Below are 72,089 nucleotides of genomic sequence, written 5' to 3' on the forward strand. Positions count from 1 at the left end.
AAGAAGAAGGTCATTTCCCCCATAGCACTCATCTCGAATTTATCCTGCATAATGCGCTCGAAATTCCTACACAAGACATCATTAGTAGAGCCAAAAATAATATCATCAACATATACCTGTACCAGAAGAAGATCTCCATCTTGTTCTTTGATGAAAAGAGTACAGTCGATAAGACCTCTTCGAAAACCGTTTCCAACAGATAGTTAGATAATGTTGCATACCAAGCTCGCGGTGCTTGATGAAGACCATAGAGAGCTTTGTTGAGCAACCAAACCCGATCGGGATGGATAGGATCTTCAAAACCTGGAGGTTGTTCGACGTACACCTCTTCTTCAACCACACCATGTAAGAATGCACTTTTGACGTCCATCTGGTAAACCTTGAATCCTTTGAATGAGGCATAAGCTAGAAAGATCCGAATAGTTTCCAGACGTGCAACAGGTGCATAGACTTCGTTGTAGTCGATCCCTTCTATCTGACGAAAACCTTGAACGACTAAACGTGCTTTGTTCCGGATAACAACTCTGCGGTCATCTTTTTTGCATTTGAAAACCCAACGGGTACCAATCTTCTTGTATCCAGCAGGTTTCTCTACGAGTTTCCAGACACCCAGCTTCTGGAATTGTTGCAGTTCTTCCTGCATTGCTTCAACCCAAGAGTTATCTTTCATGGCTTCTTTCCAAGTTCTTGGCTCTTCCTGTGAAACATAACACGCGAAAGACCAATCGTTTTGTTGCCCGGATTCTCGAATAGCCGCATACAAGCCTGCATTGTTGTTGTTTCGCAACATGTTTCTTGTTTGAATGCCACTTTGCACATTTCCAATGATATTTTGTTGAGGATGGGTATTATGAATCCTTGTTTCTGGATTATCTGGAACTGGAATATTTATACCCAGATTGTTAAAATTGAGATCAACAACTAAATCAATGCCCGGAATTAACGAAGAGGATGATGCAGTAGCTTCAGCTGTTCTATGGGTATCCACTGGAGGAGTACCCTCTGAAGTACCATGTACTGCTGTTGTCGGAGCTTCTTGATCTGCATCTAGAAATTCATCATCCTCTGAAGATTCGTTCAATTCAGCAGCGTCGTGAAAATCCTCATTGTCGAGAGTATTATTGTTCACCGAAGATGGTTCTTGATTTACAAGAATTGGACGAACCACCGGTGAAACTGTTGCATTGTCACTCTCGAAAAACATCCTTGCCGCAGCACTTTCTTCAACGGCTTCAACATTGATCGAATTGAAAAAGTCATCGTACTCAAACATCCAAGGCTGACCAGGACATTTGACTGGCAAGGTGTGCCTTTGTACTCTGACCTCAGACCATTCCTCGACCCTTTTAGTCTCTAGATTCCAGACTCGTAAGTTAGGGGTGGCATACCCAAGAAAGTAGCCATCAATTGCTTTTGCCCCAAACTTTCCATTAGGATCGATAATTGTGCATGGAGCTCCAAACGGTTCAAGATAAGACAAATCTGGTTTCCGTTTTTGAAGAAGCTCAAAGCAGGTCTTATTGTGCCTTTTGACTGTAAGGACTCGGTTCAATGTGTAACATGCAGAGGCCACAGCTTCAGTCCAGAATGGGATGGGCAACTGCGACTCTACCAACATTGTCCTGGCAGTCTCGATCAATGTGCGGTTCTTACGTTCAGCGACGCCATTTTGTTGAGGAGTATAAGCTGCACTAAACTCATGAAGAATACCCTTTGAAGTGCAAAACTCCGCCATGGCATGATTTTTAAATTCAGTACCATTGTCGCTACGTATCCGCCTAACCTTCAACTTATACAAATTCTCAATCTGAATGATCAAGTTTTTGATAATACCAAAGGTTTCACTCTTGTGTGCCATGAACGCCACCCAAGAAAATCTTGAATAGTCATCAGTTATCACGAGGCAGTATTGATCACCCCGAATACTCTTGTGCTTGACAGGACCGAACAAATCCATGTGCAAACGTTCAAGAGGAACTGCCACCGTGTTGATCTTCTTAGTAGGATGCTTCTTCTTCGTTTGTTTTCCTTTCTGGCACGAAACACAGACGTCTTGAAGATGGAAATTCTTAAGAGGAACACCATTCACCAATTCATTTGAAACCAAATGATTCATTTTGCGTAAGTGAATGTGACCCATACGCCTGTGCCAAGAGATAGAGTCTTTTTCTGTGGCTTTGGAAACGAAACAAGTTGCTTGTGCAGACGTAGTAATAGCTTGGCTCATATCAAGGACGTACAAATCATTTATCCTTGGAGCTGACAAGAGAATCCATTCTTTTGGAATTTTGAAGCCGGGTTTCAGCACATAACATCCATTGGCATCAAAGTGTACTGAGAAATGCTTGTCACAAATTTGAGAAACACTAAGAAGATTGTGATCAAGTTGTTGCACAAAGTTGATCTTGTCAAAGCTGACAATCCCGTTGGATATCATTCCTTCACCCGTAATATAACCACCCTTATCTCCAGCAAAAGCAACATAACCTCCTCTAATAGATTTGACGTCGTAGAGAAGCTTCATGTCGCCTGTCATGTGCCTGGATGCCCCACTATCAACAATCCAATGACTACTGATAGTTCCTCCTGGAACACCCTGCACATGAACTCAAATGATTAGTTGGAGATGGGGACCCAAGCCATTGTGGTCTTGGGTCTTCCATTTTCATCAATAACAATAACTTCTTGTCTTTGATGATTGGTGAATTGTGATGTTCCCCCTGATTCATTGACCGTTTTTGGTTTCCAGGTCTGTTTTGTTTTACCAGTGTCATTCTTTAAAATTTTAACTTCATGGTTGTCTGAAGTTTTTGAATTGTCTGGTTTTACAGGACAGATGTTTTGTTAACCACATCGGTTTTAATCGCCTTTTCAATTTTCTTGACCTGTTGGCGTTTCTGTTTCTTTTCCCTTTCTTTTACAAGGCGGGGATCTTGTTTTCCCGAAACAGTTTGCCTCCGGTCAGTTTGGTCACGGGGAACATCAACTTTTTCTTTTTGTTTATGAAGATATGGACAATTTCGAATTATATGTCCAATTGTTCCACACTCAAAACATGATCTTCGTTCAACAAACCCCGAAGTATCATGTGATCGTTTAGCCGATGATGTTGAACTTTGTGAACCCGAGGTACTAGGCTTTGAACTGGTTTGTTCATTTCTTTTCAGAACAGTAGCTTTCTTGACAAAATCTAAGTTAGATTTGTTTTCAAACGTTTCAATTTTGTCCGTTCCCGTCGATTTCACAAAGTTTACATTCTTGTTTTTCTTCCGATTCGGCTTCTTTTGAGTCTGAGCCGGTGATTTTGCTTTTGGCTTGGTGTGATTTTGCTGTTTCTGCATTGTTGGTAATTTCTTGTTGCCATACTGTTTTCGAATTTCGTCCTTTGGAATAGGAGGACACTGTGTAACTGTAACATGTGGTCCTGTCTTTCCCAAAAACTTACTAGTTGAATTCTCAAAGACTTTACTGATTAAGGATTGATTAACATTCTTAATAGGAAAATCTTTGTCTGAATAAATTTTATCATCACCAACAAGAGTGTACAGCAAATTCACACTCTCCGACTCTTTTTCAGAAGAGGACTCGATTGCAACAGTCTTAGCGGGTTCTACAGAAGGCTCACATAAAATGTGATTCTCAAGAGGTATGTCCTCATCTTTGACTACCGCATCAGACTTTGCTGGGACAGCATCATCAGAAGAATCAGCATCCTCAGTCAATGACTGGAGGATCCTGATTCAGTTCTGCAGAAGACACACATGTATCTGCTGATACATCCGAATCTGATGATACTTCCTTTGTATATCCGAGCCCTGCTGCAAATTCTTTCACATCTAGAGGCACAGAAGGTTCAAAGAACACTCTATCCTCCTCATCCGGCATGGCATCATAATTATGTCTCACTGGTGGTGGACAATTTTTATAGCCTATGCACGTGACGTCCCTTTTCTCCTTTTGGACATCAATGATGTGATCCAACACATAGCTAGAACTCAAATAACTATCTAACTTGAGTTGGATTGCCTCACTTTCCGTTTTTACACAAGCCATCTCTTTTTGCATTGTCTCAAGGCGAGATATATACAAATTCATGTCAGTTTGTTTTCTGGAAACCATTTTAGTTAATTCGGTTTTATCTTTCTTTAACTTTTCGATTACCGATTTAAACTCCTTTTCATGATTTTCATAAAACATATTGGCTTCTGTACATTTGGAAAGGTCCACAGTCAATTTCTGATTGTGAATAAAAGTCACATCATAATTTTCTTGCAAAGCTTCATGCTTACTTTGCAAGTCACACAAATTCTCATTCACTGTAGTATGTTTGTCTTGCAAGTCAAACAAACTAGCTTGTAAAGCATCATGTTTGCCTTGCAACTCAGACATACTTTTCTCTACATCAGCACATCTAGCACTCAGCCTATCACATTTATCACAATTTACAACAGTGGGTTCATCGACACATACCTGACTTGATGAACCGTCGACATTAGCCATAAAGGCTGAATGGAGAGAAGACGAAGAATAAGCAGCTTGATCCACCAGAATAGATCTTCTATCACTTAGTGCTGCATCTTCCTCCAAAAGCTCATCAATGTCAGCATCAACCGAAACATTTGCTGTCTCACCCACATGATCATCACCTGAACTGGATGATTCTTCATCTGAACTCCTGCTGTATCCCGAAGAGTCTTCATCCTCAGAAGATTCACCACCATTGGCGGAAGATTCTCCACCACTAGTGTGAACTAACTCCTTAACCACCTCAGCAAAACATGCTGTTCCATCGGGAGCATCACCACTCAACTGGATTGACCAGTCACAACCTTCATCCACTTGAACCACAAGTGCCCGGTTGGCTTGGTTGTTGACAGGCACTAATGTACGCTCATTGTTTCTGTTCTGGTTCTGCTGGTTGCCTTGGTTTCTGAAGGGGTTCTGGTTCCCGTGCTGTGCTGGCTTTGTACATTCCCTTTTAAAGTGACCCCGTTCATCACAGTTGAAGCATTTTACTGCCTGTTTATCGAACCCATACTTGGTGTCTTTCTTGCTTTCCAAGCTGGTTCTGCCAGTACTTTCCATCCAATCCTTTGCCCTTCTCACAGCACTAGCAAAGGCCCACATGATATCCATCAAGTCCATCTCTTCCTTATCAATCTGCCTATAGTCTTCTTGTGTCAGATTAATGTTTCCAATCTGACCTTCTATTAACCCACAGTACGCGCTCACTACAGTGTTAAGCAGCTCCATGTGTTCCCTTGCTACTTCTACACTGACCTTTGAAAAGCTTGAAGTATCGAGCTGCACTGTATTTGGTTTTGATTGCTGACCAGCAGATGATGTTCCTCCATAACACGCGTGTTGTTGAGCAGGAGGAGGAGGAGGAGGTTGTATTGGATTTCCATACATGTTTGTGGTGGGAGGTGGCTTGACAGGAACTTGCACCGGATTGCCATACATATCTGTGCTTGTGACAAACGCCGTTTGTAGTGGAGCATGTGGACCGGTTCTTGCAGACGAAGAACTGGAAGTTCCATAATACATTTCTGGATTCTGTGGCAATGGAACTCTTTTTGCCTTTAATGTTTCCTCCTGATCCTTGTTTTCCAAAAGCTGCACGAAGTCGTTGATATTTGTAGTTCTCAACACTCCGTTATACTTCAGGATTTCCAAGAAACTACTCCATTGGGGAGGCAAAGCATCAGCAAACTTCTTCACCACTTCTACTGTAGTTGTCGCTACTCCAAAATTGTTCAACTCTGTAAGCAAGTGATAAAACCGGCTTGTCATGTCTCCCAAAGACTCCTTATCCATGCAAGTGAAACAGTCAAATTCTTTCTTGAGCAGATCATGACGCAATTGACGTGTTGCTTCATTCCCTACTCCTCTGGTTTTCAACCCGTCCCACAGCTTCTTAGTTGTCTTGAAACTGACAAACTGATGGTAGATATCTTTGCTTAACGCCTGAGTGAGAATGGCGTATGCTTTCTTTTCCAGATCATACGTTTTCTTTTGATCTTCAGGAAGATCGGCAAACGTAGCAGTATCTGAAGCAGCAACTTCTATAGCTTGATCGAAATCTGTAGTGAACCGTATCCACAATTCGGTATTTTTCCCAAGAACGTATGTACGAAATCTATCAACCCAGCCCGGATACTCGTTCAAGTGCATCAACTTTGGAGGTCGATTCAAACTTCCGGTTTCGCTTTCGCTCAATAAGATACTTTGAATGCTCGGAGTTTGATTTGATTCTAATGCCCATTGATTTGACGATATGGCATTTGCTTGTGAAGATGTCGACACCGGAGACTCGGCCCATGAAGGAGATAAACTTGTACTCGTGTACTTTCCACTGTCTGGAGCCGGTGTACCCCACCATGAGGGAGTGGAACCTGTACTTGTATATTTTCCACTATCTGGAGCTGGAGTTCCCCACCAACTCGGATTCATCTTTGATAAGAAAAATAAATTCTATATGAATAACCCGAAAGATAACAGTCAGCCGAAGGATCCAAGCTTGAAGGATCTGAAAAACACAAACTTGTTAACACTAAACAGACCACAATCGAAGGATCAACACTTGTTCGAAGGATCAACAGTGTTCGAAAGATCACTGTTGAATTTCGAACAATGATTTCGAAAGATTCACAAATTCGAAAGATTCACAATTTGAAAGATCCTTATCTTTCGAATATATATCCTTATCTTTCGAATATATATCCTTCGAATAGATTCCCTGGATCGAAGGATAAGTCTCACACTTCGAAGGATTGTTTGAAAGATAGTTATCTATCGAAGCTTCCTTGATCGAAAGATGATCTTTCGATTTCGAAGGATATCCTTCGATCGCTTCTGACGCAACTGACACTGAGATGACAGGTTGGTGAAAAAGGTGATGGGTTGGTAGTCAACTTTCGGCAGAAAGGTATGTTCAGACCTTTCTTTCTACCAACTTTGATTTTTCAAATAAAATATTCCCAAAATGGAAAACCTTATCCAGAAAATCCGGTCACCGGAACACACAGGAATTTGGCCGGAAATCACCAAATTTCTTAAAAACAAGTTTTAAGTTACCCAACCCGCTCTTTAACACACCCGGATAGTTTAGAACACGTTTTTATGTTTATAAATGCAAGAAAACCACCAAAAACGGGTACTAAACCAAGTGTCCAAACACACCAAGACCTTGAACAAACCCGGTTTTTAACAAGAGCCTTAGCTCTGATACCACTTGTAGGTCCCTCGGAGGATGAGGTCAAACCTTAACCTTGTTATGTGAAACACACTAGCGAGTGCGGAATTCAAGCTAGAGTGCAAACCGAGTTGAAACAAGCATAAACACAAGACACACAAAGTTCACCGATTAACACCACTTGTATTAATACGTATGAAAGGTTCCGTTACAAGCTCAATGTTCACAAATCTGTTTTGCAAACTCTCTAAGTGTGTGTGTTCTTGACAGAATACTCTCTCTATCTCTCGAGTCTATCTTTCTGTCTGTGTGCATCTACTGAAATGAACACACTGCATGGGTATATATACCCATCACAGCAAGTCTGTCCGAAGGATCATGTTGACTGCTCGATAGATGATCTATCGAGCATCCAGCTATCGAAGGATACACATATACCTCGAAGGATGGCATATCCTTCAAGGTCCATCTGCATCTATGGAATGTTCATCTTTCGAGCTCATCGAAGGATCTAAATCAACCTTCGATGTCTCATCCTTCGAGACAGACAAATTACAATCATGTATCAACTGTTTGTCCAAGTCAAACCAGGAGGATGGTTGACTTGGTCAAACTTACAGGACTAACAAGGACATCGTTTTACATCATGACCGAATACAGACAAAGTACAGACACAAGTGCACCAACACCACTAATGTTTGTTTTTGACCAAACCTTCCATGTATCGACGAAACTCTTTGAAATCTTATCCTTTGGTTAGATTTTTCAAGCAAAAATATTATCCTTCTGACAAAGCAGTCACCCTTTTCAAAGAGGCCTTATCCCAATCTAACACATGACACAATTTGTCAAACCAAACATACTTTCGGCCATGCTTTTCTCCTTTTCAATAAACTATCATCATTTCAATGGACTAAATTGTCAAACAATTGTTTTAATAATCAAACAAACACAAAAATTCATTCAGAAATAAAGATCAAACTCAGATAATTATCCAAGAACAACATGAAGATACGATGAACACTTGAAGAACTCCGATGAGTTTTTGAAGATTCCGACAATAATTTCACCGGAATAATTTTCCGAGCACGAGTTTTGCAAAGAACTTCAATATAAACCTTAAACTAACATGTATGCATAAGATAATAACAAGGTTTTGTATGAATTAATAAGCAAAACAACAAGGATTTCAGTGATTTAAAAGACTTTTTCCAGAAAATATTTTTTTTTAAGTGATGAAACAGAGGAATAAAGGATGCGACGAAACAACTGGAGGGATAAGATCTTAGGGAGTTGTGACAATTTTCAAAGATTAATCTTATCTTTCTCTGACAATGTGCACAAATTTCAAACTAGACTACTTATCTCACCAAACACGGCAACCTACCATGCTTTTGATAACACAATTTTCAAGAAGATATAATTTTTTTTAAATCACCAACAACTTGCACAGTTCCTACACAAAAGATCAAAAGGTTGATAGCATGAAGAACACTTCACTTGAAGATATGAACTTTCCGGTGACTCGAAATTTTTTCGAACACGATTTTGCTTAAAACTTTCAACAAAAACCAAAAGCTAACATGTAGACATGCAAAATAATAAGGTTTTCACTAAAACTTATAGCAAAAACAACGATTTAAACTGGTTTTGAAGATTTTTTTTTTTTAGAAAAATAAGAACTTTTCAAGAATACAAATATGAAAATCACAAACCACTAACAATGTTTGGTTTTAAACAAGGATTAGAGCCAAAGCTCTGATACCAATTGTAGGTCCCGTTTTTCCGGTGGATCGATAACGAAAACCTATCCTTGTTTATCAAGAACACGGTAACGGGTGCGGAATCCCCGTGACGGTGCAAACCAAACAAAGTTAACAAGAACACGCGTAACCAAAAGATTCAATATATATTGATTAGGGATGAGTACAACCTGAAACATATACAAACAATGTTTACAGAGTTTCACTAAGTCTCACAGGTCTCTCATGCTTCACACAGAAACAATGAGGGGTATTTATACTAGAGACAGACACAGATATGACGAAACGCATAAAGGACACGACGAAACACTAAAGTCGACGATACACATTCTGTTTCGTCGACATACATATTAATCCTATTCTGTTTCTTCATTTGTAGTGAAGCCCAAATTGAAAGTCAAAGTCCACTTCAAGTCTTCGGCCCATATATGAAGTGAAACGGCCCAGACAAGTTTCTGTTTACAACATATTTCACCAATTCATGCATAGGACAAATATGTGACATCATCATGACATCACAATGATGATGTCATGGTGATGTGTAAACGGGAATGGGCCCGCGGCTCTCCGTGCTTCGCGTGTCGAACTCTGGGGCGCACGATGGAGGAATGTGGTGACGTAGGGCTTGAGCTGGACCTAACCGTGTCGAAACCAAGTCGAACTGAGCCGAGTCGAACCGAGCTGAGTTGCGTCCACACAAAGTGTATCAACACCAAGTTAGTGAAAAAGTATAAAAACCTTAGATACGATAAAGGTTGGAGGGACCAAACGTGAGATTTTTCAGTGATTAGTAATGTTGTAAAGTGTTTATAAGATTATAGGAAAAAACACCAAGGTTAAAACTTTGTACTGTATGATGGTTTAGGCCAAACGCCAATGTAAAAAACAATGAGAAACCGAAACTGGCTAAAACCAGATGCATAAATGCAAACATAGTTCCTTAAACGCCACACAAATATAACCAACTTAGTGAAAATGTTAATTGTAAAAGTTGAAGGGTTAAGGAAGCAAATTCTAAAAAGTTCAAAAAAGACAAATTAAAAGTTTTAATTGTGAAAGTGAAGGGGTGTTGGTGGGAAATCTTACTGGCATTTATTTTTTTATTCTTTTTGATATGATTAGATATTATATTAAATGGTATGATACCATTGGATAGATACAATGTGATATTATATACATCTTTTTTTAGTTTTTGTTAGAAAACTAAATGAAAACCAAAAATGAAAAACTATATTTTTAGTTTTTGTTAGATAACCTAACAGCTTATTCCTATATTGAATAAAAGAGTAAATTGATCTCGGTGTTTTAGTGGTTTTAAGTTTAACCACTTATATACAATCAAAAAGTTTAAAGCTTTGCGTTCTTAACGGCCCATATTTTATAATGGGACGATCACCATGAACTCGAAAAGATAAAAAAAATTAATTTTCTTTTTCAATTTTTGTCACCAAGAGATTAATTAGAACTCTACCAGCTTTTTTTTTTAAATATTTTTTCTTTTAGTTTATTTTCAAAAAATCTTATTTTGATGTCTTAGTGTATTTATTGATTTTATTAGATAATTGCAAGTGTTCGTTAATTATCAATTATTTGAAGTTTTTTTATTTTGGTATTAACAATCAATTGGTCTTCAATCTAAAAGACTAGGTTGGCCTTTTTTCAAGAATAAATCAACTCGAATCCAAGTCAAGCCCTTGGTCAAAAATTCGAATTGGTTTAGAATTTGGCTTAAGCTATATGTTTATCAATTTGTACCCAAATATTTTTATCACTCTATACTTCTTTCTTCATTTTCACTTGTCAAATAATTACAAGCATTCTAAAGCCGAAGCAGATGTTAAACCCTTCAATAACTATTTATACAATAAATCTATTATAGGAATCTATTACAAGACATAAATTATAAAAAAGGTGTATCTTTATGGAAAACTTCATATCTTAATCAATCATCACAACCAACTCTCTGAAGTGTCATTAAAACTAATCTTCAAATCTTAATCAATCATCACAAGCTTCTCACCGTTCTGTGCCAAACTAAAAATTTCCGATTCTTGAAGAACACCATCCATGGGAGTCCAAAAACCAGGTCAACAAACCGCATTGTCAGGTCCACAACCACTCGTAGTTGCATATTGTTATTATTTTTGTCGAGCCACACATCGGTTCATGACCACACAATATCACCAAATGAGTCAACCAATTGTTCACCTAAGCTTTCAAGGCGAGTGTTCGGATGAAAGTGTTAACTGCTCTACGTACCTAAGCTTTCAAGGCGAGTGTTCGGATGAAAGTGTTAACTGCTCTACGTTCACGCTCGGTTGAACTCAGACTAAACCACGTGAACAGTTTCCGTCTAAATTCTTTCGTGATGTGCCCTTCACGCTCAAGCTTCCGGAACACCACACAATATTCATTGTTCGGATCCAAGTTACCAGGTCCTTCCCTGAGGGCCAGAACAGGTGTGATACGTACAAATGTCCTATCAGAATCATGGGCCTCGGTACTAGCTGGCCTCTTTCTTGACATCCCAGCCTGGGAGTTAACAGCTGCCACTTCCACATTGGGCCTATGTTGGGCCAAATTTTCTGCTTCATCCCTAGGGATATCTTTTGGAGCAGCTTCGTCATCTACATCAGGAATAGGACGATATTCGTGTCCAGCCCGTTTGACGTAGATGGTGACCCGTCAGCTTTCGAAGTGTTACTTGACCAAATGACCACGCCCACTCAATTGTGGACCTGATATATCATCCAAGCCTCTTCCAACTTCAACCCAAGTTAGTTGTGGCAGCTTCCCAGAGTCTCTGGCTTTAAGTATAGAGTCTGGTTCAGCATCTTTGGCACCAGATGTTCCTTCAATTTGAAGAACAGAGCCTTCTGCATGGAGAAAAATAAAACTTGCATAAGAATTGAAGGGTGGGATGCAATATTCCATAGAGTATGCAATAATTTCGCTGGTATTAACCGATTAAGAGAATAGATAAACTGAAAAATAAATTTACTAACCCGCGCAAGTGTTGAGTGGTGGGATGCAATATTCCATAGAGTATGCAATAATCTTAAACCACTTAACAAATATTTGAAATGCTGCTTATCTGGCTTAAGTGATGAAACAATATCTTTCATTATGTGCTGGACAAGAGGTCTTCCTAGATTTTCCACATTTATCTGAAACATCAAGATGTTTATCACATTTACAAATAGACAGTCAGCAAATTTTATTAATAATTAAATAATTTAAATTATTAAAATTATAATTAAAAAAAATCTACCAACCTCAAAAGATGATCCATTTATAGTATATTTAATGATACCATTCATGGCATCTCTTATTAGCTTGCCAAGATCCTTAGAACTTAATATATGAAGCTTTTTGACAGCAAAAATTAAATCATTTTGCTGCATATCAAAAGTATTCTATAAGTCAGAATATTTGAACATCAATGAGTTAGATGGACTGAAAATCAAACTCTATGACTATTTGAAAACAAATTTAACAATTACATCACTAAAACAATTAATATTTTTTTGAATAAAAATATTTTTTTTCTGTCTTAGCCTATAACCATGATCATGTATAACCTACATACTTTAAACTCACAAAACAAATCATATATCTACCTATAGTTGCTCCTAATTGGTGACTGTAAAAAGAGTGAGTGATGTAACTTATAAGGAAAAGTTTGCATTTGTGTTTTAAAAGTGATTATATGATATTAGTTTAATAATCATAATCAAACAATCAATTAATATGATGATCCATTGATGCTTAAACGTTTGGAAACTTATGAGTTAGCATACCAATAGATAATATGGTCAAATGATAAAATAAATGAGTTCCGAAACACTAATCCAAACATTCCTGTATGACTAATTGTCATGTTCCCATGGTTTTTGAATAAAACAGTGAGCCAAACCAATTGGTAACCATTTTTGATAATTGCATATGTTGGTGCACTTGTGTCTGTACTTTGTCTGTATTCAGTCACGATGTAAACGATGTCCTTAGTAGTCATGTAAGTTTGACCAAGTCAACCGTCCTCCTGGTTTGACTTGGCAAAACAGTTTGTATATGGTTGTCTATGTCGAAGGATAAGGCATCGAAGGATAGTGTAAATCCTACGATGACCACGAAAGATATGCTTCGATGGAAACTAATAGACCTCGAAGGATACACCATCCTTCGAGGTGCTTGTGAATCCTTCGATGGCTTTGACATCGATAGATGATCCTTCGACCATCTATCGGATCCTTCGGTCAAGACAACCTATGCTGGGTGTATATATACCCATGCAATGTGTGTTCGTTAGTTAGAGACACAAGTGACAGAAAGATACGCTCGAGAGATTGAGAGCATTCGAACACACACACACATTAGAGGGTTTGCAAAACTGATTTGTAAACATTGTGCTTGTAATCGGAACCTTTCATTCGCATTAATACAAGTGGTGTTAATCGGTGAATCTTGTGTGTTTGTGTTTGTGCTTGTTTCATCCCGGTTTGCTCACTAGCTAGGATTCCGCACTTGCTAGTGGGTTAGTATAACAAGGTTAAGGTTGAACCTCATCCTCCGAGAGGGACCTACAAGTGGTATCAGAGCCGTGGCTCTTTACCTTGTTTAAAACCGGGTTTGTTCAAGTTCTTGGTGTGTTTGAACACTTGGTTTAGCTCCCGTTTTTAGTGGTTTTCTTGTATTTCTTGGCATAAAAAGGTGTTCTAAACCAACCGGGAGTGTTTAAAAGCGGGTTGGGTAACTTACAACTTGTTTTTACGAAATTTGGCGATTTCCGGCCAAATTCCGGTGTGTTCCGGTGACTGGATTTTCTGGATAAGGTTTTCCTTTTTGGGAATATTTTATTTCAAAATCAAAGTTGGTAGAAAAGGCATGGTCTGTCCATACTCTTTTGCCGAAAGTTGACTTCACCAACCCATCACCTTTTCACCAACCTGTCATATCAGTGTCAGCTGTGTCAGAAGTGATCGAAGGATATCTTTCGATATCGAAAGATCATCTTTCGACCAAGGAAGGCTCGATAGATAATCATCCTTCGACCCATCCTTCGCAGTCAGAAAATTATCCTTCGATACAGGGAATCTAGTTGAAAGATATATATATATTCGAAAGATAAGGATATTTAAATAGTGAATCCTTTGAAATTATTGTTCGAAAGATAAGGATCTTTCAATAGTGAATCTTTCGAAATCTTTATTCGAAAGATAAGGATCTTACATTGTGAATCTTTCGAGATCAGTGTCAAAAGATAAGGATCTTTCATTGTGAATCTTTCGAAGTCTTTCGAAGTCTTTGCTCGAATCTCAACAGTGATCTTTCGAACACTGTTGATCCTTCGAACAAGTCTTGATCCTTCAAACAAGTCTGTATCTTTCAATTCGTGTCTGTTTGAACTTGTAACAGTTTGTGTTTGTGTAGGTCTTCTATTTGTATTTCATCAAAATGAGTTGTACAAGTCCTTGGGACTGGAGTATTGACTCACAATCTAGTCAAGAGCTACCTCTGCTGCAGCTTGGGCAAAAAGCATGTTTCCACCGCCATCAATCAGTCCAAGTCAATGGGCTTTGGTATCCAATCAAAGTCAAAGCATTCAAAATCTTTTGATTAGTGAAAGTGAAACGGGCAGCAACAATCGTCCACCAAAGTTGAATCATATGAACGACTTTCCATCATGGAAAAACCGCTTTCACACGTATGTTCAAGGGCAAAGCACCGATCTTTGGACGTGTTTCATCAATGCATTCAATGCTAATCTTGAGGTTGCGGCGTCCACTTCAGAAGGTTATGCTAACATGCTGGAAAATGACAAGAAGGCTTATGAATTGGAGAAAAAGGCCTTTGCTACACTTACACAAGCACTCAACAAAGATATCTATCATCAGTTCTCCTACTGCAAGACCACGAAAACATTGTGGGATGCCTTAGTTGCTAGAGGAGAAGGCAATGCAGCTACTCGAAAGTCTCGTCATGATTTGTTGAAGAAAGAGTTTGAATCGTTTCAATTTTTGGAAAACGAAACTCTAAATGATATGACAACACGGTTCTATCATCTGATTAGTGAAATGTGTGCTTATGGGGTTGTATCTACTCAACAAGACATGGTGAATAGGTTTGCTGACGCTTTACCTCCAAAATGGAGTTCTTTTATTGAGTTGTTGAAGCATACTGGAACTCTAGACACGGTTAACATCTATGAGTTCATTCAGAAGCTAGAACATAAAAATGATGAAGAAATCAGGAAGGCAAAGCGAGCTCCCGCTCCTCAGAATACAGAAATGTACCTTCCAGGCTTCGATGTTTTGGCAAGATCCGCTGCAGCTCAGCAACCTAAACTGCAAACTGCATTTTTGTCTAACACAAGTTCTCTTCCGTTTCCTCAATCAACTGCTGCTCCGGCTTTTGATCCAAGGTCTTACATTCCCATCCCAACACAGCCACAAGTCCAACCTCCACAACAACAACAGCAGGCTCACTATACAAACAATCCTCAACCACAAAACCCTAACACAATCCGAGTTGATAATTCAAACCTTTCACACCTCAGCATTGAAGTTGCTAAGGAGCATATGGAAATTATCAATACAATGGTCAGTGCTTACTGTGGTTTGGTAGCAGGTCAGCTTGGAAACATCAACATGACCAATGAAGATTATCAACATATCGACAAGGAAGAAATGGAGTTGATGGATATTAAGTGGGCTTTTGCAAGTGCAGTTAGAAGGGCCAAAGACTTCATGGCTCATACTGGTAGAACTTCGTTGGAAGGAAAGGAAGATACGAAGCATGGGTTTGATATTAATGCCGTTACATGCTTCAATTGTGGTAATAAAGGGCACTTCAAACGAGAGTGCACTCGACCAACAAAACAAGGCAATCACAACCCTTTCAGAAACCAGACGAGTACTACAAATGTGAATGCCCAGCAAGAAAACCGTGAAAGGAGGATGGTGGCAGTTAATAACAATCAGGGCCAGCCTGGAACTTCAAATCCAAATCGGGCATTGGCTGTTCAAGCTGATGAGGGATGTGACTGGTCAGTGCAGTTTGGTGAAGATGATCAGAGAAGTGGAACAGCTTGTTATGCAAAAATCATCGAGCATGTTCATAAAGAAGAGTCCTCTGGAAGTGATGACAATTCTGGTTATTCTGGTAGTTCTGATGAAGAAGGCTCTATTTCTGGGGATAATCAGTCTGAGCCTGATGTGAAGGAGGAAGGAGGTGATGATATTCAAGATCTACTGAATGAAGCTAATGAGCTTAAATGTCAGCAATCAATTCTGATTAGGAAGGCGGATACTGCATCAAAGGAAATGGAGAAGTTATTTTCTGAAGATGGAGCTTTTTCTTTTCAAACTGCCTTTATGGCAAACTTTTCAGCCTCTTCTAGTCAGGTAAATTCTGAACCTCCTGCTCCTAGTGTTTGTAAATCATGTGCTGATATGAAGCTTGAATCAGAAAAGCTTCATAGTCATAATCAGAATTTGGTTATTGAACTGTCGAAATGCAAAGAGGCGAACATGGCTTTAACTCGGAATGAAAAAGAATTTAAATCTGTAATAGAAACATTAAAGAAAAATGTGTCCGAGGTTAACAAAGTAGTTTACCACAAGCAAGTAAGTATAAATGAATATATTAACATTGTGGAAGAAACTAAGAAGCAATTAGCCATTGCCCAATGCGAGCATGATGCGATCAAACAAAAATTGGAAAGTTATTCTAACTCCCAATTTGTGCTTGATCACATCATCGATGTTCAACAACCGAAGGGAAATCAGAAAGGCATAGGGTATAAGAAATGTCCGCCCCCCTTGATGAACAACTATACCAAGATGCCTGATGAGGAGGAAATGCCTCGGTATGAACCCAGTGTGCCTCTTGATGTTGAGGAATTTGCTACTGGCCTAGGGTTCAAACCGGACAATTCTTCAAACACATCCTCTAAGGAACAAGAAACTTCATCATCCATGAAGCAAAGTCCTCCAATTATCGAGGACTATGAGACATCGGATGATGAATCAGAAGTGGATGTAGGTGATCAGGATAAATCACTTAACAAGATGAAAGGAGTAGTTATTCCACGAGAGAATCACATTCTTTGTGATCCTGATACTCCTGATGTCCCATCTGTTAAGAAGCAAGTGATTGATCCTGTCAAAGTTGATAAGACATGTGTGTCTACTGTTAAAAGCAGTAATGCGTTGTATACATTGGTTGGAGATAATAAAATCTACTCAGATCACGTTTTTCCAATTAAAAATGTAAATCAATCTTTGATTGATAAAGTCTTTGAAGACAACACAAACAAGTTTTTGGGAAAAACACTTCCGGGAATTGTTGTAACACAATGTGATCCAATTCCTAAGGCTGAGATTAGAAAACAGTTTGGTAATCAAAAATCTTCAACCACTCAACAACCTAGTGCTTCTAATGGTAAACAACCAGTCAAACGAGCTCAAAAGCATAAAGTTTCTCAGATAAAGTCTGAAACAAAAGGAGCTCGATTTCAAAAGAAAGCAAAAGATGTCAAGTTCGTGTCATCCAAGGGTACTGATAAGATTGAAACTTTTGAGAACAAATCTAACACTGATTTTGTAAAACAAGTCACAATCTTAAAACGTAACAGTGATAACAATTACACTCAACGCACAAATGGGTGTGATGAAAGGGCCAGTACCTCGGGTTCCACGAGTTCGACATCTTGTGGTCAATCAAGTTCTCCTAAATTTGTTGAAAGGAGAACATGTTTTAAATGTGGAGAAATTGGGCACATCATCAAAAACTGCCCAAATGCTCCAAAGAATAAATTTGTTGAGAAAGCTCCACCTGAAACAATTCATCCTCAACGTCGGTCAGTTTCACCTAAACATGATAAACGAACTGTAAAAGAACAAGAAACTAAACAACGATGTAAGAACATGAAAACTGTTGAAAAAGCTTTAAAATCTGAAGTTAAAACAGTTCAAAGGGAACCAGGTGTGTCACAACCTGTAAAACCAGAATCTTCAAAAACTGGTAGGCAAAAACGAACTTGGTTACCTAAGTCGGGTGACAATTCAGGGGGAGCAGTTGTTCTTGAAAACCATCAAGAGATTGATATCACGTTTCGTGATGCTCAGGGACGACCCAAGACCACTAAGGCTTGGGTCCCCATTCTCAACTGATGTTTTTAAATGACATGTGCAGGATGTTCTAGGAGGAACTATTAACAGCCACTGGATTGTTGATAGTGGAGCATCCAGGCACATGACTGGCGACTTACGGCTCCTATACGACGTGAGAAACATTAGAGGAGGGTATGTTGCTTTTGCGGGAGACAAAGGAGGATTCATCACTGGAGAGGGAAGTATCTCAAATGGTATGGTGTGCTTCGATAAGATCAATTATGTTAAGCAAATTGATCATAATCTTCTCAGTGTATCGCAAATCTGCGATAAAAAATTCTCTGTGCATTTTGATGATGCCGGCTGCTACGTGCTGAAACCTGGATTCAAAATTCCACAAGAATGGATTCTCTTATCGGCTCCGAGAGTTAATGATCTTTATATTCTCGACATGAGCCAAGTGATTACAACATCTGCACAAGTCACTTGCTTTGTCTCAAAAGCCACGGAAAAGGAGTCTATATCTTGGCACAGAAGAATGGGACACATTCACTTGAGAAAGATGAACCATTTGGTGAAAAATAATCTTGTGAATGGTGTGCCTGTGAGAAGTTTTCATTTACAAGATATCTGTGTCTCGTGCAAAAAAAGGGAAGCAAACAAAGAAGTCTCACCCTTTGAAGAAAATCAACACTGTCAGCATGCCTCTCGAACGTCTTCATATGGACCTTTTTGGACCTATGAAGCACAAGACAACGTTCGGAGATGCTTATTGTCTAGTTGTTACTGATGATTATTCTAGATTTTCTTGGGTATCCTTCATGGCACACAAGAGTCAAACTCCTGGCATCCTCAAGGATCTTCTTACAATGTTGGAGAATCTCTATTCGTTGAAAGTGAAGAGGATCCGAAGCGACAATGGAACCGAATTCAAGAATCAAGTTATGGATGAGTTTTGTACTTCTAAAGGCATTCTTAATGAGTACAGTTCTCGTTATACTCCACAACAAAATGGTGTCGTGGAAAGGAAGAATCGGACGATTATTGAAACTGCAAGAACAATGTTAGTAGAGTCGGAACTCCCTATTCAATTCTGGGGGGAGGCTGTATCGGCTGCATGCTACACGTTAAACAGAGTTCTTACAGTAAAGAGACATGGCAAGACTTGCTTCGAACTCCTTCAGAAAAGGAAACGGGATCTTTCTTACCTAGAACCGTTTGGTGCTCCATGTACTATGATTGAGCCGGATGGAAAGTTTGGAGCAAGAGCTATCGAGGGTTTCTTCCTTGGATATGCTACTCCGAATTTTCGTGTTTGGAATCTGGCTACCAAAAAGATTGAGCTATGGAGTGAAGTGAGGGTTCAAAGGTACACGAGTCCTGTTAGGGCTCCGGGTGATCCGTGGATGTTGGCTATTTGACTCCTTCAATCTGCCAACCTTTGACGAAGAATCAGCAGCGGCTAGGATGTTGTTGGAAAGTGACAACGCTGCTGTCTCGCCTTTGGTTAGACCTATTGTTGTTGACCCCCAAGCTTCTTCGTCTGTCAACAATATGGTTTAAAATGAGGTTTATGAAGATGCTGCTGATTATAATGAATCTTCTGAAGATGATGAATATCATGACGCAGCTGAAGGATCTTCGGCTCCAGTTGCTCCTGTTCAAGGTGCCTCTGTTGATACACCTCATATGCAGAATGTAGACACTGCTGAAGGGAATGCATCCACCTCTACACACATTCCTGTTGTGGAGTTGGTTGTTGATCTTAATCTTAACAATTTGGGTATCAATGCTCGTGTGCCAGAAAATCCTGAAATGAGGATTCATGATACCCACCCCCAGCAAAATATTATAGGAGATGTCCATCGCGGTGTGCAGACGCGTAATCAGCTGAGAAACAACCGGAACGCTGGTTTGTATTCAGCTATAAGAGAATCTGGTCAACAAAATGACTGGTCCTTCGCGTGTTACGTGTCACAAGAAGAACCAAAATCGTGGAAAGAAGCGTTGAAAGACAGTGCTTGGGTTGAAGCCATGCAGGAAGAATTGCAGCAATTTCAAAAGCTTGGTGTTTGGAAGCTTGTTGAAAGACCTGAGAACTGCAAGAAAATTGGCACTCGATGGGTCTTCAAATGCAAGAAAGACGACCGTGGAGTGGTTATTCGGAACAAAGCACGTTTAGTCGTTCAAGGTTTTCGTCAGATAGAAGGAATCGACTATAATGAAGTCTATGCACCTGTTGCACGTCTGGAAGCTATTCGGATCTTTCTGGCTTATGCCTCATTCAAAGGATTCAAGGTTTATCAGATGGACGTCAAAAGTGCATTCTTACATGGTGTGGTTGAAGAAGAGGTGTACGTCGAACAGCCTCCAGGTTTTGAAGATCCTATCCATCCCGATCGGGTTTGGTTACTCAACAAAGCTCTCTATGGTCTTCATCAAGCACCACGAGCTTGGTATGCAACCTTATCCACCTATCTGCTGGAGAACGGTTTTCGAAGAGGTCTTATCGATTGTACTCTCTTCATCAAAGAACAAGATGGAGATCTTCTTCTGGTACAGGTATATGTTGATGATATTATTTTTGGTTCTACTAATGATGTTTTGTGTAGGAATTTCGAGCGCATTATGCAGGATAAATTCAAGATGAGTGCTATGGGGGAAATGACCTTCTTCTTGGGCCTACAAGTGCAACAAACTGAGTCTGGGATTTTCATCCATCAGACTAAATATGTTGGTGACATCTTGAGCCGGTTCCAGATGTCCGATGCAACGCCCATTGGTACCCCACTGCCACAAAATCACGGAATTACTCCAGACTTGAAGGGTGAAGCTGCTAGCCCCTCATACTATCGCGCAATGATCGGATCTCTTATGTACCTCACAGCATCAAGGCCAGACATAATGTACCCAACGTGCCTGCTTGCCAGATATCAAGTCAACCCGAAGGCCTCACATCTTGCAGCTGTAAAAAGGATTTTTCGTTATTTGAAGGGTTACCCTGACACCGGTCTATGGTACCCTAGGGATAATAACTTTGACTTAGTCGCATTCAGTGATTCTGATCATGGCGGATGCAAAATCGACGGCAAATCCACAACGGCTGGATGTCAGTTTTTAGGAAATCGCCTAGTCACATGGCAGTGCAAGAAGCAGACGTGCGTCGCTACATCAACATGCGAAGCTGAATACATTGCTGCCTCAAGTTGTTGCTCCCAAGTTCTTTGGATCCAACAACAATTGCGGGACTACGGTTTTGAATTCCTAACTACTCCTATTTACGTTGATAATTCTGCTGCTTTACAGATCACTAGAAATCCTGTGCAGTATTCAAAGACCAAACACATGGAAATCAAATATCACTTCATACGTGATTGCTTTGAGAAAAGGCTAATCGATGTTGTTAAGGTCCACACCGATGACCAACGTGCCGACCTTTTTACCAAAGCGTTTAAAAATCAAGATTTGACTTTTTATTATTTGTAAACGGCATTAAGGTCAAGCAAGAGTAAAACCAACATCGGAAAATCATTTTTGTAAATATCTTTGTGTTTTAAATTTATCTTAGTTTCTTGATTTTAGGGGGAGTAAATCCAAAAATCCAAAAATCTGAAAATCCAAAAACATCGAAAAATTTCAAAAACACAAAAACAATAGAAAAACAAAAATGAGTTTCCTGGCGAGCAAAAGAGAAAATGATAGTACATCAGTGGTCTATCCAAACCTCTTTAAACCTTAAATGAAAAACGATAAGCAGCTCTATATAAGATGTATCGGTAGGCTCACAATCATTTTAAAGTGTGCAGGGTGATATAAACTTAAATCGACTGAAGACCAGGTGGGAACCATTCATTGGCATATGGTCTTAGTACCGAAATTTCGTTTGATAGATTGCCGAGGTTCTCAGATATTCGGTCTTTATGCTGCTTATCATCTGGGTATCATGGTTGTATCTTTTACCGAAAAATAACGGGGACGCAAGTCTAGATCTTCCATGATACTATACATACGTGTACATATTACATACTGCATACTGCATTCGACCTCAATAAGTGATAAACAATCACATGTCCATATCAAATAAGTGATAAAATATCACATTTATCCGGGAGTCAAGTTCGTCGTCTCTCTGCTGTACGAAAGTACTGACGTGTTCACGGACTTGCTCCTGTGCCCTCATGCATATGAAAATCCAGTTCCTCATCAATAAGTGATTATATCACATAGGGCTTGTTTTCAAATCAAAATAAGTGAGAATCTCACATCATATACGGTCAAACAGATGATAATCGGTATACTCACCGGTAAGATGAATTCTCGTGCATACCTTGATACGGGAATGTGTCGTGATGTGGATGAACACCGGTCGGTAAGTATAAATTATACCTTAACGTATCTCCTAAACATGATTACATCTGATAAGTTGAGCTTAAGTGGACAACAATACCGATAATTGTTATAGGATGCTTATCTTAATGTTAACTAACTGAACAACAGGAGCGTTTGGCATGACCGTACACTGATATGATTCTCTTACCCTCGAAACTCGCAAAAAGAATGTCTGTATATATTTATTTACTGCTTTCAGTCTTTACATTTGAAAAATTCAAAAATACCAAAAAGATTTTATTTCTGCTTTATTTTCGATCGTACGATGTTGGAACTCGAGTCTTCGTTACCTGAAACCTGAACGAAAACCGAATTGACTAAATCTTCATAAACGGTCAAAATTTGCAAGTTTTGAAAGTTAAATCTAAAATTGAGAAATTTATTAAACTTTCAAACTGTCGGACGGTGTTTGATTGTGACATGGTCATACGTGTGTCATTTGTTTATGCTAACTATATTCCAAGCAGTTGTTCTCATTACGCGTTTAGATTTCTTGCATGTGCAGATCCTAAAGGCTAGGAGAACATGGTCGATGACAAGCTTCGGAATAAAGACATGACGTGAAGGCACTCAGATGATGAAGATGTTCGAGCTGCCGCTGACCATCATCAACACCACAAGGATCTTAAGCTTTGAAGATCAAGTCATTCACGAGCATAACTCAAGGGGGAGCTTATGTTAAAGGGGGAGTTTGTCAACACACTTCCTACATGATACGGGTAGTTTGTTGATACACTCTCTACTTTCAAGACGTGAAGACTTTAAAGATCCTCCGACATTGAAGACTTGAAAGGACATCAGAGTTTTGAAGACATGAAGATCAAAGATGATCAAGATCGAGACAAATCTGCAAACATCGAAGAAGATCGAGACAAAGCTACAGCCAAGGGGGAGTTTGTTGGTGCACTTGTGTCTGTACTTTGTCTGTATTCAGTCACGATGTAAACGATGTCCTTAGTAGTCATGTAAGTTTGACCAAGTCAACCATCCTCCTGGTTTGGCTTGGCAAAACAGTTTGTATATGGTTGTCTATGTCGAAGGATAAGGCATCGAAGGATAGTGTAAATCCTACGATGACCACGAAAGATATGCTTCGATGGAAACTAATAGACCTCGAAGGATACACCATCCTTCGAGGTGCTTGTGAATCCTTCGATGGCTTTGACATCGATAGATGATCCTTCGACCATCTATCGGATCCTTCGGTCAAGACAACCTATGTTGGGTGTATATATACCCATGCAATGTGTGTTCATTAGTTAGAGACACAAGTGACAGAAAGATACACTCGAGAGATTGAGAGCATTCTGTCCAGGAACACACACACACATTAGAGGGTTTGCAAAACTGATTTGTAAACATTGTGCTTGTAACCGGAACCTTTCATTCGCATTAATACAAGTGGTGTTAATCGGTGAATCTTGTGTGTTTGTGTTTGTGCTTGTTTCATCCCGGTTTGCTCACTAGCTATGATTCCGCACTTGCTAGTGGGTTAGTATAACAAGGTTAAGGTTGAACCTCATCCTCCGAGAGGGACCTACATCATATCGAACCGTTACTTGCTTAGCTTTTGATTTGGTTTCATATTTGGACGTATTGAGCCTTTTTATGGTATAACATATATATTCTATATAGAAATGAGTTTGGTAGACTTGGATGATTGAATAATGATGCTTTGGTTGATTGGTTTGGCTTAAATAGACAATCAATTTCCTAAATTAATAGGTAAACCAAATATAAATTTGAAAATTAACATAAAAAATGAAAAAAAAAACAACAGACTATTAAGGCAAACCGAATACCCAAATGGCCAGATGAAAAATTAAAAATCTAAAAGTCAAACTTTGGAAATAAATACTTTTTTAAATAACCTCTCAATATATAACCATAAACTTTATAAAAAAACCTCTAAAATTAAGCAATTAACAGGTCAACCTTTTTATTAACCCGATCATTCCGGTATTACATGTTTGATAAATGGGCTATTCTATAAACCCAATCGTGCCCGGCTTTACATGTTTGATAAATGGGCTATATTATGCAACCCGAAATCTTATTATTTAATTGTTGTCCATGTGTCTCCGTGTTCACATGCCGACGGCTTATTGTTTAAACTACTAGTAACGGTTTTTAATTTCAAAAACAAAAACCTTGACATTTTTAACAGAACCATTACTAACGGTGTGGTTCCAGTTTAGTTTTATAGTTTAGGCTTTATTGGCCCTTTATTTAAAATGAATAGTATATAAAATAAAAGTGCAAAAATTGAAGTTGTCCAAATTTAATCAAGTTGTTCGTTTTTTTCTTAATACAAACATAAAATAGGTTGCCAAAAAATTAGATGTTTAGAAAAGGTTGTCCATCCAAAATAACCAGAATAAAAGGTTAATCTGAAATAGCTAAACAAAGTTTTAAAAGTTGTGTAGCATTCAAAGCTTAAGAGAAAATACATACCATTATAACTAAACTTAAGATAAAATACAAATACATTATTAAATATAATATGAAATAACAAAACCGATCTATAAAACCAAACTGATGACCAGTTTGCACTTGTGGTCTTTCATGGTTTATAACCGAACTATGAACATTCCTAGTTTTAACCCAGTAAGTAATTGTCACGCAAATTTATACCATGGTTTTTTATAAAAATAAAAAAAAAACATATCTTATTCAAAACTGTACTTCATGACTCTCTTCTTTTATTGAAGATGAAAAAAATAAAATCCATTAATCGATAAACAAACTAATAAAAACATTACTCACCGGTGTAACCTCTTTCCAGCATAGTTCCACCACCTTTTTAGCCACCATTTTATCTTTTTATTAGTAGAACCTGTTGGTGCACTTGTGTCTGTACTTTGTCTGTATTCGGTCACGTTATAAACGATGTCCTTGTTAGTCATGTAAGTTTGACCAAGTCAACTGTCCTCCTAGTTTGACTTGGCCAAACAGTTAGAAATATGTATCTTGTCTGGCTCGAAGGTTGAGGATCGAAGGATATTTTATATCCTTCGATGATCTCGAAAGATGATGCTTCGATGGAGATGGACCTCGAAGGATATACTATCCTTCGAGGTATGTATAGATCCTTCGACAGCTTTCTGATCGAAAGGTAATCTTTCGATCAGCATTCCTGATCTTTCGAGGAGATTAACTTCGATAGATGATCCTTGGTGATATCTATCGGATCCTTCGGAACAGACATGCTGGGCTGGGTATATATATACCCATGCAGTGTGTTGTGTTTTTTTTAGACACTTAGAGACAGAAACACCCGAGAGATAGTTGAGAGCATTCTGTCCGAAACACACACCTTGAGAGTTTGCAAAACTGATTTGTAAACATTGTGCTTGTAACCGGAACCTTCATTCGTATTAATACAAGTGGTGTTAATCGGTGAACCTTTGTGTGTTTGTGTTTATACTTGTTTCATCTCGGTTTGCTTGCTAGCTTGGATTCCGCACTCGCTAGTGGGTTTGTATAACAAGGTTTAGGTTCGTCATCCTCCGAGAGGGACCTACAAGTGGTATCAGAGCCGTGGCTCTTTACCTTGTTTAAAACCTGGTTTGTTCAAGTTCTTGGTGTGTTTGGATACTTGGTTTAGCACCCGTTTTTGGTGGTTTTCTTGCATTTTTAAACTGAAAAACGAGTTCTAAACCTTTCGGGAGTGTTCAAGGTTGGGTTGGGTAACTTAAAAATCTGTTTTTAAGTAACTTGGTGTTTTCCGGCCATATCTCCGGTGTGTTCCGGTGACCGGACCTTCTGGATAAGGTTTGCCACTTTGGGAAATTTTATTTGAAAGTCAAAAAGTTGGTGAAAAGTCGTGTGCAGAACATCCCTTCTGCCGAAAGTTGGTACACCAACCAATCACCTTTCTCACCAACCTGTCACCTTTTGTCAGTTGTGTCAGTGTGATCGAAGGATATCCTTCGAAGTCGAAAGATCATCTTTCGATCAAGGAAGGCTCGATAGATAATCATCTTTCGACCCATCCTTCGAAGTCAGAGATCTATCCTTCGATCCAGGGAGATAGTTATTCGAAAGATAAGGATCTTTCAAATTGTGAATCTTTCGAAATAATTGCTCGAAAGATAAGGATCTTTCATACTGTGAATCTTTCGAAGTCTTTCGAAGTCTTTGCTCGAAACTCAACAGTGATCGTTCGAACACTGTTGATCATTCGAACAAGTCTTGATCCTTCGAACAAGTCTTGATCTTTTTATTCTTGTCTGTTTGAATTTAACAGTTTGTGTTTGTGAAGGTTTTCAATTGGTATTCATCAAAATGAGTTGTACAAGTCCTTGGGATTGGAGTTTGGACTCCCAATCTAGTCAAGAACTAACTTCTGCTGCAGCTTGGGCAAAAAGTATGTTTCCTCCGCCATCAATCAGCCCAAGTCAATGGGCTTTGGTATCCAATCAAAGTCAAAGCATTCAAAACCTTTTGATTAGTGAAAGCGAAACGGGCAGCAACAATCGTCCACCAAAGTTGAATCATATGAACGACTTTCCATCATGGAAAAACCGCTTTCACACGTATGTTCAAGGGCAAAGCACCGATCTTTGGACGTGTTTCATCAATGCATTCAATGCTAATCTCGAGGTTGCTGCTTCCACTTCAGAAGGTTATGCCAACATGCTCGAAAACGACAAGAAGGCTTATGAATTGGAGAAAAAGGCATTTGCTACACTTACACAAGCACTCAACAAAGATATCTATCATCAGTTCTCCTACTGCAAGACCACAAAAACATTGTGGGATGCCTTAGTTGCTAGAGGAGAAGGCAATGCAGCTACTCGAAAGTCTCGTCATGATTTGTTGAAGAAAGAGTTTGAATCGTTTCAATTTTTGGAAAACGAAACTCTAAATGATATGACAACACGGTTCTATCATCTGATTAGTGAAATGTGTGCTTATGGGGTTGTATCTACTCAACAAGACATGGTGAATAGGTTTGCTGATGCTTTACCTCCAAAATGGAGTTCTTTTATTGAGTTGTTGAAGCACACTAGAACTCTAGACACGGTTAACATCTATGAGTTCATTCAGAAGCTGGAACATAAAAATGATGAAGAAATCAGAAAAGCAAAGCGTGCTCCCGCTCCTCAGAATACAGAGATGTACCTTCCAGGCTTCGATGCTTTGGCAAGATCCGCTGCAGCTCAGCAACAGCAACCTAAACTGCAAACTGCATTTGTGTCCAACACAAGTTCTCTTCCGTTTCCTCAATCAACTGCTGCTCCGGCTTTTGATCCAAGGTCTTACATTCCTGTCCCAACACAGCCACAAGTCCAACCTCCACAACAACAACAGCAGGCTCACTATACAAGCAATCCTCAACCTCAAAATCCTAACACAATCCGAGTCGATAATTCAAACCTTTCACACCTCAGCATTGAAGTTGCTAAGGAGCACGTGGAAATTATTAATACAATGGTCAGTGCTTACTGTGGTTTGGTAGCAGGTCAGCTTGGAAACATCAACATGACCAATGAAGATTATCAACAGATCGACAAGGAAGAAATGGAGTTGATGGATATTAAGTGGGCTTTTGCAAGTGCGGTTAGAAGAGCCAAAGACTTTATGGCTCGTACTGGTAGAACTTCGTTGGAAGGAAAGAAAGATACGAAGTATGGGTTTGATATCAACGCCGTTACATGCTTCAACTGTGGTAATAAAGGGCACTTCAAACGTGAGTGCACTCTACCAACAAAACATGGCAATCACAACCCTTTCATAAACCAGACGAGTACTACAAATGTGAATGCCCAGCAAGAAAACCGTGAGAGGAGGATGGTGGCAGTTAATAACAATCAGGGCCAGCCTGGAACTTCAAATCCCAATAGGGCTCTGGCTGTTCAAGCTGATGAGGGATGTGACTGGTCAGTGCAGTTTGGTGAAGATGATCAGAGAAGTGGAACAGCTTGTTATGCAAAGATCATCGAGCATGTTCATAAAGAAGAGTCCTCTGGAAGTGATGACAGTTCTGGTTATTCTGGAAGTTCTGATGAAGAAGGCTCTGTTTCTGGGGATAATCACTCAGAGTCTGATGTGAAGGAGGAAGGAGGTGATGATATTCAAGATCTACTGAATGAAGCTGATGAGCTTAAATGTCAGAAATCAATTCTGATTAGGAAGGCGGCTACTGCATCAAAGGAAATGGAGAAGTTATTTTCTGAAGATGGAGCTTTTTCTTTTCAAACTGCCTTTATGGCAAACGGTTCAGCCTCTTCTAGTCAGGTAATTTCTGAACCTCCTGCTCCTAGTGTTTGTAAATCATGTGCTGATATGAAGCTTGAATCAGAAAAGCTTCATAGTCATAATCAGAATTTGGTTATTGAACTGTCGAAATGCAAAGAGGCGAACATGGCTTTAACTCGGAATGAAAAAGAATTTAAATCTGTAATAGAAACATTAAAGAAAAATGTGTCCGAGGTTAACAAATTAGTTTACCACAAGCAAGTAAGTATAAATGAATATATTAACATTGTGGAAGAAACTAAGAAGCAATTAGCCATTGCCCAATGCGAGCATGATGCGATCAAACAAAAATTGGAAAGTTATTCTAACTCCCAATTTGTGCTTGATCACATCATCGATGTTCAGCAACCGAAGGGAAATCAGAAAGGCATAGGGTATAAGAAATGTCCGCCCCCCTTATGAACAATTATACCAAGATGCCTGATGAGGAGGAAATGCCTCGGTATGAACCCAGTGTGCCTCTTGATGTTGAGGAATTTGCTACTGGCCTAGGGTTCAAACCGGACAATTCTTCAAACACATCTTCTGAGCAACAAGAAACCTCATCATCCATGAAGCAAAGTCCTCCAATTATCGAGGACTATGAGACATCGGATGATGAATCAGAAGTGGATGTAGGTGAACAGGATAAATCACTTAACAAGATGAAAGGAGTAGTTATTCCACGAGAGAATCACATTCTTTGTGATCCTGATACTCCTGATGTCCCATCTGTTAAGAAGCAAGTGATTGATCCTGTCAAAGTTGATAAGACATGTGTGTCTACTGTTAAAAGCAGTAACGTGTTGTATACATTGGTTGGAGATAATAAAATCTACTCAGATCATGTTTTCCCAATTAAAAATGTAAATAAATCTTTAATTGACAAAGTCTTTGAAGACAACACAAACAAATTTTTGGGAAAAACACTTCCGGGAATTGTGGTAACACAATGTGATCCAATTCCTAAGGCTGAGATTAGAAAACAGTTTGGTAACCAAAGATCTTCAACCACTCAACAACCTACTGCTTCTAATGGTAAACAACCAGTAAAACGAGCTCAAAAACATAAAGTCTCTCAGATGAAGTCTGAAACAAAAGGAGCTCGATTTCAAAAGAAAGCAAAAGATGTCAAGTTCGTGTCATCCAAGGGTACTGATAAGATTGAAACTTTTGAGAACAAATCTAACACGGATTTTGTAAAACAAGTGACAATCTTAAAACGTAACAGTGATAACAATTACACTCAACGCACAAATGGGTGTGATGAAAAGGCTAGTACCTCGGGTTCCACGAGTTCGACATCTTGTGGTCAATCAAGTTCTCCAAAATTTGTTGAAAGGAGAACATGTTTTAAATGTGGAGAAATTGGGCACATCATCAGAAACTGCCCAAATGCTCCAAAGAGTAAATTTGTTGAGAAAGCTCCACCTGAAACAGTTCATCTTCAACGTCGGTCAGTTTCACCTAAACATGATAAACGAACTGTAAAAGAACAAGAAACTAAACAACGACGTAAGAACATGAAAACTGTTGAAAAAGCTTTAAAATCTGAAGTTAAAACAGTTCAAAGGGAACCAAGTGTGTCACAATCTGTAAAACCAGAATCTTCAAAAACTGGTAGGCAAAAACGAACTTGGTTACCTAAGTCGGGTGACAATTCAGGGGGAGCAGTTGTTCTTGAAAACCATCAAGAGATCGATATCACGTTTCGTGATGCTCAGGGACGACCCAAGACCACCAAGGCTTGGGTCCCCATTCTCAACTGATGATTTTAAATGACATGTGCAGGATGTTCTAGGAGGAACTATTAATAGTCATTGGATTGTTGATAGTGTAGCATCCAGGCACATGACTGGCGACTTACGGCTCCTATACGACGTGAGAAACATTAGAGGAGGGTATGTTGCTTTTGCGGGAGACAAAGGCGGATTCATCACTGGAGAGGGAAGTATCTCCAATGGCATCGTGTGCTTTGATAAGATCAATTATGTGAAGCAAATTGATCATAATCTTCTCAGTGTGTCGCAAATCTGCGATAAAAAATTCACCGTGCATTTTGATGATGCCGGCTGCTATGTGCTGAAACCTGGATTCAAGATTCCACAAGAATGGATTCTCTTATCGGCTCCGAGAGTTAATGATCTTTATATTCTCGACATGAGCCAGGCGATTACAACATCTGCACAAGTCACTTGCTTTGTCTCAAAAGCCACGGAAAAGGAGTCTATATCTTGGCACAGAAGAATGGGACACATTCACTTGAGAAAGATGAACCATTTGGTGAAAAATAATCTTGTGAATGGTGTGCCTGTGAGAAGTTTTCATTTACAAGATATCTGTGTCTCGTGCAAAAAAAGGGAAGCAAACAAAGAAGTCTCACCCTTTGAAGAAAATCAACACTGTCAGCATGCCTCTCGAACGTCTTCATATGGACCTTTTTGGACCTATGAAGCACAAGACAACGTTCGGAGATGCTTATTGTCTAGTTGTTACCGATGATTATTCTAGATTTTCTTGGGTATCCTTCATGGCACACAAGAGTCAAACTCCTGGCATCCTCAAGGATCTTCTTACAATGTTGGAGAATCTCTATTCGTTGAAAGTGAAGAGGATCCGAAGCGACAATGGAACCGAATTCAAGAATCAAGTTATGGATGAGTTTTGTACTTCTAAAGGCATTCTTAATGAGTACAGTTCTCGTTATACTCCACAACAAAATGGTGTCGTGGAAAGGAAGAATCGGACGATTATTGAAACTGCAAGAACAATGTTAGTAGAGTCGGAACTCCCTATTCAATTCTGGGGGGAGGCTGTATCGGCTGCATGCTACACGTTAAACAGAGTTCTTACAGTAAAGAGACATGGCAAGACTTGCTTCGAACTTCTTCAGAAAAGGAAACCGGATCTTTCTTACCTAGAACCGTTTGGTGCTCCATGTACTATGATTGAGCCGGATGGAAAGTTTGGAGCAAGAGCTATCGAGGGTTTCTTCCTTGGATATGCTACTCCGAATTTTCGTGTTTGGAATCTGGCTACCAAAAAGATTGAGCTTTGGAGCGAAGTGAGGGTTCAAAGGTACACGAGTCCTGTTAGGGCTCCGGGTGATCCGTGGATGTTCGATTATGATGGACTATTTGACTCCTTCAATCTGCCAACCTTTTACGAAGAATCAGCAGCGGCTAGGATGCTGTTGGAAAGTGACAACGCTGCTGTCTCGCCTTTGGTTAGACCTATTGTTGTTGACCCTCAAGCTTCTTCGTCTGTCAACAATATGGTTCAAAATGAGGTTTATGAAGATGCTGCTGATTATAATGATTCTTCTGAAGATGATGAATATCATGATGCAGCTCAAGGATCTTCGGCTCCAGCTGCTCCTGTTCAAGGTGCCTCTGGTGATACACCTCATATGCAGAATGTAGACACTGCTGAAGGGAATGCATCCACCTCTACCCACATTCCTGGTGTGGAGTTGGTTGTTGATCTTAATCTTACCAATTTGGGTATCAATGCACGTGTGCCAGAAAATCCTGAAATGAGGATTCATGATACCCACCCCCAGCAGAATATTATAGGAGATGTCCATCGCGGTGTGCAGACGCGTAATCAGCTGAGAAACAACCGGAATGCTGGTTTGTATTCAGCTAAGAGTCTGGTCAACAAAATGACTGGTCCTTCGCGTGTTACGTGTCACAAGAAGAACCAAAATCATGGAAAGAAGCGTTGAAAGACAGTGCTTGGGTTGAAGCCATGCAGGAAGAATTGCAGCAATTTCAAAAGCTTGGTGTTTGGAAGCTTGTTGAAAAACCTGAGAATTACAAGAAAATCGGCACTCGATGGGTCTTCAAATGCAAGAAAGACGACCGTGGAGTGGTTATTCGGAACAAAGCTCGTTTAGTCGTTCAAGGTTTTCGTCAGATAGAAGGGATCGACTACAACGAAGTGTATGCACCTGTTGCACGTCTCGAAGCAATTCGAATCTTTCTAGCCTATGCGTCGTTCAAAGGATTCAAGGTTTATCAGATGGACGTGAAAAGTGCATTCTTACATGGTGTGGTTGAAAAAGAGGTATATGTCGAACAGCCTCCAGGTTTTGAAGATCCTGTCCATCCCGATCGGGTTTGGTTGCTCAACAAAGCTCTCTATGGTCTTCATCAAGCGCCATGAGCTTGGTATGCAACCTTATCTACCTATCTGCTGGAGAACGGTTTTCGAAGAGGTCTTATCGATTGTACTCTCTTCATCAAAGAACAAGATGGAGATCTTCTTCTGGTTCAGGTATACGTTGATGATATTATTTTTGGTTCTACTAACGATGTCTTGTGTAGGAATTTCGAGCGCATTATGCAGGATAAATTCGAGATGAGTGCTATGGGGGAAATGACCTTCTTCTTGGGCCTACAAGTGCAACAAACTGAGTCTGGGATATTCATCCATCAGACTAAATATGTTGGGGACATCTTGAGCCGGTTCCAGATGTCCGATGCAACGCCCATTGGTACCCCACTGCCACAAAATCACGGAATTACTCCAGACTTGAAGGGTGAAGCTGTTAGCCCCTCATACTATCGCGCAATGATCGGATCTCTTATGTACCTCACAGCATCAAGGCCAGACATAATGTATCCAACGTGCCTGCTTGCCAGATATCAAGTCAACCCGAAGGCCTCACATCTTGCAGCTGTAAAAAGGATTTTTCGTTATTTGAAGGGTTACCCTGACACCGGTCTATGGTACCCTAGGGATAATAACTTCGACTTAGTCGCATTCAGTGATTCTGATCATGGCGGATGCAAAATCGACGGCAAATCCACAACGGCTGGATGTCAGTTTTTAGGAAATCGCCTAGTCACATGGCAGTGCAAGAAGCAGACGTGCGTCGCTACATCAACATGCGAAGCTGAATACATTGCTGCCTCAAGTTGTTGCTCCCAAGTTCTTTGGATCCAACAACAATTGCGGGACTACGGTTTTGAATTCCTAACTACTCCTATTTACGTTGATAATTCTCATGCATTACAGATCACTAGAAATCCTGTGCAGCACTCAAAGACCAAACACATCGAAATTAAGTATCACTTCATATGTGATTGCTTTGAGAAAAGGCTAATCGATGTTGTTAAGGTCCACACCGATGACCAACGTGCCGACCTTTTTACCAAAGCTTTTGACAAATCTAGATTTGACTTTTTATTATTGGTAAACGGCATTAAGGTCAAGCAAGAGTAAACCAACATCGGAAAATCATTTTTGTATATATCTTTGTGTCTTTTAAATTTATCTTAGTTTTTTTGATTTTAGGGGGAGTAAATCCAAAAAAATCGAAAAAAAAAACATCGAAAAATTTCAAAAACACAAAAACAATAGAAAAACAAAAATGAGTTTCCTGGCGAGCAAAAGAGAAAATGATAGTACATCAGCGGTCTATTCAAACCTCTTTAAACCTTAAATGAAAAACGATAAGCAGCTCTATATAAGATGTATCGGTAGGCTCACAATCATTTTAAAGTGTGCAGGGTGATATAAACTTAAATCGACTGAAGATCAGGTGGGAACCATTCATTGGCATATGGTCTTAGTACCGAAATTTCGTTTGATAGATTGCCGAGGTTCTGAGATATTCGGTCTTTATGCTGCTTATCATCTGGGTATCATGGTTGTATCTTTTACCGAAAAATAACAGGGACGCAAGTCTAGATCTTCCATGATACTATACATACGTGTACATAATACATACTGCATTCGACCTCAATAAGTGATAAACAATCACATGTCGAAACAAATAAGTGATATAATATCACATTTCTCCGGGAGTCAAGTTCGTCTCTCTGCTGTACGAAAGTACTGACCTGTTCATGGACTTGCTCCTGTGCCCTCATGCATATGAAAATCAAGTTCCTCATCAATAAGTGATTATATCACATAGGGCTTGTTTTCAAATCAAAATAAGTGAGTATCTCACATCATATACGGTCAAACAGATGATAATCAGTATACTCACCGGTAAGATGAATTCTCGTGCATACCTTGATACGGGAATGTGTCGTGATGTGGATGAACACCGGTCAGTAAGTATAAATCATACCTTAACGTATCCCCTCGCCATGATTACATCTGATAAGTTGAGCTTAAGTGGACAACAATACCGATAATTGTTATAGGATGCTTATCTTAATGTTAACTAACTGAACAACAAGAGTGTTTTGGCATGACCGTTCACTGATATGATTCTCTTACTCTCGAAACTTGCAAAAAGAATGTCTGTATATATTTATTTACTGCTTAACTTTTATTGTATTATTTTAAACAGTTTCGTCGTTTGGTGCATATCAGCACGACATTAGCGGTGATGTCGTTTGATAACACTCAAAGGATATTAAAATTGTTGTCTTTTAATTTATTCAAAAATACCAAAAAGATTTTAGGTGAGTTTTAATATAAACTTTATAAAAGCCAAAAAGATTTTATTTCTACTTTATTTTCGATCGTACGATGTTGAAGCTCGAGTCTTCGTTACCTGAAACCTGAACGAAAACCGAATTGACTAAATCTTCATAAACGGTCGGAATTTGCATGTTTTGAAAGTTAAATCTAAAATTGAGAAATTTATTAAACTTTCAAACTGTCGGACGGTGTTTGATAGCGACATGGTCATTCGTGTGTCATTTGTTTATGCTAACTATTCCAAGCAGTTGTTCTCATTACCGTTTAGATTTCTTGCATGTGCAGATTCTAAAGGCTAGGAGAACATGGTCGATGACAAGCTTTGGAATGAAGATACGACGTGAAGGCACTCAAAAGATGAAGATGATCGAGTTGCCTCGGACCATCATCAACACCACAAGGATCTCACTTCATAAAGATCAAGTTTTTCACGAGCATAACTCAAGGGGGAGCTTATGTTAAGGGGGAGTTTGTCAACACACTTCCTACATGATACGGGTAGTTTGTTGATACACTCTCTGCTTTCAAGACGTGAAGACTTTGAAGATCCTCCGACATTGAAGACTTGAAAGGACATCAGAGTCTTGAAGACATGAAGATCAAGGTCAAGACAAATCTGCAAACATCGAAGATCAAGACAAAGCTACAGCCAAGGGGGAGTTTGTTGGTGCACTTGTGTCTGTACTTTGTCTGTATTCGGTCACGTTATAAACGATGTCCTTGTTAGTCATGTAAGTTTGACCAAGTCAACTGTCCTCCTAGTTTGACTTGGCCAAACAGTTAGAAATATGTATCTTGTCTGGCTCGAAGGTTGAGGATCGAAGGATATAAAATATCCTTCGATGATCTCGAAAGATGATGCTTCGATGGAGATGGACCTCGAAGGATATACTATCCTTCGAGGTATGTATAGATCCTTCGACAGCTTTCTGATCGAAAGGTAATCTTTCGATCAGCATTCCTGATCTTTCGAGGAGATTAACTTCGATAGATGATCCTTGGTGATATATATCGGATCCTTCGGAACCACATGCTGGGCTGGGTATATATATACCCATGCAGTGTGTTGTGTTTTTTTTAGACAATTAGAGACAGAAACACCCGAGAGATAGTTGAGAGCATTCTGTCCGAAACACACACCTTGAGAGTTTGCAAAACTGATTTGTAAACATTGTGCTTGTAACCGGAACCTTCATTCGTATTAATACAAGTGGTGTTAATCGGTGAACCTTTGTGTGTTTGTGTTTATACTTGTTTCATCTCGGTTTGCTTGCTAGCTTGGATTCCGCACACGCTAGTGGGTTTGTATAACAAGGTTTAGGTTCGTCATCCTCCGAGAGGGACCTACAGAACCGAAGAGAAAAACACAAAAAGAATATTAGAAAAAATGCACATTTGATTGATTAAACAATAACAATTTATGATTCTTGACAATTAAACAGCATAAACCCTAGATTACCGTCTACAAACGAAAAATAAACAAGAAATTACTGACAAAATTACATCAAAAATCAAAAGATCTTTGTAAGATAATTACGGAGCATTTTAAATCTTTGTGCATTGCTATTTAATTAAAATGTTACTTGTTAGAAGGATTCCAATACAAAAACACATGTTTTCAGGTTTATTCATCGATCAAATAAGGATTCCAATACAAAAAACAACTGTAGATATTTAAAAAAGGTTAATCAGAAATGTCATTTTTTGGGTTAGTTACCTGCATTCGCAGATCTCATTCCTATGAACAATCACCATGCTATCAAGATAAATTAACCCGCATTCTTCAGTTCCCTGCAGCATCCGGAATCAGTCAGTCAGTCATATAATTATTAACAATATAAACCAAGAATTAAAGATAACTAACCATTCGTCTGTCTAGGATCGGCAAGTGGAGGCAGAAGATGCGTCTGAAGCGGCAGTGGTGAACTAGGGTTTACCGACAAGCGGCGCTGAATAATAAAATCGAGAATTAGGTTTCATTTATAATGCTGGTTCATGTGAAATTTTGTATTTTAACCCCTCCTTTTTACACTCTATTTATCTATTAATTATCCCTCTGGCCCTTTCATTTAGTATGTTTGCTAAAACTAAAAAATTTATGTAGTTATGCTTATGATAGATATACTACAAACTACACATGTTTACATTAGTTTTCACATTACACAGTCGTGTATCTCTATGTCACATTTCATCGAATTAGGTTTCAAGCATTCATCCACGTACATATACGAATTACATGGGTGGGTGGGATAGCCACTCGCATCCCACCATTATGCATGTGCTTTAATATCACATAGCAATATGTGATTTGTTGGGCAGTTATATGACATGTGTGCTAAGTAGAGTTAGTGAAACTTTATTCTAGGGACTGAAACACAAACGTGTGAATTTTTAGATGTTTCATAAATCTTAAGAATTCAACTTTAAATATACTCAAGATTCTTGATTTCATCTTAGGGGGGGAGGGAGGGGGCTATGATTGTATAGCCAAGTTTAGAGCGTTTCCATAAAATTAAGATTTTTTTTGTACAGTTTAATAGGCGAGTAATATGCTCATGTGTGATTTAACGTTGCATTAATCTAATCTTAGATGTTTTATTAAACATACGACAACACTTAAACGTGTTTAACAACTTCTGTCCCTTACAAAAAATTAATCTTAATTTATATCAAAATGTGTAATAAAAATAACATGTCCTAATTTGAAGATACGATTTATGATCACATATCTTTAATAGTTTTGAAAAGTACATTTGAGCGATTACTTAGATTCTTCATAGATTTTAAGATTTCATTTTAGATCACGTCTCGTCTTTAGAGTGACAGCGGGTAAAGATTACAAAGCCATGTTTGGCACTTTCACTTTTGTTTAGATATGGAGGTTCATATTTACAAGAAGGAAACACAATCATGATGTGTTAAACATTGCGAAAGGAGCACATGTGTAAAATCAATATGTTCTTGAAAAACAAACTAATAACACTTCATTTGAAGTTCCTTGTGAAAAACGAGTGTTACTATATTGTACACATGAAGTTTTTAAAGGGTTTGAGAAGGAGAAATCAAATATTTCCATGAAATCTATTCTCATTTTTCATATCACATACTCGTCTACCTCTATGTCACTTTTAACCAACTTCATTAAAACACACATCCACATCCACGTATATAAGGGAGTACGTTGTTGTGACAATTGCTTCTTCCACACACGATTTTTGTTTCCATATGTATCTTGTTGAGTAATAATATAACACGTGCTAGGTGGAGATTGAGGCACTTTACTATTGTCACGGCCATGAAATTAAGAATCGCACAAGCGATTTCTTAGATTCTTCCTAGATTTGAAGATTGTAATTTAGATCCTATTAAGATTCGTGCTTTCAATTTTGGAGTGATAACATGTAAAGATCGCATAGCCATGTTTGGAACTTTTAGCTTTTGTTTAGATTTCCAAAGTACATTTTTTGCATAAAGGTAGAGTATATGTTTGTGATGTGTTTTAACAATGTGATAGAAAATCCTATGCACCATTAAGATGTTCTTGCGAAGAGGACTCCTTGTGAAAAATGAGTGTCATGTCTTTATTTTGTACACTAAGCTTTATAATGGGTTAAGATTTCACAATAACCAACACAAATTGTGTCATGATTTCAATGAGTTTTGGTAAAAAGTTGACCCTAAATAAACCAAGTTACCCACCTTCTTGATTTCAACATATAAACGACACTAATGAGTTTCATTAATTCTCGAGTTCAAGCCAACCCAATAAACCAAACAAATCAGGCAAACCCGACAAACCCACCTAGAAGGGGTAGAGCTTTCAACAACATCAATGCAAATCCATCAGAGGGTAACAACAATGATGTGAACAGACAGCTTAGTTGAGATTGTTAGTTTGGTCAGGGTTTTCATTTTCAGGGCTTGGGAGTTTCCTTAGTCTGAATTTTGGTGGTTTGGTTTAGTCAGGGTTTTTTTGTATTGGGCTTTGGGCCTTTCTATGTCCCGACTTTAGTAGTCAGAACTTCCCGAATGGTATATAAACTCTTAGTGATATGTTATACATGGCGATTTCTTTTGTGGAAAGTTTGTTCTTCAAGAAAACCCTAATCATTGTCACTGTGTATGAATTGACGGCTACTGTGTGTGACGTCATTCATCATATTCATCATTCTTGTTTTACACTTTCTTGATCCAATACCATACAGTAGTGATTGCTAGGTGGATTCAGCACGCCTGGTGATTGTTGTCTGTGTGAGATCCTTGGGTAGCAGACCTTACAGTTTGCCCGGCGTGAATCATGTAGCGATAGCACACGTTCATTGTTAGATTTCTATCAAGAAGCGACTAATCATGCTCACCATAGAAAAGGATTAGAGGATAATGTAATGCCATGCATAAAGGGTGCAGTTTATTAATGCGTTGAGGTGGCCCATCCTTAAGACATTGATAGCAACATTACCCTCGTACGTTGCGACACGGCTAGATCTCAAACTTCGAAAGGAGGACTTCAAACATATGTAAAATACAATGCACTCAAAAGAAAACCTACCAAAAAAAAAACAATGCTTTTTTAAAATGCTAGCCCTATAGCCATGGCCGTGTTAAAGGAAATTTGTGTAAAACACAATGCACTCAAAAGAAGGAATGAAGTTTTTCATTAATTCGTAACTCCTAAAATGCCATGTAGATATAACCAAGTTAGTGAAAAAGTATAAAAACCTTAGATACGATAAAGGTTGGAGGGACCAAACGTGGGATTTTTCAATGATTAGTAATGTTGTAAAGTGTTTATAAGATTATAGGAAAAAACACCAAGGTTAAAACTTTGTACTGTATGATGGTTTAGGCCAAACACCAATGTAAAAATCAATGAGAAACCGAAAATGCAAACATAGTTCCTAAAACGCCACACAAATATAACCAACTTAGTGAAAATGTTAATTGTAAAAGTTGAAGGGTTAACGAAGCAAATTCTAAAAGTTGAAAAAAGATAAATTAAAAGTTTTAATTGTGAAAGTGGAGGGGTGTTGGTGGGAAATCTCACTGGCGTTTATTTTTTTATTCTTTTTGATATGATAAGATATTATATTAAATGCTATGATACCATTGGATAGATACAGTGTGATATGATATACATCTTTTTTTTAGTTTTTGTTAGAAAACTAAATGAAAACCAAAAATGAAAAACTATATTTTTAGTTTTTCTTAGATAACCTAACAGCTTATTCTTCCTATATTGAATAAAAGAGTAAATTACTTACTAAATCTCCATGTTTTAGTGGTTTTAAGTTTAACCACTTATATACAATCAAAAAGTTTAAAGCTCTAAGTTCTTAACGGCTCATATTTTATAAGGGGACGATCACCATGAAATCGAAAAGATAAAAAAATTAATTTTCTTTTTCAATTTTTGTCACCAAGAGATTAATTAGAACTCTACCAGGTTTTTTTAAATATTTTTTCTTTTAGTATATTTTCAAAAAATCTTATTTTGATGTCTTAGTGTATTTATTGATTTTATTAGATAATTGCAAGTGTTCGTTAATTAACAATTATTTGAAGTTTTTTTATTTTGGTATTAACGATCAATTGGTCTTCAATCTAAAAGACTAGGTTGGCCTTTTTTCAAGAATAAATCAACTCGAATCCAAGTCAAACCCTTGGTCAAAAATTCAAATTGGTTTAGAATTTGGCTTAAGCTATATGTTTATCAATTTGTACCAAATATTTTTATCACTCTATACTTCTTTCTTCATTATCACTATAACACAAACGTGTGAATTTTTAGATGTTTCACAAATCTTAAGAATTCAACTTTAAATATACTCAAGATTCTTGCTTTCATCTTAGGGAGAAGAAAGGGGGGCTATAATTGTATAGCCAAGTTTAAAGCGTTTCCATGTAATTAAGATTTTTTGGTACAGTTAATTAGGTGAGTAATATGCTCATGTGTGATTTAACATTGCATTAATCTAATCTTAGATGTTTTATTAAACGTACGACAACACTTAAACGTGTTTAACAACTTCTGTCCCTTACAAAAAATAATCTTAATTTATATCAAAATCTGTAATAAAAATAACATGTCCTAATTTGAAGATATGATTTATGATCACATATCTTTAATAGTTTTGAAAAGTACATTTGAGCGATTACTTAGATTCTTGGTAGATTATAAGATTTCATTTTAGATGACGTCTCGTCTTTAGAGTGACAGCGGGTAAAGATTACAAAGCCAAGTTTGGCGCATTCACTTTTGTTTAGATATGGAGGTTCATGTTTACAAGAAGGAAACACAGTCATGATGTATTATACGTTGCGAATGGAACACATGTGTAAAATCAATATGTTCTTGAAAAAGAAACTAATAACACTTCATTTGAAGTTCCTTGTGAAAAATGAGTGTCACTATATTGTACACATGAAGTTTTTAAAGGGTTTGAGAAGGGGAAATCAAATATTTCGATGAAATCTATCCTCATTTTTCATATCACATAGTCGTCTACCTCTATGTTACTTTTAACCAACTTCATTAAAACACACATCCACATCCACGTATATAAGGGAGTACATTGTTGTGACAACTGCTTCTTCCACACACGACTTTTGTTTCAAACCCACATAAAAATATGTATCTTGTTGAGTAATAATATAACACGTGGTAGGTGGAGATTGAGGCACTTTACTATTGTCACAATCATGAAATTAAGAAGCGCACAAGCCATTTTTAGATAATTCATAAATTTGAAGATTGTAATTTAGATCCGATTAAGATTCGTGCTTTCAATTTTGGAGTGATAACATGTAAAGATCTTATAGCCATGTTTGGAACTTTTAGCTTTTGTTTAGATTTCCAAAGTACATTTTTTGCATAAAGGTAATGTATATGTTTGTGATGTGTTTTAACAATGTGATAGAAAATCCTATGCACAATTAAGATGTTCTCGTGATAAAATATAATAACATTTAATTTGAGGACTCCTTGTGAAAAATGAGTGTCATGTCTTTATGTTGTACACTAAACTTTGTAATGGGTTAAGAATTCACAATAATGAACACAAATTGTGTCATGATTTCAATGAGTTTTGGTAAAAAGTTGACCCCAAATAAACCAAGTTATCCACCTTCTTGATTTCAACATATAACCGACACTAATGAGTTTCATTAATGCTCGAGTTCAAGCCAACCCAATAAACCAAACAAATCAGGCAAACCCGGCAAACCCACCTAGAAGGGGTAGAGCTTTCAACAACATCAACTACATCAACTGTTGATACATTTTTGTGTGGACGCGGCACGTTCGGTTCGAGCCTTTCATAGCATGAAGACTGTAGGTCCGGCTAGGAGGATCTAGTCGCCTAATCCTTGTGTACAAACCAACCCGGTTGTGCGGAATCCAACCGGAAAGGCAAACCGAGATAGAACAAGCAAATACACGACACGCAAGGTTCACCGATTAACACCTCTGTATTAATACATATGAAAGGTTCAGTTACAAGCTCAATGTTTACAAATATACTCTGTAAACTCTCAAATTTCTCTTGTGTGTGTGTGCTATGCTCTCTGTGTTCTCTACTGTGTTCTCCTAATTTTCTGTCTGAGACTTGTCTATTTATAGCACCAGACACAACGAAATGAATCACACTTGGCGAATCACAATTACATTTGACGAATCACATCATTGCTCGACGAAACAGCGACCAAACTGGTCTTGGTCGACGAAACTGAAGTGTTTCGTCGACATAATTCTTGTTACGTCAATATGGGCTTCGGCCCAAATTGTTGAAGTCCATGTGCATCCTGATTGGCCCAAGTTGTTGAACATACTCATGCACGTACAAGAATTCTCAAAATCAAATTAAAATGATTAGTCAAACTTGGTGACATCATCATGACATCATCATGATGATGTCATGATGATGTGTCAAGCGGGAAGCGTTCTCGGCTCTCCGTGCTTCGCGTGTCGAACTCTGGGGCGCACGACGGAGGAATGTCGTGACGTCGGGCTTGAGCCGAACCTAACCGAGTCGAGTCGCGACCACATAATATGTATCAACAAACTCCCCCTTGGACGCTACTCGCGAGATTCGCCTTTCATGTCTTCTATGTCAGAGGATCTTCAATGTCTTCACGTCTTGAAAGCAGAAAGTGTATCAACAAACTTCCCGTATCATGTAGGAAGTGTGTTGACAAACTCCCCCTTAACATAAGCTCCTTCTTGAGTTATGCTCGTGAATGACTTGATCTTCAGTGCTTGAGATCCTTGTGGTGTTGATGATGGTCAGCGGCAACTCGATCATCTTCATCACCTGAGTGCCTTCACGTCGTGTCTTCATTCCGAAGCTTGTCATCGACCATGTTCTCCTTGCCTTTAGAATCTGCACATGCAAGAAATCTAAACGCGTAATGAGAACAACTGCTTGGAATATAGTTAGTATAAACAAATGACACACGAATGACCAAGTCACAATCAAACACCGTCCGACAGTTTGAAAGTTTAAGAAATTTGTCAATTTTAGTCTTTAACTTTCAAAACTTGCAAATTTCGACCGTTTATGAAGATTTAGTCAATTCGGTTTTCGTTCAGGTTTCAGGTAACGAAGACTCGAGCTCCAACATCGTACAATCGAAAATAAAATAGAAATAAAATCTTTTTGGCTTTTATAAAGTTTAAATTAAACACACCTAAAATCTTTTTGGTATTTTTGAATATTTGAAATGTAAAGACTGAAAGCAGTAAATAAATATATACAGACATTCTTTTTGTGAGTTTCGAGGGTAAGAGAATCATATCAGTGTACGGTCATGCCAAAACGCTCTTGTTGTTCAATTAGTTCACATTAAGATAAGCATCCTATAACAATTATCGGTATTATTGTCCACATATACTCAACTTATCAGATGTAATCATGGCGAGGGGATACGTTAAGGTATGATTTATACTTACCGACCGGTGTTCATCCACATCACGACACATTCCCGTATCAAGGTATGCACGAGGGTTCATCTTACCGGTGAGTATACCGATTATCATCTGTTTGACCGTATATGATGTGAGATTCTCACTTATTTTGATTTGAAAACAAGCCCTATGTGATAGAATCAATTATTGATGAGGAGCTTGATTTTCATATGCATGAGGGCACAGGAGCAAGTCCGTGAACAGGTCAGTACTTTCGTACAGCAGAGAGACGAACTTGACTCCCGGATAAATGTGATATTTTATCACTTATTTGTTTGGACATGTGATTGTTTATCACTTATTGAGGTCGAATGCAGTATGTACACGTATGTATAGTATCATGGAAGATCTAGACTTGCGTCCCCGTTATTTTTCGGAAAAAGATACAACCATGATACCCAGATGATAAGCAGCATAAAGACCGAATATCTCAGATCCTCGGCAATCTATCAAACGAAATTTCGGTACTAAGACCATATGCCAATGAACGGTTCCCACCTGGTCTTCAGTCGATTTAAGATTTATATCACCCTGCACACTTTAAAATGATTGTGAGCCTACCGATACATCTTATATAGAGCTACTTATCGTTTTTCAGTTTAGGTTTAAAGAGGTTTGGATAGACCACTGATGTACTATCATATTCTCTTTTGCTCGCCAGGAAACACATTTTTGTTTTTCTATTGTTTTTGTGTTTTTGAAATTTTTCGATGTTTTTGGGTTTTCAAATTTTTGGATTTTACTCCCCCTAAAATCAACAAACTAAGATAAATTTAAAACACAAGGGTATTTACAAAAATGATTTTCCGATGTTGGTTTACTCTTGCTTGACCTTATTGCCGTTTACCAAAATTAAGTTTTAATAAGAAAAGATATATCGAATTTTGGAAAAATCAGTTGGCACGTCGGTAAGCGGTGCGGACCATGACAACATTGACGAGTTTCATAGTGAAACAATCACGTGTGAGGTGATATTCGAGATCAACGTGCCAGGCCAAAGAGTGCTGTATCAGATGATATAATTCATAAAGCAGCTTAAATATCGACAAGCATAGGAGAGATTAGAAATTCAAAACCGTATTCTGCAACTGCTTCGTGCATTGCAAGGAACCTGAGTGCTCTCCCAAACTGGATATCCACCCGGTGTGGATTTCAAAGCCGATTTTTGTAGCTAGTGAGAAATCTCTTCACAGCAACAAGATCAAACACCTCCGGGTCCGGCTGGTCTTCCATATTGCACCAGCGAAGGTCTTTGTCTTTCTCTTTCAGAAGTGGTGTGCGGATGTTCAATCCACGCCACGACATCTGCACACATTTCATTGTATTCTTTCCTGAGGACCCGATCAAAGAACATAACAACAAAATTTTGGCACATTTTTCATCTCGTCGAATTTTGCAACTTCATTCAACCACATTCTTTCATCAGACATTTTTGTCTGTTTTTCTTTTTCCTTCTCTCTCCATCAAAGGCAACAAAATTCTCCTAGATGTAACAATATTTTGGAGCCTTATGTCTCCGATCTTGTGCATGGACGCTCCACTATCAACAATCCTAAGACTATCAATAGTTCCTCCTGGAACAGCCTGCACACTCACTCAGAGATTAGTTGGAGAGGGGGACCCAAGCCTTCACAGACTTGGGTCGTCCGTCATCATCGAGAATTGTAACATCGATTTCCCGATGATTCGGAATTGATATGGCTCCCCCTGAATCAGTAACCGTTTTTGGTTTCCAGGTCTGTTTTGTTTTACCAGTGTTATTCTTTAAAATTTTAACTTCATGGTTGTCTGAAGTTTTTGAATTGTCTGGTTTTACAGAAACAGATGTTTTGTTAACCACATTGGTTTTAATCGCCTTTTCAATTTTCTTGACTTGTTTGCGTTTCTGTTTCTTTTCCCTTTCTTTTACAAGTCGGGGATCTTGTTTTACAGAAACAGATCGTTTACGGTCAGTTTGGTCATGGGGAGCATCAACTTTGCCTTTTTGTTTATGAAGATATGGACAATTTCGAATTATATGTCCAATTGTTCCACATTCAAAACATGATCTTCGTTCAACAAACCCCGAAGTATCACGTGATCGTCTTGCCGATGATGATGAACTTTGTGATCCCGAGGTACTAGGTTTCGAACTGCTTGGTTCATTTCTTTTCTGAACAATTGCTTTCTTAACAAAATCTAAGTTAGATTTGTTTTCAAACATTTCAATTTTGTCCGTTCCCGTCGATTTCACAAAGTTTACATTTTTGTTCTTCTTTTGATTCGGCTTCTTTTGAGCTTGAGCCGGTAATTTTTCTTTTTTCTTGGTGTGATTTTGCTGTTTTTGCACTGTTGGTAATTTCTTATTGCCAAATTGTTTTCGAACTTCGGCCTTAGGAATAGGAGGACATTGGGTTACTGTAACACGTGATCCTGTCTTTCCCAAAAACTTACTTGTCGAATTTTCAAAGTCTTTACTTATTAAAGATTGATTAACATTCTTAATAGGAAAATCTTTGTCAGAGTAGATCTTATCATCACCAACAAGAGTGTACAGCAAGTTCACACTCTCAGACCCTTTTTCAGACGAGGACTCAATTGCAACAGTCTTAGCGGGTTTTGCAGGAGGATCACATAGAATGTAATTCTCGAGAGGTATGTCCTCATCTTTGATTACCGCATCAGACTTTGCAGGGATAGTATCATCAGATTCATCATCAGAAGAATTAGCATCTTCGATAATGACAGGAGGATCCTGATTCAGCTCAGCAGAAGTCACACATGTATCTGCTGATACATCTGAATCTGAGGATACTTCTTTCTTGTATCCGAGTCCTGTTGCAAACTCCTTCACATCTAGAGGGACAAAAGGTTCAAAGAAAGTTCTGTCTTCCTCGTCAGGCATTGCATCATAATTGTGTCTTACAGGTGGTGGACATTTCTTGTAGCCTATGCATGTGACATCCCGTTTTTCTTTCTGAACGTCAATGATGTGATCCAACACATAGCTAGAGCTCAAATAACTGTCTAGCTTAAGTTGGATCGCCTCACTTTCTGTTTTGACACAAGCCATCTCCTTTTGCATTATCTCAAGCCGAGATATATACAAATTAATGTCAGTTTGTTTTCTGAAAACCATTTTAGTTAGCTCGGTTTTATCTTTCTCTAATTTCTCAATTACCGATTTAAACTCTTTTTCATGGTTTTCATAAAACATATTGGCTTCAGTGCACTTTGAAAGATCCACAGTCAACTTCTGGTTATGGATGAATGTCACATCATACTTTTCTTGCAAAGCCTCGTGTTTGCTTTGCAAGTCACACCACTTATCCTTCAAAGAAACATGTTTGTCTTGCAAGTCAAACAAACTAGCTTGTAAAGCATCATGTTTGCCTTGCAACTCAGACATGTTTGCTTCCAACTCAGCACATTTAACACTTAAACTATCACAATTAATAGCAGTGGGTTCATCGACACATACCTGACTTGATGAACTGTCGACATTAGCCATAAAGGCTGAATGGAGAGAAGACAAAGAATAAGCAGCTTGATCCACCAAGATAGATCTTCTGTTTGTTCCTGCTGCAGCTTCCTCCAAAAGCTCATCAATATCTGCATCGACTGACGCACTTGATGTCTCACCCACATGATCATCGCCTGAACTCGAGGATTCTTCATCTGAACTCCTGCTGTAACCCGAAGAGTCTTCATTCTCAAAAGATTCACCACCATTGGCGGAAGATTCTCCACCACTGGCGTGAGTTAAATCCTTAACAACTTCAGCAAAACATGCTGTTCCATCTGGAGCATCACCACTTAACTGAATTGACCAGTCACAACCTTCAGCTACTTGAACCACAAGTGCCCGGTTGGCATTTGATGTTCCAGCTTGGCTCTGGTTGTTGACAGGTATCAATGTACGCTCATTGTTCCTGTTCTGGTTCTGCTGGTTGCCTTGGTTTCTGAAGGGATTCTGGTTCCCATGCTGTGCTGGCCTTGTACATTCCCTTTTAAAGTGACCTCGTTCACCACAATTGAAGCACTTTACTGCCTGTTTATCGAACCCATACTTGGTGTCTTTCTTGCTCTCTAAGCTGGTTCTGCCAGTTCTTTCCATGAAATCCTTTGCCCTTCTTACAGCACTAGCAAAGGCCCACTTGATGTCTATCAAGTCCATCTCTTCCTTGTCAATCTGCTGATAGTCTTCTTGTGTCAGATTAATGTTGCCAATCTGACCTTCCACTAACCCACAGTACGCGCTCACTAAAGTGTTAAGCAGCTCCATGTGTTCCCTTGCTACTTCCACACTGACCTTTGAAAAGCTTGAAGTGTCGAGCCGTACTGTATTTGGCTTTGATTGTTGACCAGCAGATGATGTATTTCTATAACACGCTTGTTGTTGACCAGGAGGGGGAGGTTGTAGTGGATTTCCATACAAGTCTGTGGTGGGAGCCGGCTTAACAGGAACTTGTATTGGATTGCCATACATATCCGTGCTTGTGACAAACGCCGTTTGAAGTGGAGCATGTGAACCAAGTCTTGCAGACGAAGAACTGGAAGTTCCATAATACATCTCAGGATTGCATGGCACAATGGATTTTGCAGAAGAAGTACTCGGAGTTCCATAATACATTTCAGGATTTTGTGGCACGGGAACTCTTTTTGCCTTTAAGGTTTCCTCCTGATCCTTGTTCTCTAAAAGCTGCACGAAGTCGTTGATGTTTGTAGTAGCCAAAACCCCGTTATACTTCAAAATCTCCAAGAAACTATTCCATTGGGGAGGCAACGCATCAGCAAACTTCTTCACCACCTCTGCTGTAGTTGTTACTACTCCAAAATTGCCTAACTCTGTAAGCAAGTGATAAAACCGGCTTGTCATATCTCCCAACGATTCCTTATCCATACATGTGAAGCCATCGAATTTCTTGAGGAGATCGTGTCGCAGTTGACGTGTTGCTTCATTCCCTACCCCTCTGGTCTTCAACGCATCCCACAGCTTTTTCGTTGTCTTGAAACTGACAAACTGGTGGTAGACATCTTTCCTTAACGCTTGAGTGAGAATGGCGTAAGCTTTCTTTTCCAGATCATACGTCTTCTTTTGATCTTCAGGAAGATCGGCAAACGTAGCAGTAGATGAAGCTGCAATCTCTATAGCTTGATCGAAATCTGTGGTGAAACGTATCCACAATTCTGTATTTTGACCAAGAACGTATGTACGAAATCTATCAACCCAACCCGGATATTCGTTCAAGTGCATCAACTTTGGAGGTCGATTTAAACTTTCGGTTTCGCTCTCGCTCAATAAAATGCTTTGAATACTGGGTGTCTGATTTGATACAAAAGCCCATTGACCGGTTGATACAGCGTTTGCTTGCGAAGATGTCGACACGGGAGATTCGGCCCATGAGGGAGATAAACTTGTATTTGTATACTTTCCCCCATCCGGAGCCGGAGTACCCCACCATGAGGGAGATGAACTTGTATTTGTATACTTTCCCCCATCCGGAGCCGGAGTACCCCACCAACTTGGATTCATGTTTGATAAATAAAAATGGATACCTGAAAATCACACTCAAACAACCAGTTAAATCACAAGTGTAAACCTTCTGTTAAAATTACAAAGTGTTTCGACGAAACAAGTTTCTACGAAACAGAATATTTTAATTTTTGACGGAGCTGATTTTAAACACTAGTGATGACGAAACAGGGCCCAACTAACTTTTGGTGAAATAGGTTATAATTTGGGCTTGACTTACGAATCACAATGAGACCCAATACTTATCCACGAACCACAATTAAAAAAAATTGTTTACAAAATGGAAATCACAAACAATGTTTGTGATTTTTTTTTATTGGGCTTTATATTGGATGAAACAAAGATCCACTCTCAGGTCAACGAAATAAGTCCCCTGTTGTGCTTCCACAAAGCAAATTTTACACTTTGTAACTTTCACCTTTACCAAACAAATTTAATTGCTTTTGGGCTTAAGATTGACGAAACAGAAAAATTTTATAAGGCCCAAAATTTATCTTCGATGAAACATATAATGTCTTCTGAGCTTTCAAATCTTGACGAAATGGCCCAACAACAAGGGCCCAATATTTGACTAAAAGGTGCTTGACGAAACAAAAATCTTTGAATTTGACGAAACAAAAACAAAGCAAGTGACGAAACAAGGATGTGTTTCGTTGAGTATGAAGCTAAGAAATCCTGTTTCGTCAAGATATCCTGTTTCGTCAAAAAGTTGACAGAGGGTTGGTAAGCTTTTTGGTTCAGTCTTATCCTACTGACACAACAGACAACTTTCGGCTCAGAACATGCCCCTTTCACCAAACAAGCAAGGTTTGGATTATTTTAATCCTTTTTCAACTTCCAACACACAAACACTTTTTACATATAATTTTTAGAGATCAAAAAGTGTGAAATGTGAAGAACACTATGAAGAACACCATGAACATCATGAAGTTTCCGGTGAACCGAAAGTTTCCGAACACGAGTAAATGCCTAAAACTTCACTAAAAACCACTTTTAATCATGTAAAAATGATAAACAACAAGGTTTTTATATGAACTTTCAGCAAACAACAAGATTTAGACCAAACTAACAATGTTTTTCAGAAAAATATTAACTTTTCAAACCCGAAAAACAAACAAGAACACCTCGGTTTTAACAAGGAGAAGAGCCAAGGCTCTGATACCACTTGTAGGTCCGGCTAGGAGGATCTAGTCGCCTAATCCTTGTGTACAAACCAACCCGGTTGTGCGGAATCCAACCGGAAAGGCAAACCGAGATAGAACAAGCAAATACACGACACGCAAGGTTCACCGATTAACACCTCTGTATTAATACGTATGAAAGGTTCAGTTACAAGCTCAATGTTTACAAATATACTCTGTAAACTCTCAAATTTCTCTCGTGTGTGTGTGCTATGCTCTCTGTGTTCTCCTAATTTTCTGTCTGAGACTTGTCTATTTATAGCACCAGACACAGCGAAACGAATCACACTTGGCGAATCACAATTACATTTGACGAATCACATCATTGCTCGACGAAACAACGACGAAACTGGTCTTGGTCGACGAAACTGAAGTGTTTCGTCGACATAATTCTTGTTACGTCAATCATGGGCTTGGGCCCAAATTGTTGAAGTCCATGTGCATCCTGATTGGCCCAAGTTGTTGAACATACTCATGCACGTACAAGAATTCTCAAAATCAAATTAAAATGATTAGTCAAACTTGGTGACATCATCATGACATCATCATGATGATGTCATGATGATGTGTCAAGCGGGAAGCGTTCTCGGCTCTCCGTGCTTCGCGTGTCGAACTCTGGGGTTCACGACGGAGGAATGTCGTGACGTCGGGCTTGAGCCGAACCTAACCGAGTCGAACCGAGTCGAGTCGCGACCACATAATATGTATCAACAAAGACCAAGCTGGATATCCTCCTATCCCACTTGGGCCCGACAACTTTATCTAATTTGTTTTGTATCGTAATGCATGTTGCATTTAGATTATTAGTTGTCTAGGTGTGTGTGTTCATATAGTTCACTGGGCCAAATAATTGTGTGGGACAAGACCTCATCTGGGCTTAACCTTCTTTGGGCCTTGATCTCCTTGGGCCAAAACCCCTCTGACGAAACATGATGAAACACAAAGTGTTTCATCCACTACAGGACAAATGTACGGGTGTTTCACCCAATAAGGACAAAACCATGATGAAACACAAAGTGTTTCATCACACTATAGGACAAAGGGACGATGAAACAGATGTGTTTCGTCTACTGTTGGGCTTCTTCAGGCCTAGTGTCTGGCCCAATGTTGTTTCGTCGAGCCCATGTGTGTTTGGTCATTGTTAGGGCCCAGGATACTATGTAAACAGCTTTCTAGTTTCACTTTGAACCTAGATGAGAGCATACCCTGAGAGTTATTCTGTAAAACTGTGTGTATCAGTTGTTCTCGATTCTCATCCCGTTTAATCAATAGATTGTGTTTCATTGGTTAAACCGTGTTCTTATTAACTTTGTTTGGTTTGGCATAGTTATGGGGATTCGGCACCCGTGACATTGTTTGTTATAAACAAGGATTCGGTTTTCGTTATCGATCCTCGGATTTCGGGACCTACATCAACGCAAATCCATCTGAGGCTAACAACAATGATGTGAACAGATAGCTTAGCAGACCCTTTCACCGTGGAAATTTTGGTTTCGAGGTACTACTTCAAATTATCGTCATTTTCATATTGTTTGATCTATAAAGTTGCATTCATGTGAGCATTTACCATTAACCCCTCGTTTTTACACTCTTTTTTTTTATCTACTAATTACCCCTTTTACCCTTTCATTTTGTAAGATTATTTGTTTAAGACTAAATTAATATTATTTTCTTTCAACCGGTAAGACTAAGTTTATATAGTTGTGCAAATCATACTTAAAACTACACGTCTTTACTCTAGTTTTCAAATTACGTACATAGTCGTGTATCTCTATGTCACATTTAACCAAATTAGTTTTAATTCACCGGTGTACATAATGAAATACATGGGTCATGAGCGGGATAGCCACTCTCACCACACAATTATCCATGGATTTTCAATATAGTTAAAATACATTACCAAAATCTGATAACTACAGAATCATGTTTAATCTCACACTTTTATTTTGCAGGAAGACTTGCAACAGCGCAGCAGCCGCTTCGGCTGCACGACGCGCGCAACAGCGGCCAAAATCACCGCAGCGGCTTCGGCTGCACGACGCAACAGCAGCGGCACACGGCTTCGGTTGCATGACGCACGCAGTAGTGGCGTCAGCTGCACGACGCTCGCAGCAGCGGCCATCAGTGCCGCAACGATTAGGGATGAGCTCGGAACCAAAATTCGCCAAATATGGGTACCGGTTCTGAAAAACGTTCGGTACGGTTCGAAACTGGTACCGGCACGGTACTGGTATTTGTGTGTAAAATTCGGTATAATACGGTACCAGAAACGCCAAAAAGTGAGTACCGAATCACACGAAAAAAATTTGGTACAAAATTCAAAATGCTCCTCCCTAGCAGCGATCACAATTCAAGCAGCTTCTAATATAATCAAGAACTATTTGTGTCTGATTTGATCAGGAAACTTAGAAGATCATAAGGAGTAGCACACTAATAAGCTTCACACATCAACAAAAAAATTATACTAAGGGTTTCTTTATCAGAGTACCAAATGAGTACATAATATACAATTGACAGGTTTCAATACACAAACAGGGTGATAACCTCAGGAATAGAAACGATATTCATCATTTTAAAATTACTACGAACTTCAGGGATAAAATCACCAACAAAAACCCTTCAAAGAATGAAATTAACCTTTGAAACAAAATTGTGTACCTTTCTCAGACATATGGTCGAATAATTGTTCACACAACCCCGCACTATATAGAAAACAATAGTGACTAACCTAATTCCAATCTTCTGTAACAATTGATGACCTCCTTGGCTCGCTAGGAATTGAACAAGAAAGATAAGCACCAAACAAACAGTCGAAATTTTTGGGAGGAGTATGGGTCGATTAGAATGTACACTGCGTGAAATCTTTAGGTTAAAGTTGGAAGGAAATAATTTTGGGGAAAAATTTTGAAATTTTGGGAAAACAATTTGGAGATAAACACGACAAATGAATTAGAGCATTCTCATCCAATCCATCAAATTATACATACATTTCACTAAAAAACAACTCCTATATCAATATATTTTCATTAAAAACAAATACTTTTTCTCTCTCTTTTTCAATTAAATAATATTATCATTACATTTTTCTCTCTCCTTTACTCACAACCACTTTCAAAATATATTAAAAAAATTATACTGGGTGAACAGCGTCCCCCCAAATATACAGATAAACAGTAACATTTACTCTCTCCTCCACTCACAACCATTTTTTATACCCTTTATAATATAAAAACTACCCCTCACATATTTTGATGGTTTGAATGAGAATGCTCTTAGATCACCACATTTTACTTATTTTTATCCAAATTTTTGCAGTTTTCTATTTCTTTATCCATTTTTATTAAATTTTTTAATGCCATTTTTATTATAAATTTTATGTTAGAATATTGTGAGTACATATAATTTTTGCTTTATTTTGTGAGTAAACTGCCATTTTGGTCACTGTGGTTTGGTCAGTTTTGCTACTTTAGTCCAAAACTCAAACCTTTTATATCTGCCCCTGTGGTTTTATTTTTATTGCATTTTGGCCAAATATAAGCTGATTTCATTAATTTAATTAATAATGTGTTATAATAAAATTACATTGACCGTTTTGCCTCTGAGAAAAAGGATAAAATAATAGGATTTTATTAGCCAAATATGAGTTACTTTCATTTTTGGACCAAAATGACAATAAATGTGAAACCACAGGGACCCATATTTAAAAAGTTTGAGTTTTGAACTAAAGTGAGAAAAGAAACCAAACCTCATGGACCGAAATGGCAGTTTACTCTTATTTTGTATAAGATAACTTTTCTACTATCAAATTTTTATCGTATATTAAAAGCTTGAAGTTAAAAAAGCATCAATAATTTCGGACACTAATTTATCTTAACATATTTATTTAAATCAAAGTATTTTTTTTTTTTGTATTTTAACATCCAAATGAATGTTCGTCGTATTACATTTAATAATTTTATTGGCCTTTTCATTTTATTCTATTAGAAATGATTTGACCTTGTATATTTCCAATAGCTGCTAATAACGAAATTATATTATAAGTAATCGTTAAAATAGCATTAATACCGAACCTTTATGTATTAGCATACATTTAAGAAAATAATATGTGTTTTTGTTAATAGTAAACCATAAAAACGAAATTGCGTCACTAGGGGTGAGCAGTCCATGAGTCGACCCGCAAAATGATTATCAATGGTATATGTATATATGATAATTGTGTAGATTGTATGTCTGTTTAGCAAACTGATATGCATAGGGTACAAGTCTTTATGTGACGATCAATGATTTCTGGGTTGTATGATAACTGGTTGTTTGATGTTAGTGTGAGACGGCTGTTATGAGGATTAGGGTTTTCTATGTTTGAAACTGATACACGACGTAACACATGTGATATGACGAAACGACAGTCACGACGAAACAAGAGGGTGTTTCGCCGAAAGTGTACACGACGAAACCAATTGTTTCGTCGAAGGGGGATCACGACGAAACTAGGGCGTTTCGTCAGATGGGTAAACTGCACAGTGAACTCAGCTAAATCTGTTAAGGGTTAACTGGGTTAGTTAGCTGTTGTTAAGTGATAAGCATGACTTACATGAACCTGTATAACTGATGAATGCTATGTGTTAGTTGTTGCTTGCATGTACGTGATGATCTTGCCTGTTAGTCGAACATATGAATGCAAACTGATTGTGTGTACATGCATACTATAGGCTTTGACTGAATTGTTTATGCAAGTAATCTTAGCATACCGAGCAAACCGAGGTGAGTTCACACTTTCTACAAGGCTTGGGATTCCCAGGGGTTGGGAATGGGTTAATAAACTAAAACGGAATCTACATATCCTCCTTGGGTAGGATATGTACGGCCATCCTCCTTGGGTAGGATGCCACTATAACTCTTGCGTATTCTCCTTGGGTAGAACTACGTACGTTCGTCCTCCTTGGGTAGGACAACAACCTTAACTTACTAGACAAAACTCTATCATGAAGTCCCTCCTCTTTATATCGACTTAATCGCCGAGGCTGATGGCGAGCGGGTCATTAGTTAATAGCGCTATTAGGTTTAACAAACCTCACATCGTGTCGTTCGAACGGGCGTGTACTAATGGACTATGGCAAACTATCAGTGATGATAGACACTGATGTAGGGCACCACTTATATTTCGTTAGTAGTCGATATGTGTTGATACATATATATGGACGAGACTCGACTCGACGCGACTCGGTTCGGCGCGACTCGGTTCGGTTCGACCTGGTTAGGTTCGGCTCAAGCCCGACGTCACCACATTCCTCCGTCGTGCGTCCCAGAGTTCGACACTCGAAGCACGGAGAGCCGAGAACGTTTCCCGGTTGACACATCATCATGACATCATCATGATGATGTCAAGACTTTGACTAATACTTACAATATGAATTGTAAGGAATTCATTTACGCACAGAATTGAGTTTGGGCCAATCGCAATTAAACATGGACTGAAATCTTTCAACTGGGCCGAAGCCCACTTGCCCACATGCATGTCGATGAAACAAACATCTGTTTCGTCGACTTTGAAGTGTTTCGCCGACGACAGCCGTTTCGCCGAGTCCCTATTCCATTTCGTGGTGGGCTATGTTGCTAGGGCTATATAAACAAACAAAAGACAGATAGAACGTAGCCCGGATAAGATAGAGAGAGAGTGTAGAGAGAGAAAGTTCCGGTGAGCCTTGTATTTGTCGAATATTATACCGAAACTTTGTCGAAATCAATACACGTAATTGTTAATCCTTGATATCTTTTCGTCTTGTTCACTCTCTCGCTCGGTTTGTATCGTAACGTGGATTCCGCACTCGTTATGGTATTATAAACAAGATCACGTAGTTGTCCGGCAATCCGCAAACGGACCTACAAGTGGTATCAGAGCCTTGGCTCTTCTCCTTGTTAAAACCGAGTGTTTTCGGGTGTTTTTCGGGGTGTTTGAAGTTTTTATTTTTCTTGAAAAATCTGGTCAAATCTTCAAATATCTTGTGTTTTTGCTTGGTGTTTTGTTAAAAACCTTGTTGTTTATCATGTTCTCATGTTAGTGGTTGGTTTTGATTAAACATTTTAGCAAAATCGCGTGTTCGGAAAGTCTCGGGTCACCAGAAAACTCATAGTTTTACCGGAAAGTTTATAGTGTTCTTGCCATATTCATAGTGTTCTTCAAAAATTTACACTTTTTGATCTTTGAGAAATTGTTTGGAAAGTTGTTTGTGCATTGAGAAGTGTTAAAACATTAAAATATTAGAAACCATGCTTGGTTGGTGAAATGGGTATGTCTTAGCCAAAAGAAGGAACTGTTGTGTCAGGATAAGGATAAAGTTTGAAAAGTTTACCAACCCCTGACATCTTTTTCGACGAAACACATCTTGGTGAAACAAAACTTCAGTTTCGTCATAAGTATTATCAACGAAACAAAATTCATTTTCGTCAACTATACACTTTTGGGCCTTTGATTTGTTTGTTAATTAATTGCGCTTGTTTCGTTAAAATAGAAAGCCCACATCAATAATTCTGTTTCGTTGACTAAAGGCCCAAAATTGAAAAGTTGGTTTCGTCAAGAGCCCAAAAGCAAAATTTAAAAGACACAAAGTTTGTTTCGTCAACTTAACACGTGATTCTGTCTTTGGGCCGGTTTCGTCATCAAAGAGCCAATTAATAAAACATAATTTTTATTTTCGTTATATTAATTTGGGCTTTAATTTATAAATTGGGGCTTGAGTTTAATTTGGGCTTTATTTGTTTCGTCGACTTAGGAAGCACAAAACAAGACTTGGGCTTCGTGTGTTTCGTTTAATTTGTGTAACCTTGTTTCGTAAATTGTGAAGCCCAAAGCAAAATTTCCTTTTGGTCACTTAGTAATCTGTTTCGCCAATAATTTGTTTGGTTCTGAAAATTGTCAACTTTTAAACAGAAGGTTATAAGACGTGATTTAACTGTTTGATTTGAGTGATTGTGTCAGGGACTTGTCTTTATATATAAACAATGAATCCAAGTTGGTGGGGTACTCCGGCTCCGGATGAGGGAAAGTATAGAAATACAAGTTTATCTCCCTCATGGGCCGAATCTCCCGTGTCCACTTCTTCGCAAGCAAATGCTATAACAACCGGTCAATGGGCTTTTGTATCAAATCAGACACCTAGTATTCAAAGCATTTTATTGAGCGAGAGCGAAACCGGAAGCTTGAATCGGCCTCCAAAGTTGATACACTTGAACGAATATCCGGGATGGGTTGATAGATTTCATACATACGTTCTTGGTCAAAATACAGAATTGTGGATACGTTTCACCACAGATTTCGATCAAGCTATAGAGGTTGCCGCTTCATCTGCTGCTACGTTTGCAGATCTTCCTGAAGATCAAAAAAAGTCGTATGATCTGGAAAAGAAAGCATACGCCATTCTTACTCAGGCGTTAAGCAAAGATATTTACCATCAGTTTGTCAGTTTCAAGACAACGAAAAAGTTGTGGGACGCGTTAAAGACCAGAGGGGTAGGGAATGAAGCAACACGTCAATTACGACACGATCTACTCAAGAAAGAGTTCGATGGCTTCACGTGTATGGACAAGGAATCGTTGGGAGACATGACAAGTCGGTTCTATCACTTGCTTACAGAGTTGGGTAATTTTGGAGTAGTAACAACTCCAGCAGAGGTAGTGAAAAAGTTTGCAGATGCGTTGCCACCTCAGTGGAATAGTTTCTTGGAAATTCTGAAGTATAATGGAGTTTTGGCTACGACACACATCAATGACTTTGTTCAGCTCTTGGAAAACAAAGATCAGGAGGAAACCTTAAAGGCAAAAAGAGTTCCAGTGCAACAAAATCCTGAAATGTATTATGGAACTTCCAGTACTTCTTATGCAAGATCCATTGTGCCATGCAATCCTGATATGTACTACGGAACTTCTAGTACTACGTCTGCAAGACCCGGTTCACATGCTCCACTTCAAATGGCGTTTGTCACAAGCACCGATTTGTATGGCAATCAGATACAAGTTCCTGTTAAGCCAGCCTCCCCCCACAGACTTGTATGGAAATCCACTACAACCACCTCCTCCTGCTCAACAACAAGCGTGTTACGGAAGTACATCATCTGCTGGTCAGCAATCAAAACCAAATACAGTACGGCTCGACACTTCAAGCTTTTCAAAGGTCAGTGTGGAAGTAGCAAAGGAACACATGGAGCTGCTTAACACTTTAGTGAGCGCGTACTGTGGGTTAGTGGAAGGTCAGATTGGCAACATTAATCTGACACAAGAAGACTATCAGCAGATTGACAAGGAAGAGATGGACTTGATGGATATCAAGTGGGCCTTTGCTAGTGCTGTGAGGAGGGCAAAGGACTTCATGGAGAGAACAGGCAGAACCAGCTTGGAAAGCAAGAAAGACACCAAGTATGGGTTCGATAAACAAGCAGTGAAGTGCTTCAACTGTGGTGAACGGGGTCACTTCAAAAGGGAATGCACAAAGCCGGCACAGCATGGGAACCAGAATCCTTTCAGAAACCAAGGCAACCAGCAAAATCAGAACAGGAATACTGAGCGTACGTTGATACCTGTCAACAACCAAAGCCAAGCAGGACCATCAAATGCCAACCAGGCACTTGTGGTTCAAGTAGATGAAGGTTGTGATTGGTCAATCCAGTTAAGTGGTGATGTTCCGGATGGAACAGCGAGTTTTGCTGAGGTTGTCAAGGCTTTAAATCACGCCAGTGGTGGAGAATCTTCCGCCAATGGTGGTGAATCTTCTGAGGATGAAGACTCTTCTCGTTACAGTAGAAGTTCTGATGAAGAATCCTCGAGTTCAGGTGATGATCATGTGGGTGACACATCAAGTGCGTCAGTCGATGCAGACATTGATGATTTAGTCGAAGAAGCTGCAGCAGGAACTGATAGAAAATCTATTCTGGTGGATCAAGCTGCTTATTCTTCGTCTTCTCTCCATTCAGCCTTTATGGCTAATGTCGACAGTTCATCAAGTCAGGTATGTGTTGATGAACCCACTGCTGTTATTTGTGATAACTGTGCTAGATTAGATGTTAAATGTGCTGATTTAGAGGCAAACATGATGCTTTACAAGCTAGTTTGTTTGACTTGCAAGACAAACATGTTTCATTGAATGCCAAGTGATGTGAATTGCAAAGCAAACACCAGGCTTTGCAAGAAAAATATGATGTGACGTTTATCCATAACCAGAAGTTGACCGTGGATCTTTCAAAGTGCACTGAAGCCAACATGTTTTACGAAAACCATGAAAAGGAGTTTACGTCGGTAATTGAAAAATTAAAGAAAGATAAGACCGAGCTGACAAAAATGGTTTCGAGAAAACAAACTGACATTAACTTGTATATAACTCGTCTTGAGATTATGCAAAAAGAGATGGCTTGTGTGAAAACGGAAAGTGAGGCGATCCAACTTAAGCTAGACAGTTATTTGAGCTCTAGCTATGTGTTGGATCACATCATTGACGTTCAGAAAGAGAAACGGGATGTCACATGCATATGTTACAAGAAATGTCCACCACCTGTGAGACACAATTATGATGCAATGCCTGACGAGGAGGATAGAACTTTCTTTGAACCATCTGTTCCTCTCGATGTCAAGGAATTTGCAATAGGACTCGGATACAAGAAAGAAGTATCATCAGATTCAGATGTGTCAACAGATACATGCGTGTCTTCTGCTGAACTGAATCAGGATCCTCCAGTTATCATTAAGGATGATGATTCTTCTGATGATGAATCCGATGATACTATCCCAGCAAAGTCTGATGCGGAAATCAAAGAAGAGGACATACCTCATGAGAATCATATTCTATGTGATCCTCCTGCAAAACCCGCTAAGACTGTTGCAATCAAGTCCTCGTCTGCAAACGAGTCGGAGAGTGTGAATTTGCTCTACACTCTTGTTGGTGATGATAAAATATATTCTGACAAAGATTTTCCTATTAAAAATGTTAATCAATCTTTAATCAGTAAAGTATTTGAAAATTCGACAAGTAAGTTTTTGGGAAAGAAAGGACCACATGTTACTGTAACACAGTGTCCTCCTATTCCAAAGGCCGAAGTTCAAAAACAATTTGGCAATAAGAAATTACCAACAGTGCAAAAACAGCAAAATCACAACAAGCCAAAAGGAAAATCACCGACTCAAGGTCAGAAGAAACAGAATCAAAAGAAGAACAGGAATGTAGACTTTGTGAAATCAAAGGGAACGGACAAAATCGAAACGTTTGAAAACAAATCTAACTTAGATTTTGTTAAACAAGCAACAATGTTAAAAAGAAATGAACCAAGCAGTTCAAAACCTAGTACCTCGGGATCACAAAGTTCATCATTGGCAAGACGATCACATGATTCTTCGGGGTTTGTTGAACGAAGATCATGTTTTGAATGTGGTACAATTGGACATATAATTCGAAATTGTCCATATCTTCATAAACAAAAGGGCAAAGTTGATGATCCCCATGACAAAACTGACCACAAGCGATCTGTTTCTATAAAACAAGATCCCCGCCTTGTAAAAGAAAGGGAAAAGAAACAGAAACGCCAATAGGTCAAGAAAATTGAAAAGGCGATTAAAACCGATGTGGCTAACAAAACATCTGTTTCTGTCAAACCAGACAATTCAAAAACTTCAAACAACCATGAAGTTAAAATTTTAAAGAATAACACTGGTGAAAGAAAACAGACCTAGAAACCAAAAACGGTTATTGAATCAGGGGGACCATCACAATTTACGAATCATCAAAGAAAAGAAGTAATTGTTGTTGATGAAAATGGAAGACCCAAGACCACAATGGCTTGGGTCCCCATCTCCATCTAATCATGTGAGTTCATGTGCAGGGTGTTCCAGGAGGAACTATCAGTAGTCATTGGATTGTTGATAGTGGGGCATCCAGGCACATGACGGGCGACATGAAGCTTCTCTACGACGTCAAATCTATTAGAGGAGGTTATGTTGCTTTTGCTGGAGATAAGGGCGGATATATTACGGGTGAAGGAATGATATCCAACGGGATTGTCAGTTTTGATAAGATCAACTTTGTGCAACAACTTGATCACAATCTTCTCAGCGTTTCTCAAATTTGTGATAAGCAGTTTTCAGTTATTTTGATGCTAATGGATGTTATGTGCTGAAGCCCGGCTTCAAAATTCAAAAAGAATGGATTCTCTTGTCTGCTCCAAGGATAAATGATTTGTATGTCCTTGATATGAGCCAAGCTATTACTACGTCTGCACAAGCAACATGTTTCATTTCCAAAGCCACAGAAAAGGACTCAATCTCTTGGCACAGACGAATGGGTCACATTCACTTATGCAAAATGAATCATTTGGTGTCAAATGAATTGGTGAATGGTGTTCCTCTTAAAAACTTCCATCTTCAAGACGTCTGTGTTTCATGCCAGAAAGGAAAACAAACGAAGAAGCGACATCCTACAAAGAAAATCAACACGATGGCCGTTCCACTAGAACGTTTGCACATGGATTTGTTCGGTCCTGTCAAGCACAAAAGCATTCGGAATGATCAATATTGCCTCGTGATAACTGATGATTATTCAAGATTTTCTTGGGTGGTGTTCATGGCACACAAGAGTGAAACCTTTGGTATTATCAAAAACTTAATCATTAAGATTGAGAATTTGTATAAGTTGAAGGTTAGGCGGATACGCAGCGACAATGGTACTGAATTTAAAAATCATGCCATGGCGGAGTTTTGCACTTCAAAAGGTATTCTTCACGAATTTAGTGCAGCTTATACTCCTCAACAGAATGGCGTCGCTGAACGTAAGAACCGCACATTGATCGAGACTGCTAGGACTATGTTGGTAGAGTCACAGTTGCCCATTCCATTCTGGACTGAAGCTGTGACAACCCGAACTTCTAAGGTTAGTTTCGTAATTCCGATCCTTACTATTCTTCGTTCTTATGTGTGAATGTGTTTAACTTCGTTAAATATGGGTTTTACATTATGGGCCGCAAGCACGCAACATATAACCTGATCCGGCCCACACTAGTATTTAAGTATATATATTACCTTAGGATCGGCCCACTGCATTGAATTGAGTATGCATATTAACTTGGTTGGCCCACTCTAGCACTAGTAAATAAGTAGATAATCGGCCCACATGCAAATTAAATCAACCATCAGCCCTTATACCGATTCGATTAATCTCGGCCCATGTGCCATTTGAATTGACCACCGACCCACTTAGGCGTGGGTATTTCATTTATATATTACGTAGCCCATGTATTGCACATAACATTACCCTACCTTACATCATTCTGTCCGAACAAGTATGAATCTGGCCTAGTATGGCCTGAGTGGATCTCGATCATATATGGCCCAACAGTAGTAATGCTTAGTGTGTGTTCTAGTGGACCGGCCCATCTGCTATGATTGTTTTTATAACTGAAGGGACGTAACTCCCCTACGCCCTATCAAACCAAACCCTACCCTCTTTTGGAAGTGTGTCGGCAGTAGCAGACCTCCCCCTCGATTACTTGGCCTCATTTGGTGCTCTCGGTTAGTCTCGTGCTTTCAATTGGTTGTTCCTATAAAGTTTATTCTAGTTGTTTGTATTTTGTGTCGAATTATTGTTTATTAAAAACTACATGGTGTGATTCCTTGGTAACTCCTGTGTGATCGGATACAAGAATGTATGTAACGGGTTTCAATGATGGACGCATGTGTTTACTTGTAAATAATGAACAGACGGATTAGGGTGCATGCTAGTATAAGTTATATATGATGAAATAAACTAGGGCTGCACATGATAACTATATTATATCCGCACATGGTTGTTTTTTTTATGATAAAGTTGTATGTGAAAGTGTGGCTGCATGTGATAGATTATAAAAGGTCCAATTACATGAATTGCATGCAACAATCGGTCCAATTAGGCTGGCCTATTAATTGAGTGTGATTAAACCTTGAATTCAATATATGCCTGACACATACATGTGAAAGTTTGGGTGGTAGGTCAGAACTTTATTGGTTATATATACAACTATGATAGGAACTGACAACAAGGATAGGCTCACAAGTCTGTGTAGCATGGTCATGTTGTTTGACTTTCTTGTAGATTATGATTAGGCTCATGAACCCAATGTTGAAACCAAATGTTTTGAAACAAATGGATAGTATTGTGTCGTTGGTAAGGTTTTGCTATTTGGTTTGAACTGTATATGCGGGACTCATAAACAAATTGTTGGGCCAACACTACTGGGCCGAACCAACTGTCAAAGGGGTGGCCGCATAAGATATGGGTCGGTTGGGCAATACATGTTTTAATGTGTTAGTTATTGTGCCCTTGCATGTAATATATTGAATTATCTAAGTGTGTAAAGTTGGATTCGAGGAGTGTACAAACAGGTTATGTATATAAGTATTTGACTTGTCTAGTAGTCTCATGTTAAATAAGTTTGGGTGATACTCCGCATAGACGAATAAACTGTCATGACCCGAGTCACATGTGTGCATTTTATGAACCAAGAATATGCTTGATGTGAGTCTTGCATACGTTTAATTTGTTGTACGCTAAGTATACGTAAACTGACTATAACTGGTAACCTTATAGGACGTGTTGATTATTGAATAACAAGTAGCAAATTCTACCGAGCAAACCAAAGGTGAGTTCACTACATTCGAGCATGCGTCCCAGTGGTTGGGGACAGTCAGGGGGTATCCCATGGGGGGGATAAGTCTTTGGGTAAAAACGGGTATATTGGTTAATATTCTCACCTATCATCTTTTGTAAGTCCCTCATCGGGTATTAGTTAGTAGCGCTACTTAGGTTTGGCACCCTCACACCGCTCCTGTAGAGGACGGAGGTGAACTAATGACCCAGTCTGGCCCAGTACTAGATAGGAGTACGTGGGAAGGGCAGTCGTGTATTACAGGAGCCGTCATTGTTCGGAAATGAGATATTAACAATATTACTTGCATTGGTTATTGAACTGTTTTACATACCACGGGTAACAAACGTTTTCTAAAAACTGTGAACTCGCCAGCTTTGTCTGATACATGTGTTACATGCTCGCAGGTCCTTAGGTGCTTGGAACGCAGGAACTTGCTGGCTGGAGGGTGCGAGTGGTCATGGTTGCTTTGTTGAATTACTTATCAAATATTTATTCACTTTGGTTGTGTGAAACTTATATATTGTGATACGTTAATGCTTCCGCTGAACTTATGGTTTTTGAACAACTTATGTTTGGGAATTTCAGTATTATTAAGTAATGGAATTTTATTTAAACATGTGATTCAATGTAATTGGTGGCTCATTACTAGTCGTCACACGCCTAACAGGGATACTCCCTAGGTGGTAATTTGGGGGTGTGACAGTTTGGTATCAGAGCCGCTGGTTATAGTGAATTTGGTTTTAAACTGATTTATAAAACCAGACTATAACTGAACTGATACGACATTGACCATGACACTCAGCTCCAGGCAGCAAGGTTCGTCTCTTGTTTACTATTACATAGCATAGTTAGTACATACTTATGATTAGTATCACACTCGAACGCACACTTGATATTGCAAATACGAATTACTATGCTATCTGTTTATACTACGTGTTTTAAGAATGGGACTCTACTTGAACTTACATGCTCTATGTTGTGATGTCGTCGGTCGTACTGCATGAATTTGGGGAAACCTTTTTAACAGGAGTAGGGAGGAACTGAGATAAGCATGCAAATCAGGTTATTATTATGGGTGCACACATAATACTAACGTGGGGTGCATGTGAATCCCAGTAAGTCTCGACTGGTGTGAAAAAGGAATCCCACGTTGTTAGTCAATCTTGTACTAGAATCTCGAAAACTGTGAATACTATAACAATACTTGACATCTGTTTGAAATGGTCTGTTAATTCGTTCCTTCTTCCCATACTTGTAGAATCATGAACGGACGTGGTGGAGGTCGTCGTGGTGGACGTAATGGAGGCCGCGGTGGTGGACGCGGTGAAATCCATATGACCCAGGCTGAGCTAGAAGCATTACTCAACGCTCAGGTGGCTGCATCCTTGGCAGCTTATCAGGCTGGTATGACACGTACCAGACCTTCCTTTCCCTTGAATCGTAAACTTGATGTCTTACTTGTTGGTATATTTTCTCTCGTTAATAGGTCAGCCGGCGCCACAAAACCAGCCTCACCCACCGGTCTGCACTTTTAAAACTTTCATGGATTGCAAGCCGCAGACCTTCAGTGGCACTGAAGGGGCTGTGGGACTTATACGCTGGTTCGAAAAGGCGGAGTCAGTGTTTGCGATATGTAACTGCCCAGTTGGGGATAGAGTAAAGTTTGCAGCAGGCACGCTTCAGGATGGTGCCTTGACCTGGTGGAATGCCCAGGTCCAACTGCTAGGTATTGAGGCGGCGAACGCCACTACGTGGGATGATTTTAAAGAACTGATGAGGGAGGAATACTGTCCTCGAGATGAGATAGCGAAGTTAGAGAATGAGTACTATCATCTGACAATGGTGGGGTCTGAAATCGAGGCGTATGTGAAGCGGTCATATGAGTTAGCTGATTTGTGTCCAAACTTGTCCCGACCCATGCCACGAAGAATCGAGTTGTTTATTAAGGGGTTACCTCCACGGGTGAAGGGTTTAGTTACAGCAGCGAACCTCAATAACCTAACCCAGATTGTTAGGTTGGCACATAAAATCGTTGACCAGGAGGTGGAGAGCGACTCATTGCCACCTCGTATTTCTAGCACTACCACAGCTGCCACTACTTCCACTGCATCTGCTGCTGATAGCAAACGTAAGTGGAACGATACAGACAAGGGGTCCAACTCTGCACAGCCTCAGAAGAAGACGGATACTGGCAGCACCCGCGGTTCCAGTCAGACAGCATCAGTGAATCAGAACTCGAGTAACAAATCAGGGCAGGGATCATACGCAGGGAAGCTACCCTTGTGCAGCAAGTGTAACTATCATCACAAGGGACAGTGTGCTCGTGTTTGTCATCGATGTAATCGACCAGGGCATATGGCTAGGGATTGTAGGGCCACTTTTCCAGCTCAGCAGCAGTCATCACAGCAGTCGGGTAGACAACAGACTCAGCAGAACCAGGGTACTCAGAGAGGGTGTTATCAGTGTGGGGCCGAGGGGCACTTCAAGCGAGACTGCCCTCAGCTGAAGCAGAACACAGGGGGTAGTAATGGGAACAACAATGCGGGGAACAATGCGGGTAATGTCGCGCGTGGGCGCGGGTTTGTGTTGGGAGCTGGTGAAGCGCGGAACGACGGCAACGTGGTTACTGGTACGTTTTCAGTGAACGGTGTTATTGCGTCTATTTTATTTGATTCTGGTGCCGACTGGAGTTACGTGTCTTTGGAATTTAGTTCTCAGTTAGGGTTAAGTCCTACACTTCTCGTAATGAAGCACATAGTAGAAATCGCAAATGGTAAAACAATTGAAGCTACACATGTTCTACTTGGGTGTAAAATCGATCTTCTGGGTCATGTATTCGACATTGACTTAATACCTATTACTCTTGGAAGCTTCGACGTGATCGTTGGAATGGACTGGCTGTCCAAGTATCAAGCGGAGATTCTCTGTAAGGAGAAGATCATACGTGTTCCCCTTCCTAGTGGGGAATTTTTATCAGTTCAGGGTCATCGCAGTGGGACCCCGGTTAGCATTGTTTCAGCAATGAAGGCTCAGAAGTATCTGCGTAAGGGTTATCCTGCAATTTTCGCTCTTGTCACTGATTCGCAGTCAGATGAAAGGAAGATTGAAGATCTTCCAGTTGTTCGTGAATATTCTGATGTATTTCCTGAGGAACTCCCTGGTCTACCTCCACATCGTCAGGTGGAATTCCAGATCGACCTCGCCCCAGCGGCAGCCCCGGTTGCTCGTGCTCCTTATCGTCTTGCGCCAGGGGAGTTACAGGAATTGTCAAACCAACTCCAAGAGCTGTTGGATAGGGGTTTCATCCGACCTAGCTCTTCCCCTTGGGGAGCCCCAGTTCTATTTGTGAAGAAGAAGGATGGGTCCTTCCGGATGTGTGTAGATTATCGTGAGCTCAATAAGGTGACGATTAAAAACCGTTATCCTTTGCCTCGTATTGACGACCTGTTTGACCAGCTGCAAGGGTCAAGTTTCTATTCGAAAATCGACTTAAGGTCGGGATATCATCAGGTGCGAGTTAGAGAAGAAGACGTTCCCAAAACAGCGTTTCGGACGCGATATGGTCATTACGAGTTCTTGGTTATGCCATTCGGGTTGACCAACGCACCAGCGGTCTTCATGGATCTCATGAACCGCGTGTGCAAGCCATACCTTGATGACTTCGTTATCGTTTTTATCGACGACATTCTAATTTATTCCAAGAGCAAGGAAGATCATGAGCGGCATCTGCGCCTCATCTTAGAACTCCTGAGGAGGGAGCAACTATATGCAAAATTTTCGAAGTGTGATTTTTGGATACGGGAGGTGCATTTTCTGGGGCATATAGTTAACGAATTGGGCATACATGTGGATCCTGCCAAGATCGACGCCATTAGAAATTGGGCGGCACCAAAGAATCCTTCGGAGGTGCGGCAATTTCTCGGTCTAGCAGGGTACTATCGTCGTTTTATTCAAAATTTCTCGAAGATTGCTCAGCCACTCACCTCATTAACGCAGAAGAAGGTAGTTTATTCATGGGGAACGAAGCAGGAGGATGCATTCCAACTTTTGAAACAAAAATTATGCAGCGCGCCGATTCTATCTCTACCAGATGGTACCGAAGACTTTGTGGTTTATTGTGATGCTTCGATTCAGGGTCTCGGTTGCGTGTTGATGCAACGCGAGAAGGTGATAGCTTATGCTTCTCGTCAGTTGAAGGTACACGAGAAAAACTACACGACACATGACTTGGAGCTAGGAGCATTGGTCTTTGCACTGAAGATTTGGAGGCATTATCTCTACGGCACGAAATGCACCATCTATACTGATCACAAGAGCCTTCAGCATATCTTCGATCAGAAAGAGTTGAATATGCGTCAGCGTCGCTGGGTAGAGTTGTTCAATGATTACGAGTGTGCCATCAAGTATCACCCGGGTAAAGCTAACGTTGTAGCGGATGCTCTTAGCCGCAAGGAACCAAAACCGAAGCGTATTCGTGCCCTACAGCTTACTATTCACTCTGATCTACCTGCTCGGATCCGTTCAGCTCAGATTGAGGCGTTAAAGGAAGAAAATATTGAGGCCGAAGGATTGCGAGGTCTACACAAGAAGAAGTTCGAGCAACGGTCTGACGGTATCTACTACTTCATGGAACGAATATGGGTTCCTTCATTTGGTGATCTTCGAGAGCTTGTGATGGACGAAGCACACAAATCACGATATTCTATTCACCCAGGGTCCGATAAGATGTATCAGGACCTCAAGGTTTTGTATTGGTGGCCGAATATGAAAGCTCTCATTGCAACATACGTGAGTAAGTGCTTGACTTGTGCTAGGGTCAAAGCAGAGTACCAGAAACCTTCGGGTCTACTTCAGCAGCCGGAGATACCCATGTGGAAATGGGAACAGATCGCTATGGATTTTGTTACGGGGTTACCGAGAACACAGGCTGGGAACGATACTATATGGGTGATTGTCGACCGTCTCACAAAGTCAGCACATTTCTTAGCGATCAAGGAGACGGATAAGTATTCGCAACTCGCAGCGGTGTACCTTAAAGAGGTGGTTACTAGGCACGGAGTGCCGACTTCTATTATTTCCGATCGAGATCCTCGTTTTACTTCGGAGTTATGGCAGGCTATGCATAAGTCGTTCGGCTCGCGTCTCGATATGAGCACAGCCTATCACCCACAAACAGATGGTCAGAGTGAACGCACCATTCAGACGCTAGAGGATATGTTACGGGCATGCGTTATTGATTTTGGAAAGGGGTGGGAGAAGCACTTGTCGTTGGTCGAGTTTTCCTACAATAACAGCTACCACACCAGTATCAAGGCGGCACCATTTGAGGCACTGTACGGGAGGAAGTGTCGTTCACCTCTTTGCTGGGCTGAAGTGGGTGATAGTCAGATCACAGGTCCTGAGATAGTACTCGAAACTTCAGAGAAAATCGTGAAAATCAGAGAACGTATGGCAGCTGCTCGTGATCGTCAGAAAGCCTATGCAGACAAACGTGCCAAGGAGGTAGTGTTTGAAGTGAATGACCGAGTTATGTTGAAAGTCTCACCGTGGAAAGGGGTTGTGCGCTTTGGGAAACGTGGCAAGCTGAATCCACGATATGTTGGGCCGTTTAAGGTTCTGGAGCGTATTGGTAAGGTGGCTTATAGATTGGAGTTACCTACTGAGCTGGGTAATGTTCACGACGTATTTCATGTGTCGCAGTTGAAGAAGTGTTATGCTGACGACCCATTAACAGTACCTTTTCAAGAGTTAAAGATCGACGACAAGCTGCAGTTTGTAGAAGAACCCATCGAGATTATGGACCGTGAGGTCAAAGTGCGTAAACACAGTCGCATTCCTATTGTGAGGGTTTGCTGGAACTCAAGACGTGGACCGGAGTTCACGTGGGAGCGCGAGGATCAGATGAAACTAAAGTACCCTCATCTCTTTCCCAAAGACAAAGCAGGATCAAGCAAAACTGGTGAATCTCGGGGCGAGATTCCTCTTCAAGTTGGGGATGATGTGACACTTGAGCAAAATCCGCAGCAGTCATGAATTCTCGCTCCATCCCTTCGTGTTTACTTGTCAAATTTCGGGACGAAATTTCTTTCAAGTTGGGGATGATGTGACAACCCGAACTTCTAAGGTTAGTTTCGTAATTCCGATCCTTACTATTCTTCGTTCTTATGTGTGAATGTGTTTAACTTCGTTAAATATGGGTTTTACATTATGGGCCGCAAGCACGCAACATATAACCTGATCCGGCCCACACTAGTATTTAAGTATATATATTACCTTAGGATCGGCCCACTGCATTGAATTGAGTATGCATATTAACTTGGTTGGCCCACTCTAGCACTAGTAAATAAGTAGATAATCGGCCCACATGCAAATTAAATCAACCATCAGCCCTTATACCGATTCGATTAATCTCGGCCCATGTGCCATTTGAATTGACCACCGACCCACTTAGGCGTGGGTATTTCATTTATATATTACGTAGCCCATGTATTGCACATAACATTACCCTACCATACATCATTCTGTCCGAACAAGTATGAATCTGGCCTAGTATGGCCTGAGTGGATCTCGATCATATATGGCCCAACAGTAGTAATGCTTAGTGTGTGTTCTAGTGGACCGGCCCATCTGCTATGATTGTTTTTATAACTGAAGGGACGTAACTCCCCTACGCCCTATCAAACCAAACCCTACCCTCTTTTGGAAGTGTGTCGGCAGTAGCAGACCTCCCCCTCGATTACTTGGCCTCATTTGGTGCTCTCGGTTAGTCTCGTGCTTTCAATTGGCTGTTCCTATAAAGTTTATTCTAGTTGTTTGTATTTTGTGTCGAATTATTGTTTATTAAAAACTACATGGTGTGATTCCTTGGTAACTCCTGTGTGATCGGATACAAGAATGTATGTAACGGGTTTCAATGATGAACGCATGTGTTTACTTGTAAATAATGAACAGACGGATTAGGGTGCATGCTAGTATAAGTTATATATGATGAAATAAACTAGGGCTGCACATGATAACTATATTATATCCGCACATGGTTGTTTTTTTTTATGATAAAGTTGTATGTGAAAGTGTGGCTGCATGTGATAGATTATAAAAGGTCCAATTACATGAATTGCATGCAACAATCGGTCCAATTAGGCTGGCCTATTAATTGAGTGTGATTAAACCTTGAATTCAATATATGCCTGACACATACATGTGAAAGTTTGGGTGGTAGGTCAGAACTTTATTGGTTATATATACAACTATGATAGGAACTGACAACAAGGATAGGCTCACAAGTCTGTGTAGCATGGTCATGTTGTTTGACTTTCTTGTAGATTATGATTAGGCTCATGAACCCAATGTTGAAACCAAATGTTTTGAAACAAATGGATAGTATTGTGTCGTTGGTAAGGTTTTGCTATTTGGTTTGAACTGTATATGCGAGACTCATAAACAAATTGTTGGGCCAACACTACTGGGCCGAACCAACTGTCAAAGGGGTGGCCGCATAAGATATGGGTCGGTTGGGCAATACATGTTTTAATGTGTTAGTTATTGTGCCCTTGCATGTAATATATTGAATTATCTAAGTGTGTAAAGTTGGATTCGAGGAGTGTACAAACAGGTTATGTATATAAGTAT

At 39.4% G+C, this 72,089-nt stretch overlaps 1 protein-coding gene across 1 annotated transcript; it reads right to left on the bottom strand.

Moving 5' to 3' along the window:
* Window positions 1–11,618: 11,618 nt before the first annotated feature.
* On the bottom strand, window positions 11,619–36,917 carry LOC110937283. Its single transcript, XM_022179682.2, has 5 exons — window positions 36,865–36,917; window positions 25,227–25,279; window positions 12,234–12,356; window positions 11,964–12,125; window positions 11,619–11,834 (listed from the first exon to the last, which is right to left on the bottom strand). Exons 1-5 carry the CDS (start codon window positions 36,881–36,883, stop codon window positions 11,736–11,738), a joined length of 456 nt encoding a protein of 151 aa, XP_022035374.2. The 5' UTR covers window positions 36,884–36,917; the 3' UTR covers window positions 11,619–11,735.
* Between the last annotated feature and the right edge of the window lie 35,172 nt (window positions 36,918–72,089).

The sequence above is a fragment of the Helianthus annuus genome, chromosome 1, assembly GCF_002127325.2.
Source record: "Helianthus annuus cultivar XRQ/B chromosome 1, HanXRQr2.0-SUNRISE, whole genome shotgun sequence".
Lineage (NCBI taxonomy): Eukaryota > Viridiplantae > Streptophyta > Magnoliopsida > Asterales > Asteraceae > Helianthus > Helianthus annuus.

Coding starts and splice junctions, on each gene's coding strand:
- LOC110937283 (XM_022179682.2), bottom strand. Junction 12,357..25,226: donor GCTGGAAAGAGGTTACACCG/GTGAGTAATGTT, acceptor TTTGATATGCAG/CAAAATGATTTAATTTTTGC. Junction 12,126..12,233: donor TAAATGGATCATCTTTTGAG/GTTGGTAGATTT, acceptor TTGATGTTTCAG/ATAAATGTGGAAAATCTAGG.